The sequence below is a fragment of the Schistocerca piceifrons genome, chromosome X (assembly GCF_021461385.2).
Source record: "Schistocerca piceifrons isolate TAMUIC-IGC-003096 chromosome X, iqSchPice1.1, whole genome shotgun sequence".
Lineage (NCBI taxonomy): Eukaryota > Metazoa > Arthropoda > Insecta > Orthoptera > Acrididae > Schistocerca > Schistocerca piceifrons.
Window position 1 is genome coordinate 534,699,022 of NC_060149.1, and position 72,089 is coordinate 534,771,110.

Consider the following 72,089-nt stretch of genomic DNA (forward strand, 5'->3'; position numbering starts at 1 on the left):
AATGCAATGCTTACAGCATCTGTTTGCTGTTGTCAAAAAAAATTATTTTTCCCAGATGTACATTGTTCTATTATGCTCGTCAACGGTCACAGTGTTCTAAAAATATGACAAAGAGCCTCTTCGCACTTCAAGTTTGGCCAAAACAGGCGATGTAACAAAACTGTCCTGACTGAGCTTATAACTGCAGAAAACTCATTTTGACTAAAATCCAACGATAAACAGTCTAGCGCAGAAACAAATAGGTAGCCTGGAACACAGCCAGCTACTGTAAAAATGTATTTAATTCCATTATTTAGGCCTACAATTGGTTTAGACCCATTGCACCCTGAAATTAAGTATTTCTGTTATTGTTCTATGATGCTTGCAAAACAATGATTATCTTCGCATCTTAGATACAAAAAACGTATTCTTATTTCAGTCTGAGGAAGTGTTACTGATAATTCATAGAATGAACTGCCTTCACTTGTCATTTTAAAAGTTTTTCAGTGATGTTTCACAGTAGCATCATTGTTGGAGGGGGTGAAGATAAAGTATAATTTTATTCAAAACAAAATATAATCAGTGATACTGATTCGAAATTGTTATAAACAATTGGGTCTAGTTGACCTTATGTTTCACCACTAGTAGAATTTGACCCCCAAATGTAGCAACTTGCCCTCACAAATTTGACAGTTGCATTAAAATTAAAACAACTTGCCCCAAAACTGTAGCAACTTGTTTGCAGCTGAATCATCATGCTTAACAACTGTAACTTCATAACCCACAAATGTAATAAAAGATGTTATTTGAAACGCATTGTCAGTTTCGGGACAAATGGTTACAATTTCAGGGCGAGCTCACAGAGTTTCTGGGGCCAACTGTTACACTTTCAGAACAAGATGGTACTGTTGTGAGGCACATTGTTAAACTCATATGGCAAGATGTTACTTTTTCAGGGGTTCTTATTTAGAGCTTTGGGACAAGTTTTTACAGTTATTGAGGCAAGTAGTTACAGTTCAAAAGTGGGCAGTTGTGGAGCAAGTTGATACAATTATGGGACCAGTTGCAGAGCAAAGCTGTTTTAGTTGCAGGACAAATTGATACACTTTGGCTGTGAACTAGCTGATGCAGCGTGTGGGAAAGTTGTTACAGTTGCGGGGCAAGTTGTTGAGACAAGTTATTACAGTTGTGGAACAAATTATAGAACTTTTTGAGAAGCAAGCTGATGCATTTTTTGGGAAAGCTCTTAGTTTTGCTGCAACATTGGGCAGCTGTTTGAATAAATCGCACTTTGCCAGAACAAGCTCCAGTTAATTTAGTCAATGTCATATTACATTTCCTGACATCAAAGTGCGCGCGTACACACACACACACACAGTCCTAAAGTGTGTCACATATTACCTAGTATGGGGCAATGGTTTTCTGTAACCGAATATAAGTTGATGAGGTTTGGGGTATTTGTTACAGTTTGTTATTTGTAACGATGTAACAACCTGATTTTCCTTGTGAAAGGAACAAGACAAGTTGCGAAAGGAAGATGAACAAAGACACAAATAAAAGAAACACAGAACAATGGTAAAAGTATTTCTCCCTAAGTGAGACCACTAATAAATGTGGAATAAACGTAAGGACTACAGTGACTGTGTTAAACCTGCTTAAGTATCTGAATTAATATATTAACTTGAAATAATTTTCATATTTTTTTCTATCATCGGCAACAGTCACAGTGAATGAATATGTAAAATCACAGTAAATACAATATTTAGTGTCTTATGACCACTTACTGGGGAGATTATATTATCAAATTGAGAACCTAATGTAGCTATACCTATACTAAAATTTTTATCAGGCATAGTTGAAATGTCAACGAATTATATGAAATAGACTGTCATTGAGCAGAAAAGGAAAGCTGACAATGAGTCTCTTTTGGAAAAGAGTATTCTCAAATGCTACAGGAACTTTGGCAGATAATTCAAAAGAAGAACAAAAAGTATACAGACCAAGACTAGGAAGGTGAAAGCATTAAAGCCAAAGAATTTATTCATCAAAGCAGAAAGGATATACCGGAGAAAGAGGAGGAGGAAGAGGAGAAGCACATGGTTATGATGATGAATATGAGGATAATGAAGAAGAGGACGACTACAGTCAGGAAAATAATGATAATGGAGAAGAGGAGGAAGAGAAAAATTGTATGATGTGGAAGATGATATTCACAATTGGGAGACCATCTCCATTGTGCTGCAAGCCTATACGGACTTGTCCACTAGAATAATCCAAAGGAATTGGGAAGAGATTGCTTTTCTTTCTATCTCTGAAAACAGGGAACAACAATTCACATGATAATGAAACAATATCTACTGTAAAGGAATGATGAAAACCATTGATTGCTGCTTCAAGGCTACAATGGCTACAGAAAATAAAGTGAAAGATTCAGTTGCAGAACAGGAACTTGCATATCAGAAGTTAAGCCTTACTTAGAGTCTGAAGAGTTTAAGAGAATAATGATGAACTTACTCCATTTAACCGGGTCCTTGCTAAGCTGCCGGTTAAGCCAACACTGGGTAAGGTGATGACATTGAGGGAAAACATGTTTCAACAGCTACAGCTTCCCAGATGCTTTTCTTGGAAAACAGCCGTTTGACATATCAAAAATAAACATTCGTTTGTACTAGGCATTCATGTACTTTAATAATTCTCACCGGCAAGTTCGCTTTATAGCTTTCATCAGCAGTCGTGGCCATGTGTGTTTTCGAATGTTATACGATCACTTTATATATATTTTGATGAACTTAGTGTGTGGTACAAAAACCGAACTATGGTCACTCGTTAACCAATAATTAATTTCAGTAATGTCAAAAAGCGAGCTGTACGAATTTCAGTAACGAAGAAAATTGGGATGAGGAAATATTTAATTTTATGGACCTTTTTTCTAGCAAAACATCGTAAAACACTCGAATTGTGGTCTTTAGGAAATGCTGCCTAACCTACAAGCATATTCATAGTTCCAATATGCAAGACATGTATATTTCTTATGTTACAAAAGCGCCATGTGATTTCTACTGGAAGTCTCCAAATTTCAAATAACTTCCTAGAGATTACATTTTCGAGATACTGACTTTTCATTTCTGTCTTTTTTACCAGCATCTTCGGCTATATTTTAACTCTGTCTTGTTCTACCGCTACCTTTGGTCGTGTTCTAATGAATTTAAATATAGCAGTTTTCTTTGCACATTACGAAAATATGCAGCCTAAAAAAGGAACACACCTTAAGTTGTACTCTGGTACAGTCGGTTTACCTCGTGTAGAAAGGATGAAAATAAAGAGGCATCTGTTTTGTATTAGATGCCAGCACACAATAGTTTCTAAGAAAATGACAGTTTTGAAGGTATTTCATCAGATCGCGTGTGCAACATAAAATAAACTCAGGCTACTTTCTTTTGCTGTCGCAGAAATATGTGACATCAACGACATCGAAAAATTCAGCGGGATTATCGTCGGAAGAAATAAACATTTCAAATCCTAATTGAAAGTATATTTTAGCATCGCTATCTTATAAAAACTCATATAATTAACAGTTACTAGAAATGAAAAATTATGAAAATTCTAACATTTCAGTTTTGGCTTTGATATTTTATTTTTGCCCTTCAAGCAAATCAATGCTTTCCCCACGGCGCTATATATCACAAAAACATTCAAAGCTGAAAATTCGAACCACCACCAGCAAAGTGCATATGCGCACATGCCAGTCACATTTTTATTGTGAATGTCATTAGGAAAAAGAATCTCATTAACGTTGGTAGATATCAAGTGCTCTGGCAATAATTTCACTACAAACCAAGCGTGTCGAAACATTTTATCGAATGCTTGAGCCTGCAACTGATTACGGATCCAGGCGTGTATTTATTTCATTACATCGTTTGTAAGTGTGAATTTAGTTTGTGGTACAATGAGAATGGGGCACTTCTGGAATAAGCGAATGTAGTTCTTCACCTGCCACTAAATGCATTCGTTGAAGAATTGACAGAATGGTATACACTTCTGTGGAATTACTCTTAAGAAACGTGTCGATATAGCGATTTCATCAATAACCTGGCCCTCATATCAGGAGAGATATCTTTACACACCCCACGAACCAGTAATGTACGGAAACGCTTAATTTTTGCGCAGTGTTGCAAAACTTTGTCCAAAAATGACAATGGAATCTTTGGTATCAGTTGGCCGACAGGTATTTCTGAAACTTTCACACCTCGAAACAACCACCTTCACTTACTAGGGATGCGCTACATTGTGTGATCGGTAATTTTTAATTTAATTACAATGCTTCATCAAACTTGCGCTTGTCTTTGGTGCTATGTAGCTGGTGATATGATACTGCCGAATTCAGCGTTTTTCCTGAAAGAATTTCACCAGATATTTGACGTTTGAAATACAAAAGGGGCTCTGAGCACTATGGGACTCAACTGCTGTGGTCATCAGTCCCCTAGAACTTAGAACTACTTAAACCTAACTAACCTAAGGACATCACACACACCCATGCCCGAGGCAGGATTCGAACCTGCGACCGTATCAGCAGCGCGGCTCCGGACTGGAGCGCCTAGAACCGCACGGCCACCGCGGCCGGCTTTGAAATACAGAACTTCCCGACAGAAAGGAAGCAGATGCAGCCATTGCCCAAGGTTGCAATGCTCATTTAGTAGCGACGTTTATATAGTTTCTAGCTTTTGTAAAATGAGCGACCACATACGAATCGATCATCCTGTATTTGTTTCTAGCCGATCCTCTACTTGTTACTTGGGTCTTCCCATAGCAATAGCCGATTTGTACTTGCGCATTCGTCCACTGCCGGATGAGGATAAACACTTTCCGTAAGACTGTTACCAACATTTTTTTTTGTCCAGAGAAGATGGTGATGCAGTTGGTTATCGAGTTCAAAAAGATTTAAGGCAATTAACGGAACGACATCTTAATATGTACACAACATCCGCAATATTTGGAAATCTCTCAAAAGAGACCTGTTATCCAGTGGCTGCTGGTGCTCATTTTCGGTGGTGGGGCCCAGATAAAAATTGAATAAATTTTATTATTTAAATGATCCGAACTGTTTGATATTTAAACTTTATTCCTGCCATACTGCTTAAAAAACTAGGAAAATTGGAAGTATGGTAACTATACAGCTATAAAGATAAGCCTAATACACGAAATACTTCAGATAAAATATATGCAGAAGTGAACTCAACAATGTTTCCATGGTATTTTGATTCCTTTCTGTGTGTCATATTGTATCTGGTTGATGTGCGTCTAACCGCTTGATTTCTATTTTCCCTTCCATACTTATTAAATTAAGGGACGTTTTTAGAAAACAATCTACTTTATTCATTTTGAACTCACTGTAAGAATGCTGGAGTTTCAATCACACAGTTCCAGAATACGGAACACTACTTAAAGATGACCCCGTTTGCTGTTTGCGACGACAGTAGGGGGTAGGAGGTGATGGGGGCTGAATGGAAGACGACAGCGACGTACGTAACAGCGACTACACCCAAGTGGGTAAAGTGATGCGAGTGAAACTTCGGGCTGGGTGCAGAGCCGTACCGAGGCCATGACGAGACAGGTGCCCACCATCTAAGGCAGGGCCGCACAAGGTGCATGCACCGGTGCATCGCACAGTGCAGAGTGCAGAAGACGGCTGCGCTATGTTGACGACGTTCCAGACCCCCACTCCTCGGCTTTGCGCAACAGCGCTGCCTCTCACTTCCTTAGCTTGTGTCGCTCGCGCCGCCTGTCTCGACCTGTTTCAAAGCTTTTACCCTGTTGTCTTCGTCATTGCCAAATACTAATGTACACTATGTGGAGAGGCTAGTTTGGTGTACCGGTACAAAAGAGATTTATATAATAACTGTAATGGTAACAATTTTAAATTTGGTTTCAACACAAATGTATCTTCCTATGTGCTCTTTATTTTATTTGCAATTATGCTACTAAGATCTGGAACAAGAGATTGGCTGACAGCAATTCTAAGAGAAATTTTTAAATTACAATTAGAAATACTCGCACGCAATCTAGTTTTTGTTCAAGACAAAACAGAAAAAAACCTTTCACATACACAAGTGGAACCAAACATAGAAATAATCTTCGCAGCTTCTCTGTGTAACTTGGGAAATTCTTCGTTCGGCAAATTCTGGTAGAATTGGAGCAAACCTTTTGTATTGTAGAACACATCCTTTCGGTGAACATCGCTTTGCAAATCAATTAGTCCGAAATGTAAATCTGAAGGCGCACTTTCAATGTCCATCGAAAAAGGTTTCACAAAAACATCGAGAATTGGCTGCAGGTAGGTAATTTCCTGAAACAATAACAAAGCCAATGTTAATAAATGAAAGTAATGTAAGCCGTTGTTTCGAAGTACTAAAATGCGATAGATTTTAATAAACATGTAATGTGTACTATTGGTTTTAATGTAATGTTAGACTTGCATTTGTAACGCAATCTCCTTTATTTAGCTGTATGTCATATACCGGCACATTACCTGGAATCGGTCGTTAAACGCATTTTCAAGGGACTGTAGCACCTCGACGTATTTTTCAAAGCGCGCTCCTTCCTACACAGATGCTGTCAAACAAAAACATAGTACCGTTTTGATTAGAGCGGTTATAAAAATCAAGCTGTTTTAATAAAGGTACAGTTTATATCTCGCTTACCTAGTTCAGGAAAGTGTTGCGTATTTTTTTCTGAAAGGTTGTTTTTGAGGAGCTTCAGTTTATACTGGAAAGCGTTTATTTTGCTGATCATATCGTTGATGAGATTGTTTTCTTTTTGGAGTTTCAGACTTAAATCATTTAGGAGAGCCATAATGTCTGCTAAAAATCCTAACTTAGCTACCCATTCAGGGTCAAGAAAAAGTGGCTCCGGACGTCCTTTGCTCTCCAAATACTGAGTCACAGTGTGGCGTAGTCGAAAAATTCGGGAAATCACTTTCCCTTTGCTCAACCAGCGCACCTCAGCGTGGTAGGGAATATCTGGATACTCCTCTTCAAAGGAAATAAAAAATTCTTTGAATTGACGATGAGTGAGTACATGAGAACGAATGTAGTTCACGTTACGCACCACTACCTTCATCACATCTTGAAGACCGATAACTTTCGCACAAAGAGCCTCTTGGTGTGCAAAACAATGAACGGAAGGTAAATTCGGCATGTTAAGTTTTTTCCGCAGTAGGCCAATAAACCCTTTTGCTTTACCGCACATTGCTGGCGCCCCGTCTGTGGTTACGGAAAACAGCTTTTCCCAAGGGAGTCCTATTCCTTCAGCTGCCATTTCAACAGCTGCTAAAATATCCGCCCCTGTAACAGTGTCCTTCAACGAAATCATATCCAGGAGCTCTTCCGTTACATGTAGGTCGTCGTCCACGCCACGCAAAAATATTGCTAACTGAGCCGTGTCGTTAATATCCGTGGACTCATCAAGTGCGATGGAGTACGTTAGGAAATTTTAAATTTTGGCTGCCAGTTGTTCATACAAATTCTCAGCAATGACGTTGATTCTCCGATGTATTGTCATTCTGGAAAGTGGTATTCTACTGTACGCGGGAGCTAATGTGGAATTCATTGTCTCTACTACGCCCAACATAATGTCTTTTATTAATGGCCCATACATAAATGGGCTCCCAGCTCTTGTTAAACGTAGAGCCACTTTGTAACCAGCTCTGAGAGTCCTTTCGCAACACCCCTCATCTTCTTGACCCTAAAGTAGAGAAAAAAAGACATGTTAGAAATAATTTATGCGAAAACGAAAACTAAGGAATCTAAATAAATGTTATTTCGTTTCGCATGACCTTTAACCAAAATATACATGCTAAATTACTTGCAACAAACCTCGTTTGTAGATACAGAATTCTCTTCTGCAAGAGTTTGCAACTTCCGCAATTCTTCCTCTCTGGCATCCCCTATACTTTTCTGAATGCAATTTGCTGTAGTGCCTTTCAATAGACGATTTTCTGACACGCATAATTAGTGTACCGCAGATTAGACATTTGGCTTTATCGTCACAACGCACAAAAAAAGTAGGAGAGTTCCCATTCCGGTTTAAATTGACTTTCGGCAATTTTCCCTTTTTTTGGAGCAGATGGTTCCTTTATTCCGGTAATTGTCTTGCACTTACGTATTCCAATGTTGACTAAGCCGTCTGGCAGCGCATTCGGCAGCGCACAGCGTCGGCCTCACCTAGCAAGCCGACTTGAGGCGAAGTATGCCGAATTGAACCGATGCACTGTGCAGGCACTCGCTGCACCTCGCTTTGCACGCGTGCGGTTTTCCGTGTTTGTGCGGCTCTGATCTAATGAAATGACTGCTGATGAACATGCATCACGAGTGTTAGGTGTCAACAGTACGCTTATTTCATACAGTTGCTGCCTACACAGCTATCTCAGCTGTCAACAGTACGCTTATTTCATACAGTTTCTGCCTACACAGCTATCTCATCTTCAACAACGGAGTTTTTGCTGCCATTTCGCTGCAGCATTGTGGGATCTCAAAGGTTCGCTTAATAGAAGCCTTTCTACTTTCACCAATTCATGTCAACTGAGGACTCGAGTGAAACTATGTAAGCTAAACTCCTTCATAATATTTGAGAAAAAAATAATTGAAATGGGAAACACGTCTCACAGCATTACATCTTACTTTAATTTTCTGTCAGGAAAGCGTTAAATGAGAGCTCTGTATCACATTTTAAAAAATATTCAGTATCTTTTGGTGCCAAATAGAACAGAAATATAGCTAGTAGAGCTAGTTGAGGAAGCTTCAGATTCCATTAGAGACAGCTGATCAAGAGCACTGACACTGATTCTCATTCGGATACTTTAAATTTTTTTTCGAAGTATGGATTACGAGATTCTCATTCACACATCGATATAGCTTTGAGGATATTTATTGCAATTTCAAAGCAGTTTCAGCACATTAAAGCTGATGCAGAACTACTTAAAGTGGATTATAGGTGAAGTAAACGCTCCAATTCAGCTATCTTATCGATAAAATGGGACTTCAAAAACATTATAAAAGCTTTTGCTACGTTCAAAGCACGAAAATTGAAAGTATAACACAGTTCTTGAAATAGAATGTTCTCAAATTTGATTATAGTTCTTTCACTTATATTTCCTATTAATGATTCAAATGCTGTTAATAATTTAATAGGAGCAATTAAAATCTGTTCTCTACTATAGATCATGATACAATCAATGTACAGTAGCTGGCACAAACATTAAGAGATATATTTTCTTTTACTTTCAGTTCTTCCATAAACTATGTACACTTTTGGATTTTATTTAATACCATGACATTTTGAACTTGCTGTGTCTAATATTTTTCGTCTGTATAGCTCAATTAAGAAATATTTTTCAATAACTTATTTATATTTAACCTGCTCTATAAATTACATTCTTCCTCTATCTATATGAAAAGGAAATAAGATTTATCTGTGGCAGTGGGGGGAGGGGGGGGGGGCAGGGGTGCAAGGAATGGAAAGATAGAGCAGGGTGCCGAGGAGCATGGAAAGGGGGTTAAGTGAGAACTGGTCCTAGTGGGCCGCCCGAGGTGGCCCTATGGTATGGTATGGCGAAAGGAGAGGTGGAAAAATTGAAACAGTGAAGTCACGTCCCTCCGACTTCAGTTTTAGGAGGCGGGGATGTGGACGGATTACAGGCCACCTACAGCCAGCCTTAGTGTTGCATATAATGCTGATACTGATATAGTACTGAAAAAATTCATGGAATATAATTGTATTACAAAATTTCTCGTGGGACCAAGCTCCACTGTCCCTTAAGAACGAACCGCTCCTAAAGTCATTGGTTTTTGGACAAAGTTAGGTGGCCTTGCGTAAAAATAAGCTGTTTCTATGTTTCTATTCATTACTGACTTATATAACGGGGAAAGTTATTCCTCCCTATACGATATTCTCGTTGTCAATGAAATCGGAACACCGACGTCTTCATTAAAAGTAATTCCGCCAAAGTATATGCCGTTCTGTCAGCCCTACGACACACTTTTACTGGCAGGTGATGAGTTAACATTCAGTCATTATGGAAGTGCCTTGTTCTTATCAAATGGTTGAAATGGCTTTGAGCACTATGGGACGTAACTACTTAGGTCATCAGTCCCCTAGAACTTAGAACTACTTAAACCTAACTAACCTAAGGACAACACACACATCCATGCCCGAGGCAGGATTCGAACCTGCGACCCGAGTGGTCGCGTGGTGCCAGACTGTAGCGCCTAGAACCGCTCGGCCACTCCGGCCGGCTGTTCTTATCACACAGCAAACAGTAGTCACAAGTAGGAAAGATGCAATACGCCTGGATCCGTAGTTCATCGCAGGCTCCAGCTTTCGAGAAAATGCTTTGATATGCTTTCTTTGCAGCGATGTTATCGCCATATTGTGAGGTATTTAGCAAGGTATCATTTCCAACTGATATTCACACTAAGGAATGTGACTGGCATACGTGCCTTCACATGTGCATGGTGGTACTTCGAATTTTTATGTTTTGAATGATGAGAATACATGTCACCCTAGGGAATGCATTGGTTTTCTTTTGGTAAAAACTTGTAATATTACGGTTTTCAATTACTGATAATTATATCAGGTTGTGTAATATATGTGATGATGATATCTGCTTTTAATACGATCTAACCTGCTTATTCCTTTTGGCGGTAAAAATTGATATCATTGACGTCACGTATTTTTCTGATAACAAAAGAAATTGAATAAAGCATACTACTGGGCCTGAAGACGGAGAGAAAACATTCGAAACTGTGCTCTTAGCCACTATACCACCGACTCACTTTGTTTGTTGCTGCACATGAAAACTGATGAAGTAATATCAAAACTGTGATTTTCTCAGACACTGCTATGTGTTGGCACCAAAGTAAAAATTCATATCCCTTCATTTACATCCCTACTTTAACCTGCGAAGTTTCGACTGTGCCAGAGAACGATCTACGGCGAGTTCCCCTTCTAGGTGATACATAGCAATAAAAAAAATTTGGTCAAGACACCTTTCGTTCGTAAAACCGTTTTATTATCTTTTGACAATATTGCGTGTACGTGTGTGTTGTTTACACCACATATTGTGATTACATTTTTGGTAGTTTTTAGTAGCTGATCACAGCAAATACAGTTTTAAGAAATCCTTGTTGCCATAGTTCCGCTTGGTAAACATTGCAGCCGTCTTCTAAAGACTTATAGTTCAAAAACCCGACTAGGCCCCAATAATCTGCATTATAAGCCCGTAATTGCCGATCACTCATTGATTATATGTTATAGTATGGAACATGACGTATTATTTTCGCCTCCCCTCCGCTAAAATGGTGCTTGCTGAGGTGAAACATTACCGAAGAACGTATTAAAACAACATGTGAAGACCTTTCATTCTATGAAAGTTGAACAAGGGAACACACTAAGTTCTCCCATAAACATAAATATCCGCGTAGGCGCATTAAAAAACTGGTTATGAAACAGTCACTAATAACATCAAGGCCGGCACACTCCATGTAAAGAGAAAATTAGCAAGTTTACATATTAACTAGAACATCAAGATGGATATCAGGAAAGATCACGGTCCACAACACCTTACGGCAACAGTTAACCTCCAATAAGTTCCTTTCTTTACAGTATGACATTACGTACAATTCAATAGTAAAAAAATTTTTAGATTCCACCCACATACATATAAATACATATACGCACATACGAACAATTAAAAACTGGTGGAAAACGAATAAATTCGAAATTTACAAATCTATACTCAAAGGAGCCGTACCCCATCTAAACGCCCCAAAACTGGCGACTTAATGGCTACCTAGAGTAACAAATTAAGAATAGCATGCTTGTAGATTGACTAGAATAAAGGAATAAATAACACATACACGGCTTCTGACGACCGACAAACTGTGTTGGGCTATTGAGCAGTGATTAAAATAGCCACAACATACGCTAACCAGGTATTTGAAGACAATCGTCGAGCAAGGACCCTGGTCAGAAGGTAATCAAAACTAGCAGGATTCCCTTACACGGCAGACGTGCCAGCACATCCGTTCACACCCCCGAGTAAGCTGGCGCAAAATAAATCATTGACACACATAATGACAGATAATATTTTAAAACAACGTACTTAAACAGCTTTGCTTACCAATAGCCTTAATTAGTTAACGGGTTAGGCTCTGTTATTGAAGCCAGGCAGGTGGGATAGTAAGTTAAGGTCTACAATTCTACTTGTGACGAGGAAAAGGAAGAATCCAGCTAATTAATTGAAAGTGACTACATGGATTCAGTATTTGACGATGCGCTCAAAACCAACCGACAATGGTGATTCAAGTTTACACTCGCAAACAGCACACGCAGAACACGAGCATAAGGTGAGCATTAAATAAATTGCTCCTTGTTCAGTCACTTACACACCGACGAAACAAATAATCTTCGCGGAATTACTGCAGACGCCGGAAACCACAGTTGCTTGCAAATAACGCAAAATAATGGTCAAAAAGTCTTACTTAAAGCCCGACGACATCCGTAGGACAGCAGTTTTATTGGAAAACCAGGCCTCATCCCCTTTGATCCATCTGCGACCAAGACAGTAACATTGGCGGCTACCACGGTCTTAACAATGCATCACACCTGACACAAGTCATGCCATACATCAAGAAAACGGCGTGGCCTCCAGTACACTCTCAGACATCTGCAATTAGAGTTCCTCCTCCAGACCGGAGCTCTCTCGCAAACGCGGCAGGCAGCCGGCCGCTGCAACGCCACAGCGCCCTTCAGCTAGGGTAAGGAAACAGCAGAGCGCGCTACAGGCACGGAGGAAGTGCAGAGAACCAACCGTGACATTTCGTCACGGTCCAGTTGTGACATTTAACTTGCATAGCAGAAAAATTTACGTGTGGAAAATTTTATGTTCCGTTTTAATACTAGGCTGATACTGCATGGTGTGGGGAGATGGAGGGGAGGACGTTGGGGAGAGGAGTGGGCGGTCTAGTGTAGGGGGATCGTGTAGGGCTACAAAGCACAACTGGGCTACTTTTCCAATGTTGGAATTATTATGTTTTTATTTTTTAAATTTTCTTCTTGCGCAACTTTATTACTTCCGGCATCTAAGATTCTGATTGACTGTTTCATTTTAATGGCTGCTGCTACAATGTAATTTTTTTGTTTCATTTTAATGCCTGCTGAAATAAAGGGAAGAGTGCAGAGCGATGGGGAGAAGTGGCATGACTTTTCACATGATGATGATGACAGCAATGAAAGGCTCGTGACATCGCTAGGAGTGATGACATCACTGATTGGGAGCGTGCTTGTAACGTCATGGATAGGGCACTGACCTGGGTCAAATGTAAAGCGTCTGGAATGCCTGTCGACACATTACTACATTGCCTCTACAAACAAAGTCATTGAAATGTTTCACAGTAGCATTATAGATAGCACTGCCTGTTAATCCCTTTTTCCAGTGTTTGAAGGTGGGACGCGCGTAACTGGTTAACCGCCTAAAGAACAGGACAGGAAGTCTAGCAGCATTTGCTAAGGAACATTTTCACCGGGTGGAACTCGGAACATCTGTAGGTCAGTCAGGTCGATTAGAATAAAGGGCGAACACTCGAAAACGCAAGTTTCCCTGTTTGCGAACACTAGGTACGAAATTACTTCTTAGAGAGCCGTCTTTGCGTCACCACCGAGAAACTTGACCCCCGGCGTCCACGGTCCCAGCAAATTTTTCGAGGGATTTAGAGAAATTTTGGGCTGGTCTCGACTTAGCCATTGGTGAAGGACTTTGGCGTGTCGCCAATGTCTGATTCTGTTGCCACTTCAGCCTCCACTACAATTTACATTAATGAGATGGAGCCACTACCATGAGACGACGCGTAGGGACATTAAAGCGATTCTCTTCGTTAGTAAGGTCCGTGTTTTCCATTAACATCACGACAGTCACGCTCCAAGTATTCGATTGCGATTGTTCTATTTACGCGATTGTTAGAATCATACCCCAGACCCTTTTATCAGATGTAAACTGTCTCTCGTCCGAACAGGCCTCAAAAGACCCACTGGGACCGACCGACCACTGTGTCATCCTCAGCCGATATGCGTCACTGGATGCGGATATGGAGAATCATGTAGTCAGGACAACGCTCTCCAGGCCGTTGTTAGTTTTCGTGAACGGAGCCGCTATTTCTCACATAAGTCACTCGTGGATTTTCCTCATCAAGGCTGAGTGCAACCCGCTTGCCAATAGCGCTCGGCAGACACAGACGGTCACCCATTCAGGAAAGAGCCGAATTCGACAGTGCTTTACTTATATGATCTGACAGCAACCGATGTTACCACTGCGTCATGGACTTTGGCTTTGATCACATGTGCCAAGGTTTTATTAGAATAATATTATCATTGCTTGTAAAATGTTTCCCCTAACGGAGTAAACCTAATCAACTGTGAGGCTTTTCTCATTCAATAGTCATTTAATCCTTAATCCAGTATTTTGGAGGGTGAATGATTGACATGTGTCAGATACAGGGCCCAATTTCCACACCTCCAACTACGTGTCATACAACTGTAACCTAGCAGCAACTATTATTAGATAGAGAAGACTATTTGTAACAAAGGGAGTTACCTGTTATGAGCCCTCTCTATGTGGATCGCATCGGAAATATGTGGCGGTGCTCTGGAGACTGCCTGGCTGGTGGCGACCTCTGAGGTATTAACTGCCTACCATGCTTGACGGTTGACCTAACAGATACCATATTAATTTATAGTCACATGCCACACGGATTCAAAATCGGTTATCAGTCAGATGTGAGATCACTCACACTCAACAGAAAACAATTACTCACCGCTGTTAATAAACTTACACTATTGGCAACGAGGTGCTTATGACAGTACTTGTCTTTGACTATCGCAGACTGTAACAGTGGACAGCCAGGTCACACTGAAAAAATCATTCGTGAATTCAATGCTGGGCACCGTCAAGAACCAACCATTATTCGAAGCTACTGCCTCAACAAGTACCTCAATTTTTAGGGTTCTGTACCTCAATCGCTATAAACGGAACCATTATTGGATTACTTTGTGATCCGTCTGTCTGCCTTACGGTTAACACCGCTTTTGCCTGGGAACGGGTTGAGGTATGTAGTTAAAATTTGCGTCACATGCTATGGTCCTCGGTCCCTTCGCGGCGTGAAAATTTAACCTTTCTAGTTAATGCAGTCACATAATCTCATACCCGGAAACTCACTCATCAAAACCTAAAGGATTTATAATTGTGTAATTTGTCAAGAAGCACGGTTTCTCAATTCAAGTAAAGGATACAATCCGAAAATTATTAATTTGTAACAATATCAAACAAAAAAGTATTTTACCAATTGTTTTCTGTTTGTCTGCACGTCTGCTAAGGCCTCTTCTTCTCAGGAATGGGTAGGGATACCAAATTGAAATCTATGTCAGGTAATAAGGTTTGCTGCCCCTTGGCGGTATAAAAATTTAAGCTTTAAAGTTAGTGCCATCAGAGGATACGGAAATTTATGTCACAGGTTTTGATACTCGCAACTTCAATCATCGAAAGTTACAGGTGAACTATCTGCATACGAGTTGGGCCAGATGGGCAGTGAAAGCCCCCAGGACGCAGAATCGAATCTGGGGGAGAGTAAGAATTTTCCAGTCTTCGTTTTAACCCAGACTTTACCTGTCACCTATGTGAAGAATTGCCAGAAGCAACACGTGATTTGGATTTCATGTTATGTCTCCTTTCCCCGGTTCGATAACAGGTGTAGGTTACGGACTCGATAATTGCCGCTGTGGTGTCCCACAGGACGATTTATACAAGGCCACAGGGCCACACGAAGTTATTATTATCTATTTACGTAATTAAGTTGGTACGGAAATCTCAGAACACGAGTTCTACTCGCACACGTCCGGTTTTCTTCCCTCATTTGCGGAAAAAAAGATTTGAAAAAAGCTTCACAATGACTGAGATGCTCGTGTGACTCCCCTGATCACAAGACCTGAACCCAGTTGGACATGATTGAAAGAGATAAACTCGCCTCGAATTCTGCTGTGACCGATCATCCTGAGGGGGTGGTTCATCTCTGAGGTTTAAAGACTGCCACAAATTTGTGAGTCTCTCCTGGAGTCCATAGCACGACTCGTCGCTGCTGTCATCAGATCATAAGCGTTACTGTGACACTATGTACCGTACGCTGCAGCAGCAATTTGAGCGTCAGTTGGCGCCACAGCGACACAACAAACTGAAACAATTCGGTTTCTTCAAGGACAGTTCCGAGCCATACGCCATGTAGGGTGCATGCAACTGACCCCAAACCACCGCCATTTGCAACTTCAGTGATGTCAAGCGAGAGCTCGTTGGGGAACAGGATGGAGGTCGGTTGTGTTTTCTGATGAAAGCTGGCTCTACCTCGGTGCCAGTGATGGCCATGGTTTGGTTAGAAGGAGGTTTGTTGATGACCTGCAATCAATCAGCCTGCGTGTTAGAGTCACTAGAGCTACACCTGGAGTTATGGCCTCGTGTGGGATTTTTATGACAGCGGAAGCACTCTCGTGGTTATCCCACGCACGCTCACTGCAAATTTTTACGCCAGTCTGGTGATTCGACCTGCTGTGCTGCTATTCATGAACAGCATTCCAGGGATTGTTTTCCAGCGATAACCCTCGTCCACTTACCGCTGTTGTAAACCAACATGCTTTACAGCGTGTCGACATGATGTCATGACCTGCTCGATCACCAAATCTGTCTCCAATTAGCACATATGAGACATTATCGGGCGACAACTCCAGCTTCATCCATAAACAGCATTAACCGTCCCTATGCTGACCGACTAAGCGCAACGGGCGTGCTACTCCATACCACAAACTGACATCTGGCACCCGTATAACACAATGCATGCACGCTTGCGTTCGACGTTCTGGGGCTCCAACGGTTACTAATGTACCAGAGTTTCGTGTTTGTAATGACTTATCCTGCGCTCACATTAACCTTCGATCTCTCAGTGTTAATGTCTTATATATGTTACCTAGACAACTGTGTTCCCGGAACTCTATAACTCTACAGCAACTATTTTTTGGTGTTGTGATTTATTTTTCTGTCAGTATATATCAAACGATGGCATTTCTATAATAGCTAACGAAGCTATATTTGGAATCTCCTGCGGGAGAATATTTCCAGAAGCTATATGAACTGTGAGGAACCGACCAGACTACTGGAATTCCATGAGAGGATTGCAAATGAAAATTCAGAACCACCAAGCATCGATATGATTGAAAGTTCCAACAAACAATTGAATCACAACAAAGCCCCAGGTGAAGATCTCTACATAGTAGAAATTCTAACAGCTATATATGCAGATGTCACAATAATAAAAGAAAAACTAGATAAGGTCTGCCACACTGAAGCAATTTCAGACAAATGGAACATTTCGTTAAGAGGGGACAAAGTAGATATTCGTTATCACAGAGGAATTTTATTACTACTCTTGGAATACAAAATCTTGTAGGAAGCTTGTCTGGATAAATTTAATAATCAGTTAGATAAACAAATGAATTGTGTAAATCTGGATTTAGGAATAACAGATCCTATAGAGAGCAAATTCTAAACGTTAAACAAACAATGTCGTACGTCAGTTTATCAAATAAAAAGCAGATTGATTTTGAAAAGTAGGATGATTCGATAGACAGAGACTCCCACCTCAAATCCCCGTAGGAATGTGCAGTAGACGGGATAACTCTTCAAATAACCAAACAATCTCTTAAAAACACAGTAGCTAAAGTTGAACTTCTATGAACAACTTTTAGTCCCTTCTAAACTGTATCAGGAGTCAGACATGAATACAGTTTGTCAACACTGTTATTCAGTTGTGTGCTGGAGAATTTGATAAGAGTATGGAAAGTAGAGGGACAGAAAAAAAAGTTAATAATTACATAACACTGAGTAGATCGAAGGAAGCAAGAAACTCTCTCCGTTTGCAGACGATGTTGTGGTAATACGAGGGCTATCCAGAAAGTAAGTTCCGATCGGTCGCGAAATGGAAACCACTGTAAAAATCCGATGAAGCTATGCACATATGTGTTGGGCAGTGTCTGTAGAGCTCCCTTCGATCGCATCACATCGCTGTTTTAAGTTCTGAGCGTACAGAGAGCACCTGAATGTACCTAGAAAATAGTGTCTCCCGCCAAGTACGAAGGCCTGGTGAGAAATTTCGCCTGAAGCTATGCAGGCCACGTAACACAATTGTCACGCCGTTCTTTCTTCATGACAATTCTCAGCTGCACTCGGCAGGTGCAATGAAGATACTCCTACAGCGTTTTCAGTGGGAAGTGTTTGATCACACACAATACAGACCGCAATTGACCCTTTGAGTTTCATCTCTGCTCGCACGAACCGCTGACTAAGAAGACAACATTTTGGCACAGATAACGAGCTGTAGATCTGCGTAGAGAATGAGCGGAAGGTACTGGCGGCTGTTTTCTATGACAAGGGTATTGAAAATTGGTACAACGCCACGACTAATGTCTAAGTCGGAGCGGCGATTATTTAAATACTTAGTTGGGAGTGATGTCTAGCTGTTCAAGTAAAACATTTTCGATTTTTACAATAGTGCCCATTTCGCGAACGATCAGAACTTACTTTCTGGATAGCCCTCGTATATGGAACCTTCATAATACAAAGAAAATATTAAAACTTCAGAGGGATCCAGCTGAAAAGACAGGTCTGTAAATAACATTTAAAAAGATGGTATAGGTGGTCAATGAAAGCAACTCACCAACAGTTTTAAAATTCAAGTGTGGCAACATAAAGAAAACTGACAACTTTAAATATCTACGTGAAAATATTAACAAACAAGTGAAAAAAAAGCGATTCAAATGAGGACCGAAGAAATGAATAGAGCGTACATGAAATCGAGAAATCTATGCAGTAAAAAATATTTTTCTTTTAATACAATATAATACAGTTGCAAACCTAGAATTCCTCAATGGGGCGGAAACACTAGTTTTGTCCAGATGTGAAATGGCATTAGCAGATAAGAAGAGGTAGAAGATAAAATCATGAGAAAAATATTAGATCCAATCACGAACAAAGTTACCAATTGGGTTTGGACAACAATTTAGAAAGTATACTCATTCTGTCCTAAAATAACTGGTGAGATCTGGAAAATACTTGTTACACTCTGTGGACATCTACAAAGAATGAAGGAAACAGATTAACACTGATCATCCACATATTCTTCCAAAACAGAAACAGACAAAGTTCAACAAAGGGGCAGCTAGACAAGAAAGGTCTTAGAAGAAATTCAGAATGAAAAGGAGACCATGTAAGTCAAGAAATTCATAGGTTTTCAGGATGATAAAACAAGCAGAAAAAGATTTAGGAGACAAATAATCAGATGAGAGGACAATAGCTCAATGTGAGACAGTGAAAGAGGTTTAGAGAAGGCAGAAGGAAAAGCGAAATAAAACGATATCTTGAAGGGGGACCTTACTTGAACCGAAACTAAAATAACAATTGAAGTATAGTTGTTGGAACGGAAAAAATTGCATGTACCGAAGTATTTAGACTGCGTAGTTCATCTGTCACTATGATACCTTAATTATTTTAGATTTCTTCCCAAATAAACTGTCGAACACATAGGCGTCCTCAAGAGTGATGAGGCGGGAGGGGTAGGGGATTTGGTGCAAGCGGGAGCCAGGATACGAACTTTTTATGGGTTACGCAATTTCTATCAAAGATTATCCGTCTCTCAGTTTAAAAAATTCTACAGATTTCACAATGCCGGCAGCGACTGGAAATACTTTGACTTCTGCAATTAACAGATACGTTTTTTTTTAATTGTAGCACTGTTGACGGTAAATTAGGCCGATTCCTTGTGAGGTGGTGGTTTTGACTATATTTTGCAGTCTCGGTAGACTGGAACCTTTAGAGAATAGTGCCTTAACAGGGCCCTCAACCATTTCTCTGCCGCTTCCTCGTGCAGCTCCCATCGAGCTCCAGAAAGGAATCCTCAAGCGCTGGTAACAAGCACAACATAAACATGGCAGCAGTGTACGTGCAGGTTATCTGTCTCCAATTACCTCATGTGGATGCTCGCACCCTTTGTTGAACAACGGATTCACAACGGTACTCTACTACATATTCTTGAAAAATATGACCATGAGGACATTAAAATTCTACACTGAGTTTTAAATGTCAGAGCTATTGTAGAAGACTTTATAGAACACGTAGAACTCGGTCAAGCAGATGTTATCATTCATACTTAATATATGGACCCAGATGTATAAGCTTACAAAAGAAACTAGCAGTTTTCACTAGAAGAAAGGGAAAAATAATCATATTTCTATGTCGAACAGATATGAGGATTACCTTGGTTCAGTCCGAGGCAGTTAAACACCATTATCAGGACCTATTTTAAAGTAGTTTTGGGAGATTTCTCTGGGTCATCTGATCGTGTACTAGCCTTGGATGACGTTTTACCTAACCAACCCAAACAAATGTACCTTTCAAAACACTTTACGTTTAACTTTAGTTGTTCCAGTCAACATTAAAATATTGCCTGACTGCAGATGCAAGTACACATACAGTAAACACAAAATAAAAACATGGAAGGCATGAATGTAATTGAGAATAGTTCAGAGTTTTAATTATCAGTTACAGCCTAATATTATGAGACTGTGAATAAATGTTATTGAAATACTTTCAATTTTTATTTCATAACTCGTCGGATACCATCTATTTAATCATACGAGGTAGCAATCTCAGATTGTTGAATCAAGAAGATTCATCAAAGTTCAAATCAACAACATAAAAAGGTGTACTTTATATGTACTACTGAAATACGATTGCCGTTTGGCTATCAACGTGCTACCTTAAATTTTTTGAAAGGAAAACTGTCAGTCATTTGAGATACCAGAAGTGTTGTGTACTTTTTTATAATTTAGTTTTTGAGTCTCAGCTCACTGCCAACCTCACTGAATCAGTTATACAACAATTAGCCGTTTTTGAATTTTGCCCCGTCTTCCAAAAATTTCTGCTGACACCCATGGTTTAAAAGTAAGACCAGGTGCTGCATGATTACCTCAACGAAAAAAATCCACAACAAAAGATATTATGTACTTTTGAATAAGAGGTACTGATTTTCAGTACATATTATTGAAGTTCCTGATAATTTTTAAAAGCGAAACTAAATCCGAAAACTTGAATCACACAAATAAAGTTGAAAAAACAAAAACAAGTAAAAAGAATTTCATGTAGGGCACAAAAGTGTCTGTTATGTTACATATGAACCAACTATTACTATTTAAAAAAACTAGGTTTGGTGAACAAAGCACCTGCATTCTGAAGTAATCGATTAGAAACACATCGAGTGGAGGCAACTGATCTACGATTAAAGAAAAAATCGGAGAGTTCAATAAAATTACATCATAAGTTCAATCATATTGTATAAGATCCAATTCGTAATTCATTCCAAGTTCAGAGTTGGATGGATATCCCTGCTTCTCATGTTCTTTCCTTAGAATGCCTTACATCTTATGATTGCTCGGTGCTTTATAATACTATTTTTAATGTATGAATTTCTATGGTTTGTAATTAAGCAACACACAGTTACATATTGTAGGCCTACAGCTATAGGCCATATATATTCTCATTGATGTCTGTAACTGGAACTCCCATTTCTTTAGCTGTCCTTTTTCTTTTTAATATACACATTCAGTCATACCATGAACACAATTTTCCGCAACTCCCACACTACAGTTTCCATGATCACAATCTCGCTTCGTGTCATTTATTAAAGTGGGACATTGCACTAGCTGTTATACAAATATATTTCTTACTGCATATTTGATTCGTTCGTCTCTTGGATACCGGAAGAAGTCATGTGGAAAGGCTGCTTCCAGATGCCATGAAAAGCACAATGTACAGGCAACTGAAGTTGGTGGTTCATGTCAGATCTAACGATGTGTGCCGCTTTGGATCGGAAGAGTGTCCTTCTGGCTAGCCGAAGTGGTAAAGGCCACCTATCTTGCTTGCGACATGCAGGCGGAACTCACCGTCTGCAGCATCGTCGACAAAACCGATTGTGGTCCTTTGGTACACAGAATCATGGAGGGTTTCTATCGGAGGCGCAGACGGTTCCCTGATCTTGTAGGCTGCAGATTCCTCAACTTGTACCATAGGGTACTGGGTTTCCGGGTTCTCCGTAATACATCAGGGGTATACTGCACACAGAAAGGGGTTACACGGGGAGTGGGGGCTGTGTGGATGAGACTGGGTGGTTTTTGGGGTCAGAGGGTCTCGGGAAACTACTGAAAAGGCGTCTGTCTATAGCGATCCAGGACGGACATAGAAAGGACTCCCTAGCAACAATCGATATTCTACTTGCAAAGTGTCTCAGCTCTGTTGGAAAAGAATCGGAACTCAACGCAGTAATGGAAAGCACTAAAGCTAAGATGGCTGTAGGGACGGAAATCTGGCTAAAGCCGGAAATAAATTCAGCCGAAATTTTTCCAAATGACACGACTGTGCTCAGAAAGGACAGATTAAGCACAGTTGGTGGTGCAGCGTACATCGCTGTCAGAAATTATTTATCTTGTAGTGAAACTGAATTAGATAGCTCCCATGAATTGGTATGTTTAGAGGTTACACTTGACAATCGCAATAAATTAATAATTCGTTCCCTTTAACGAACCGCCAACAAAGATGTTTTTGTTCAAAGAAAATTTGACTCTCAGTTCAGATAGGTGCCACACTAATACAACTATAGTTGGTGGTGACCTCAATCTACCGTCGATACGTTAGCGATATTCTACATCTACATGAATACTCTGCAAATCACATTTAAGTGCCTGGCAGAGGGTTCATCGAACCACCTTCACAATTCTCTATTATTCCAATCTCATATAGTGCGCTGAAAGAATGAACACCTATATCTTTCCGTGCGAGCTCAGACTTCCCTTATTTTATAGTGGTGATCGTTCCTCCCTATATAGGTTGGTGTCAACAAAATATTTTGGCATTCGGAGGAGAAAGTTGGTGACTGGAATTTCGTGAGAAGATTCCGTCGCAACCAAAAAACGTCTTTCTTTTAATGATGTCCAGCCCAAATCCTTTATCATTTCTTTGACACTCTTTCCCATATTTCGCGATAATACAAAACGAGCTGCCTTTCTTTGAACTTTTTCGATGTAATCCGTCACTCCTATCTATTAAGGATCCCACACCGCGCAGCAGTATTCTAAAAGAGGACGGACAAGCGTAGTGTAGGCAGTCTCCTTAGTAGTGTCCTGCCAATAAAACGCAGTCTTTGGTTAGCCTTCCCCACAACGTTTTCTCTGTGTTCCTTCCGGTTTAAGTTGTTCGTAATTGTAAAACCTAGGTATTTAGTTGAATTTACGGCTTTTAGATTAGACTGATTTATCGTGTAACGGAAGTTTAACGAGTTCCTTTTAGCACTCATGTGGACGACCTCACACTTTTCATTCTTCAGGTTCAACTGCCACTTTTCGCACCATTCAAATATTTTTTTCTAAATCGTTTTGCAGTTTGTGTTGATCTTCTGATGACTTTATTAGTCGATAAACGACAGCGTCATCTGCAAACAACCGAAGACGGCTGCTGAGATTGTCTCCCAAATAATTTATATAGATAGGGAGCAGCAAAGGGCCTATAACACTACCTTGTGGAACGCCAGAAATCACTTCTGTTTTACTCGATGACTTTCCGTCAATTACTACGAACTGTGACTTCTCTGACAGGAAATCACAAATCCAGTCACATATCTGAGACGATATTCCATAAGCACGCAATTTCACTACGATCCGCTTGTGTGGTACAGTGTCAAAAGCCTTCCGGAAATCCATAAATACGGAATCGATCTGAAATCCCTTGTCAATAGCACTCAACACTTCATGTGAATAAAGAGCTAGTTGTGTGCCACAGAAACGATATTTCCTAAACCCATACTGACTGTGTGTCAATAGACAGTTTTCTTCGAAGTAATTCATAATTTTCGAACACAATATATGATCTAAAATCCTGCAACATATCGACGTTAACGATATGGGCCTGTAATTTAGTGGATTACTCATACTACATTTCCTGAATATTGGTGTGACCTGTGCAACTTTCCAGTCTTTGGGTACGGATCTTTCGTCGAGTGAATGGCTGTATATGGCTGTTAAGTATGGAGCTAATGCATCAGCATACTCCGAAAGGAACCTAATTGGTATACAGTATCGACCAGTAGACTTGCTTTTAATAAGTGATTTAAGTTGCTTCACTACTCCGAGGATATGTAATTCTACGTTACTCACGTTGTCAGCTGTTCTTGATTCGAATTCTGGAGTATTTACTTCGTCTTCTTTTGTGAAGGCATTTCGGAAGACTGTGTTTAGTAACTCTGTTTTGGTAGCACTGTCCTCGGTAGTATCTCCATTGCTAAAGAGCAGAGATGGCATTTATTGTTTCTTGCCGCTAACACACCTCACATACGACCAGAATCTCTTTCGATTTTAAGACAACGTTTTGTTGTGGAACTGTTATAGGCATCTCGCATTGAAGTCCGAGCTAAGTTTCGAGCGTCTGTAAAAGATCGGCAACCTTGGGGATTTTGCCTCTGTTTAAATTTGGCATGTTTGTTTCGTTGTTTTTGCAACAGTGTTCCAACCAGTTTTGTGTACCAAGGAGGATCAGCTCCGTCGTTTGTTAATTTATTTGGTATAAATCTCTCAATTGCTGCCGATACTATTTCTTTCAAATTAAGCCACATCTGGTCTACACTTATATTATTAATTTGGAACGAGTGGAGATTGTCTCTCAGGAAGGTGTCAAATGAATTTTTTAACTGCTTTTTTGAAAAGATATATTTTTCGCTTATTTTTCGGGGATTTGGGGATTCCAGTATTCAGTCTTGCTACGACAATCCTGTGTTCACTAATCCCTGAATCGGTTTTGATGCTCGTTATTAGCTCAGGATTATTTGTTGCTAAGAGGTCAAGTGTGTTTTCACAACTGTATGCTATTCGCGTGGGCTCATGAACTAACTGGTCGAAATATTTTTCAGAGAATGCGTTTAGCACAATTTCGGATGACACTTTATGCGTAGCCCCGGAATGAAACATGTATTTTCGCTAAAATATCGAGGGTAAATTAAAGTCACCACCAACTGTTTTCGTATGAGTCGGGTACGTGTTTGAAATCAAACTTAAGTTTTCTTTGAACCTTTCAGCAACTGCATCATCTGAATTGGGAGGTCGGTAGAAGGATCCAATTATTGTTTTATTCCGGTTGCCAACAATGACCTCTGCCCATACTAACTCACAGGAAGTATCTATTATAATTTCGCGACAAATTAAACTACTTCTAACAGCAACAAAAACGCCACCAACAACCGTGTTTAGCCTATCCTTTCGGAACACCGTTAGGTTTTTTGCAAAAATTTCGGCTGAGCTTATATCCAGCTTTAGCCAGCTTTCGGTGCCTATAACGATTTGAGCATCAGTACTTTCTATTAGCGCTTGGAACTCTGGTACTTTCCCAACACAGCTACGACGATTTACAACTGTTATACCAATGGTTCCTGTATCTACGTTCTTCCTGTGTTCAGCCTTCTCTCTTTGTGACTGAAGCCCTTCTTGTGTTTTCTCGAGACCCTCTAACCTAAAAAACCGCCCAGCCCAAGCCACATAGCCCCTGCTATCCGTGAAGCCGCCTCCTGCGTACAGTGGACACCTGACCTATTCAGCGGAACCCGAAACCCAACCACCCTTTGGAGCAAGTCGAGGAGTCTGCAGCCTACACGGTCGCAGAACCGTCTGAGCCTCTGATTCAGACCCTCCAATCGGCTCTGTACCAGAGGTCCGCAATTGGTCCTGTCGACTATGCTGCAAATGGTCAGCTCTGCTTTCATCTTGCAAGCAAGACTGGCAGCCTTTACCACTTCTGTTAGCCGCTCGATACCTGAGAGAATCTCTTCAGATCCAAAGTGACACCCATCATTGGTACCGACGTGAGCAACCACCTGCAGTTGGCTGCATACTGTGCTCTTCATGACATCCGGGAGGACCCTTTCCACATCTGGAATGATTCCACCTGGTATGCACACGGAGTGCACATTGGTTTTCTTACCCTTCTGGTCAGCCAAGTCCCTAAGGGGCCCTGTAACACGCCTGACGTTGGAGCTCCCAACTACCAATAATCCCACCCTCTGTAATGGCCAGGATCTTGCATGCTGAGTGGTTTCCTCTGAAACAGGACAGGCGACAGCATCTGGCTGAGCGACAGTGTCAGCCACAGACAGCACCTGGAACCCGTTTGTCAGACAAACCGGGGAGGCCTTACGTGCGGCCGCCTGGGAAGTCTTTCGCCTCCTGCTCGCCCCAGTGCGACTTCCCACTCGATCACAGGTGAGGGATCAGCCTCAGTGCGAGCAGTACCTGGGTTGGCCACTGGTGAGGACCGATCGGAGGACTCTGACGCGCTGGACGTTCGTTGGATCCCCACGGCCGGCCCACGACAGTGGTGCCCATCCACTGCAGCCTCAAGCTGTGTAACCGAAGCCATCACAGCCAGAAGCTGAGAGCGAAGTGTCACAAACTCGGCTCGCATCCGCACACAACAATCGCAGTCCCTGTCCATACAAAAGACCGTGGAAAACTAAACTATGCAGATAAACGGACTATCGGCACGTGCTGTGCAACTCTACTTTAGACCCTGACGAAAACGCACGAACTGTGTCTAGTAATACGCAGATATTCAAAAACCTAACTATCGAAGCACTCGGGTGAAACTAAATAATTTGCCCCCGACAAGGAACTTGTAATATGTCACAGAATCGGTTTACTTCTTCTTCATCTTCATCTTGGACAGTTTCCAGCCACCGGCTGGGTCTGTCGGGAACACAAGCCTCTCCATCGTGTTCTGTCTTTCCACCATTCCCCCTCTTCCACCTTCGTCCAGTTCTCTCCTCTTCTCGTCACACATTCCTTCACTCCCTTCACCCATCTATCTCTTGGTCTTCCTCTGGGCCTCTTCCCCTCCAGTTGCAGATCAAACATCCTCTTTGGAATTCTTCCCTCATCCATTTTCTTCATGTGTCCATACCACTGCAGTCTTGATTTTTCTATCCTGTCCAGTACTGGTTCCTCCTTTAGTCTTTCCCTCACATACACATTTCACAATCTGTCTCGTCTTGTTACACTCAACCTGCTCCTCTGGAACTTCATTTCACTAGCCTGTATTCTACTTTTGTCGCTTTTGTGCATTACCCATGTCTCACTTCCGTATGCCAATATGGGGACAAAGTAGGTTCGGTATATAATTCCCTTGGATTTCTGTGGCACCTCCTTGCTCCAAATAAGCCCCCTAATGCATTTGTAGAACTGCCCTGCTTTCATTTATTTCCATTGCGTTTCCCCCCTTACTTTCAATCATGCTTCCCAGGTACTTGAAGTTCTCTACCACTTGTAGTTTTTCCCCTCCACAAGTTATATCCACATTTGGCCTATTCTTCTTCCTTGTTGTGACAATTATTTCACTTTTCTTTGCAGAGAAATGCATTCCATATTGTGCTGCCGTTGCCTCCCATACATCTAACTGCTCTTGCACCTCCTTCTCGCAATTTCCCCATAACATCAGGTCATCGGCAAAAAGCACTGCTTTCATTTTATGATCTCCAATTGCATCTGATACTTGCTGTAGGATTTCATCCATAACGATAATAAACAATAAAGGCGAAAGTGCACTTCCCTGTCCCAGCCCATTTTCCAGCTTGAACCATGCAGTACGTTCCCTCCCCACTTTCACACAACTCTCACTTCCCTCATACATTTTTCTGACTTTTCGTGTTATCTCTTCATCTATCCCTTTTGCGTTCAGGACATCCCAGAGCTTGTCCCTACAGATACTGTCATACGCCTTCTCAATATCTAAAAAGGCCATGATGAAGTCCTTCCCGTACTCATAGTGCCTTTCCTGCAGTTGCCTTACCGCAAATATGAGGTCCGTTGTTGATCTTCCCGGTCTGAAACCATGCTGCTCCTCTTGCAGTCTACTTTCAATACTGCTTCTTATTCTCTTCTCCAGGATCTTTTCATAGATTTTTCCACAGTGGCAAAGCAGGGTGATTCTTCTGTAGTTCTCACATCTCCTTTTATCCCCTTTCTTGAAGATCGGGACTATAATTCCTTTCTTCCAATCCTCAGGAATTCTGTTCTCCTTCCACACCACCCTCAGCACTCTGTATAGCCACTGGGTTCCTACTTCTCCTGCTGCTCGTATCATATCCACTGTTACTTCGTCCCAACCTGGTGCCTCGCCCCCTTTCATCCTCTTTATGGCTTCTTCCACTTCATTCCAAGTTAGATCATCAATTTCCCCACTATTATAAACGTCTGCTGCCTTAGGCTCTCCATCGCTGTTAGTTACCCGCTTGGCGGCATTCAACAGATCTTCAAAGTACTCCTTCCTAATCTTTTTGAGCTCATGCATTTCCTCCACAACTCTTCCATTATTATCCATGATCCTCAGGCACTCGCTTCTGTCGTTCCTCTTATTTCTTACCATGGTGTAAAGTACTTTTTTGTTCCCTTCACTGTCCTCTTCTAACATTCTTGTCCATTTTTCCATCCACTTCTTCTTCTCCGCCCTTACTATGGTCTGTGCCGCTTTCTTGCTTTCCTTATATTTTACCCTAGCTTCCTCTGTTCGGGTCTGGAACCATTCTCTGAAGGCTTTGTTCTTTCGAAGTACTGCCTCTTTACATATGTTGTTCCACCATGGGGTTTCCTTACTTCTCCTCTTTGTGCTAGTTCTTCTGCACACAGTCTCAGCTGCCTCAACTAGAGCCCTCTTAAAATCTCCCCATTATTCTTCCACTGTTCTCTGATCTTCCTTTGGCAGCTTCTTCCTGTTCAGTGTCTGGTACTGGGTCCTCCGTTCATCCTCTTTCAGCATCCATGTCTTTAACCTTTTCTCCTGTATATCTGTCGCCCTCCTATCTTTTTTCTCTCTCAGGGTGGCTACCAAGAGCCGATGGTCACTGTCTAAGGCCTCAGATGGAATGACCTTAACATCTGTGAGGCTGCTCATCATCTGCCTATCCACTAGTACATAGTCTACTACTGAAGTTTGGGACCAGTCTCCACTGTACCAAGTTATTTTGTGGCTACTTCTCTTCTTGTACCAGGAATTTGCGATCGCCAGCCCATTCCTCTTGCAGAATTCCAGCAACAATTTTCCTTCTCTATTTCGGTTCCCCCAGCCCTCTGGTCCCATGATCTCCTCGAATCCTTTCCTGTCTGTGCCAACATGTGCATTGAGGTCCCCTATTATAATCTGATTACCTCTATTTAGCTGCTTTTGCATGTCATCTTCAAATTCCTCCTTCTCCTTTTTTGTACACCCCACCTGTGGGGCATATGCTTGGATGATTTCAATGCTTTTTCCTTCACTCGTACTCTGGCTTTTATCATTCGATCATTGATACCTTCCACCTCCTCCTGCAGACCCTCTCTGGACACTATTGCCACTCCATTTCTTCCCCTCTCATTCCCTATCCAGTACAGTTTACATCCTTTACTTAGTGGTTTTTCACCAACTCCCCTCCACCTAGTCTCAGCAAGTCCCAAGATGTCCAATTTCCTCCTTTCCATCATTTCTACAATTTCCTCTAACTTCCCAGTTAGAGTCCTTACGTTTGAGGTGACCAGTCGTAAACCATCTCGTAATCCTTTTCCATTGCTTGGTCGGTTTCCTTTAAATCCGTTCCGTGATCCGAGGCATGCTCCCTTTTTAAAAGTAGTTGATTGATCCACTACTGGCTTGCTAGGCCTATCGCAGCTTCACCAGAGTCCCGTTAGCCGTCACGTTTCAGGGTTCTCATAGGGCCTTCCCAGCTACCGTAGCGGTCCTGGGGCACACGAAGTCCCCGCTGTACATCGCCCCTATAGGCAGTCCCCTACTTTGTGCCGTTGCCCGTCTCCCACGACTTGGACGAGGGGTTGGACTTATGGGAGATAGAATCGGTTTACTTTCTGACACAAACGAAAACGCGAGAACTGTGGCTATTAGATTTTAAATTTACACGCAGAAATTCAAGAAGCTTAGGTATTAAAGCAGACAGATGATATAATAAAATTCGCTCCTGGTTAGGAACTTGTAAATGACACAAAAGCCGTTTACTTATCTGTTGCTGCTTCTGTCTCGGTCGGCTACTGCTGCCTGACATGTATAAAGGCTGTGGTATGCACAAAACATCGTCCGAAATCGTTCTGAATGCGTTATTATAAAATTATTTTGAACTATTAGTTCAATAGCCACTCTAAGTGGGCTGTTCTTGACCTACACAAATGATTTAGGAGACAATCCGAGCAATTCTCTTAGAATATCTGTAGATGATGCTGTCATTTACAATCTTATAAAGTTGTTAGAAATTCAAAACCAATTGCAATACGATTTAGAAAACGGAACGAAAAGCGGCAGTTGGCTCTAAATAATGAAAAGTGAGTCATCTACATCGTTATTAAATGTAATCTGCTAAATTTTTGTTACAGGATGAAACACGCAAGTCTAAGGGCTGTAAATTGAACTACGTAGTTAAGGATTACAGTTACAAATAACTTAAACTGGAACGATCACACAGATAACGTTGTGGAGAATGCAAACAAAACACTAATTTTTACTGGCAGAACACTTAAGAAATTCAACAGGTCTACTAAAGAGACTGCGTACAGCACCCTTGTCCGTCTTCTTCTCGAGTACTCCTGTGTGGTGTGGGATCCACACGAGATAGTATTGACAGAGGAGATAAAAAAATTCGAAGAAGGGCAGCTCGTTGGGTGTTATTGCGAAATAGGGTGAGATTGCCATGGGTATGATACGTGAATTGGGTTGGCAATCATTACAACAAGAACGTTTTTCGTTGCGGCAGGATCTTTTCATGAAATTTCAATCATCAGCTTTTTCCACAGAGGGTTAAAATATTTTGCCCACCTGCATAGGGAGGAGTCATCGTCATAATGAAATAAGAGAATCAGAACTGGCAGAGAAAGATTTAAGTATTCATTTTTTCCCGCGTCATATTCTAGAGTGGAATGGTAGAGAAATGGCTTGAAAGTGATTCGATGAGCCCCCTGCCAGGCACTTACACGTGAATTGCACAGTAATCATGTAGATGTAGATGTAGATACAAGTTCATGAGATACAATGCAGATGCAGAGAAATTTCTTTGAACATGTTTAGAGAAACTGCAGGGAAGCGGTCTCAGTACCAGTGCATAATTCTCACTTATTTAGAACATGTGTAAGTTAAGTCCTTTTCAAGTGTTAACCTCAGTACATTAGGGTCTAACTTACAAGCAGTCTGTTAAATTCACGATTTAAGTACAGCAAGTTATTTTCAATACCTGTCTTTAATCATGTTGCACATGAGTGCGTACGCTCATAAAACGTCGCCGAGTGCTAAAGGTTTCAGCTGAAGGCATTACATTGAACATTTTGTTTCTTTCTTTCATTCCCATTACTAGGTAACTGATACCCTTGCTAGTAAATCATTCCATTCAATGGGAAAGTAATTAAACTTTATTTTTTGCAGGCTTTCGCTCAGATATCTTCAAGAAATCGCTATGGTGAGTAAAAAGTGGCTAATAAGTTCAATGTTGATACAGCTGCACTTTATAATATAATGTAGTGTTAATCACAGATGATAACTAATATACATTGTGACATCTGTGGCAGTTGGTTGTATCATTTTCTACAAATCATAATCAATCCAAGTGTGATATTGCTCAATAAGTAGCAAGTCATATTATTTCTGGAGCCTGTTGCGAGGTGGTGTCGTCGTTGCAGCAAGTGATGGCTTCAACCCGCTCCTGGAGACAACATAGACGCTTCCTATTGGCTGAGAGAAGCAGATCCCTATTTGGTAGCAAGGAATATCCTGGCCCCAGGATGACCAAAACGTTTGAGGGAAAAACTCCGGTGGCATCGCTGGAAAGAGTGTTTTAGCAATAGCTAGAGTGGGCAGTCACGTAAGTTAGGGCTCCAGTTGATTGTTAAGAAAGTGATTCATTGCGTAAATCGGCTGTCAGGTGCGGGCTAGAGCTGAGTGCGGTCACGTATATAAGTAATTGTGTTAATTATAAACTGTATTCGACATCATCTTGATTCACAAGTGGATTGTACCGATTTATAACAGTGACATTCTGTCCAACACCTGCGCTGTGTTTAGAGACCAACAAGTAATAAAAGGCATCCCGTAGAACAAAAAATGAGCGCTCCTTAAAAGTAGCTACGGGTTATCCTACGTTTCTCACTGATACAGCACATAATAAACAAAGAAACGCGTTATCTTCGCCAGTGTGTACGGAATCTTTATACGACGCGAGGTAGGAGAATTACAGAAAAACTACGAGATGGGACTGATGTTTTTCATCTCCAGTAACAACTCTCAATGTACTGCCAGTCTTTTACAGCAAATCCTCGCACAACAGGAGCGGGTAGAAACGTAGCAATATGACACACAGATTACCAGTAATTACTATTACAATCATTCCAGATGAAGAAGAGGGAGATTTAATAGACAAAGAGGAAGCTACAATTGGGAATTTGGGACTCGAGATATTTGCATCAACATTATAACGTAAAATATGAGCAAGGGTGTCCACTCACAGGACGTTCGGTTGAAGTCTCATTGTGAACTGCAATGAAGGGGGGACCGCTCTAGATAAACTTCTTCAGTCTCCCGCAAATAATAGGTCTGAAACGACCCAATAAAGTAAAATTTTTTAGGGAACATGAGGAGAGAAAAAATTTCATAGGTAATAACCGCTGTGGCGATGACGAAAAGGAGGTCAATAATACATTTGAGGCTTGAATGGGAATTGTAAACGCAGATAATGAAACTTATTTGATGGAATCCGCAAGGCAGAGAGGCGTGAGATACACTTCAGAAAATTTTAGGAGCTAAGTTCCAAACAGTACTCGTGTGCAAGGTATGAGAGATAATTCAGAAAATGTAGGAGCAACGTCTCACACAACAATGTGATGCAAGATATACACTCCACAGAATGATGTCGTTTTGGTAATCAACGCATAGTCATATGGTGTCATGTGTTGTTGTTGTGGTCTTCAGTCCTGAGACTGGTTTGATGCAGCTTCTTCATCTCCCAGTACCTACTGCAGCCTACATCCTTCTCTATCTGATTACTGTATTCATCTCTTGGTCTCCCTCTACTATTTTTACCCTCTACGCTGCCCTCCAATACTAAATTGGTGATCCCTTGATGTCTCAGAACATGTCCTACCGACCGATCCTTTCTTCTAGTCAAGTTATGCCACAAGCTCCTCTTCTCCCCGATCCTATTAATACCTACTCATTAGTTATGTGATCTACCCATCTAGTCTTCAGCATTCTTCTGTAGCACCACATTTCGAAAGCTTCTATTCTCTTCTTGTCCAAACTATTTATCGTCCACGTTTCACTTCCATACACGGCTACACTCCATACAAATACCTTCAGAAATCACTTCCTGACATTTAAATCTATATTCGATATTAACAAATTTTTCTTATTCAGAAACGCTTTCCTTGCCATTGCCAGTCTACATTTTATATCCTCTCTACTTCGACCATCATCAGTTATTTTGCTCCCCAAATAGCCAAACTCCTTTACTACTTTAAGTGTCTCATTTCATAACCTAATTCCCTCAGCATCACCCGACTTAGTTCGACTACATTCCATTATCCTCGTTTTGCTTTTGTTGATGTTTAACTCATACCCTCCATTGAAAACACTGTCCATTCCGTTCAACTGCTCTTCCAAGCGACTTTCAAGGAAAATACCTCACCTGTACGGATGTATAAACAATAGATGCACAAGTACAGGCTGTGGATGCATGGTTGACGAGACATGGAAGTTGGGATCTTACCGTAAGTCGTACACTGATAGCCAAATGGCGCCAGCATGGTAGCTCGGAGTGTTCCTTCAGAGGGTTATCAGCCCTCCGTAATAAAGCAACTGAGTACCTTCCAAGTCCGTGATTGGAGATGGCTTCGCTTCTGCTGTCCATAAATCTCCACGGCACTTTGTTCTCCGTAGAACAGTTCAGTGGATTTCTGCTGAAATTGAAATTGCTGGTATTGTAAGGCGGAAGCTATATCTGGATTTCAGTCATAACGAATAAACATGAATTTCAAACAGTCGATGCACTGGATCTGTATCTTGCTTCTTCTTTTCAGTCTCTGTTTCCTAATAGCTGTCTTTCTGCATCTGGAGGTGCTGCTCCCATGAGACGAAAGGTCTTATAGACAGAAGATGGTCTCAGGCACCCTGTGAATATGAGGCCTGTCTCATCAACTTGACTAACATATGCAGGGATCTGCCACACTATAGTGGTGTACTCTGGAACAGAGACACACATAGCAAGATCGGATGTGTAGAGGACGATGGGCTGCGATCTGCGTGCCGTACTGGTCAGTTTTTTTGTATTTTGAGTGAACACAGTGGCTTCCATTTACTCCTTTCCATGTGATGTTCTGCTTTCTTCTTGCCTTCCTGTTGCGTAGATGGATGAAAACACTTGAATTCTATCCGCATTTGTTTCCCGGTTCTTGTCATCATAGTATGAAACAAGGTCTTTGAGAACTTATGTTAGCTTGGAGTTTATTTCTTGAAATGTCACCTCTTAAGCTGTCACAGAACCCGAGTTCGGAGGCCCCCCGCTCTGCAGATCAGGACAGGAGTTGCTGTGTCACAGGTCTGACGACTGAGTACTATTGTGGTGTAGGTAAAATTGTTTCGGAGCACAGCATTACGAGCATACTGACTAACTTAGGACTCTGCAGCAGAGAACCCCTACATGTTTTCACGTTGACCCACCGACATAGTCATTTAGATTGGTGGGGAGATGAGATCATCGAGACTAGCAGTGGATCAATGGAAATGTGCCGCCCAGTGGATGAACCACTTTTCTTGTTACACCACATGATTCGTGTTAACCAGGCGAACTGCTGCTCGAAAGATGCACCGCGCCAAGGATGCATGGCACTATTTTTCTATTGTGGACATTCAGCAGCCTTTCCAAGGAACCCTTTGCATTACTCGAGGGTACAATGTATCCGTGAGGTACGTGGACGTTATTGTGGACCACCAGGATTCCCTCACGTTCGATGTCTTCCCCAGCAGTGATGGCATCTTCCAGCAGGATAAATCCTTGTCACAAGATGAAAATCGTGCTACTGTCGTTTGAGAAACACAATCGTGGACTGAAGCAGATGTATTGATCACCTGTTCGATTACTTAGAGGAATAGCGTGCTCTGTGAGATGACATCTGGTGCCACATATCTCCATAAACCTTCCAAAGGCTTTTCGAACCCTTGCCATGCTATACAGCTGCTGTGTTTGCACTTCATATGTGACCTATACGCAGTTAAGCAGAGGGTTATAATACTTTGGTTCATCAATGAATACACGGTCCGACAAAACAATGTATCACCTACAAGGGAGAACGAAACGAAATGAGAATTCAAGGGTTGAGAGGGTATATGATGTTATTTCGGTAATTAAAAAATGGAGGCAAATTCACAGAGAACTTGGTAGTATAAGCCCCACATATTAATATAATGTTACACCCAGTTTGGCCTTTATGCATGAACTGAATTTCTTAGGAAGGGCATTATAAAGCCGTTGTATCCTCTCCGGCGGCATGCTGGCCTATAACTGCTGTAAATGCCCTTTAATGTCCTGGATGTAGCACTGTGACGGAACCGACGTCCGAACTTTACCTATACACTTTCTATCGCTGACAAATCTGGGAATCTGGTTAGTCACAGGAGTACCTCAGCATCACGCAGACGGTTCATAGGGACCTGTGCTGTGTTTAGAGGAGCATTGTCCAGTGGGAAGAGGACATCATGATACTCGCCAATGATGGCTATCACGTGAAGTGAAGAACCGAGATTCATCGCTGAATACGATGCGACGCCTTTTATCAACACTGTAAGGTTACTGTCACGGAAGAACTCCATAAAAATCCGTTTGTGATGTGGTGTTAACTGCAGCCTACTTCTGGATAGTAATTCGCTGATCTGACTGCTCCTGGTCTCCAACCAATGGTGTAGGATGACACAGATTGTTGTAGTCTATTATTTGCTCTCGAATGGCAGGAGCAGATATGAAGGGCTTATGATATGCTTAGTGCACAATAAGGCGATGATCCCTTGTGATGGTTAGGCATGGTCGACCGGAACCTCAATAAAGAGTATGCATGCCGTCATGTGCCCATGCAGTTCAACATTGGGCCACCAACAGATTAAAATCCCCCACAAATCTGAATATTACAGGAATAGGCCAGCCGACCAAACAATGAGGTCGCTTTCAAACCATGTCAGAAGCTGATAACGCTGTCTCACATAAGTACACAACATCTCCATGTCATACATAGTGATCGCTCAACATGTGATGCTGTTTATGACCCATACATACATACCCAATCAGGCCTCGTGACAACACTAAGCCCGAACATCGCTAATGTACCCTTGTGTCCGTTCTACCTTCCACATTAGCATACCCTCAGATGGCGTTATGCGTACAAAGATGTATTACCACCTCCCCATGTCTTCTGGGTGCTTCACTTTTCTTGTCTGACAGTGCAATAATGTATTGACCGTGACTCTAAAGTTAGAGAAAACCAGGGTTATGAAAACCGGTAACGACAGTCGTTCATACATGTTCACCCACGAATGCAACAGAAAGGAGGGGAAATGAATATTGTACAGTTTGTACCGCCTTCCTCACACCTACGAAGTCCTTCTCTTACGACTGTATGAGGGTCTTTCGATAAATGATGCCTTAAATTTGATTCTTCTTCTCCACGTATGTTAAGTTTGGAATTCGTATGAGAGATGGCAGAACGGTAGTGGAACGTCAAAGTGGCGTCTACACAAGACACTCATTCCAGAAACATGCTGTAATGAAGAGGCTGCCAAGAATTCTGCTCGCGGGTCATGCCCAGGCCCGAGTGCCAAGGTGCTCAGCCTCTCAGCACGTTTTCCCTACTGCCATACTGTATGAGCGCTAGGTGGGGAGAGAGGGGAACACCGCGAACGCGACGCATTTATATAGCAGTCCAGTCACACTATATACGCCTTTGATTCACATTACACATTTCTCAGCGTCACAGGTCACAAAAAATACAAATTCTCAGTGATATTTAATTAGTTTTGGCACGCTGAAGACATAGTATAATTTTCATCTCGTGAAAACTGTAGGAATACGGACAGACACGATCAATATCACTGAGTTCCGCACTCAAGATGCCATTTAAATATGATTTATTTAGTTTCATAATTCAGAAAATGTCTTTCACACAAATATGTCGATCTAAATATTGTAGCACTTTTGCAACATCATTATGGAGACATGGAAACTCTACCTTAGGAAATAAATACAGTCGTCCATAACAGTTCCTACGTAAAAAGATTTGTCATTAAAACTGAATTACCTTGCAGGTCAATGAAATACACTCGCACATACACAGGGGCACTTTCAACGGAAACGACAGATAGTCTCGAATATAGCTCAAAAACAGATGTAAGATAGACAGTGTCCTCGAAACCTTTAGAAAACTTTCCTTGTAATTCTTTCAGAGTCACAAAGAATTCTTCAACCTGCCGTTCTCTACACTACGCTTGTCCATCCTCTTTTAGAATACTCCTGCGCGGTGTGGGAACCTTACCAGATAGGATTGACTGAGTACATCGAAAAAGTTCAAAGAAGGGCAGCACGTTTTGTATTATCGTGAAATAGTGAAGAGAGTGTCACTCAAATGATACACGATTTGGGGTGAGCATCATTAAAACAAGGCATTTTTCGTTGCCTCGGAATCTTCTCACTAAATTCCAATCACCAACTTTCTCCTCCGAATGCGAAAATATATTGTTGACACCGACCTACGTATGGAGAAACGATCACCATAATAAAATAACTGAAATCAGAGCTCGTACGGAAAGATATAGGTGTTCGTTCTTTCCTTGCGCAACACGAGATTGAAATAATAGAGAATTGTGAAGGTGGTTCGATGATCCCTCTGCCAGGCACTTAAATGTGATTTGCAGAGTATCCATGTCGATGCAGATGTAGAACGCCAGTGAGCTTAGGGAACTGGGCTGTCTTTGTGAGAATGTGTCCCTTCTATAACACGATTTTCTTTTTAAATGCGTCCCCGCAAAATCAGAACCTTGCAATGTCATATTGTGAGCAGTGTGCAGTCAAGTCCACTTCAAATGCAGATTCTGTAATATATTCCGGATGCTCTAATTTTCGTTCCTGCACTCCTTTTTCTTTCATAAATTCAGAAATAGCGAGTTTTAAATCGAAAAAATTTTCCGATCATGTCCCTTGACACAACCTACCTACTCTGCAGTAATACATGAAGTCTCCATAGTCTTCGTTGAGTTCCATTGCAAACTTTGCAACTAATAATGAAATAATGCGTGTGACCTCAGAAACTTCACTATTCGTAGCACCAATTTCTTCAAGTACTCAATACCTACAAATTTAGCACAAAATGAATAACGAATCATGTCTATCGGTCGTTCTAATTTTTTGGTCTTTCATTGTCAACTAAATCTTTAAATTCTTTCTGAATGGTATTGTAATGTTGTTTTGTAGCAAATAGGCAGCACCCGTCGCTTATGCGAATTCCGAAATCTTATACCTCTCTTCAGTGATTCACTTTCATTTTTAATGGATTGCGACGATAGATAGCTAGATTGCCTCTTTTTGTGCAAACAGCCAGTGAGCCTGTGAACTTCCTTCATACCACGAGAAAATAGCGAAGAGTAAACAGAGCTGACACTACGATTCTGCCCAACTCAAAGATTTGCGCCGACCGAAAAATGCTACTCCCCAGTGCTAAATGAAGTGTCGCTCTGTCACCGGTACTTCCGAGAACGACTGAGCAAAGACGAGTGGCAGGCCGGGTATTGGCTCCCACGCAGCCCGCACACGCTTCCCTCGTGAAGTTCTACACGCCGTGGCCGGCGCTGCTGTAATAGAATTCTTAGTTGCGGAAAAGAAAATTGTCGCAAACATTCATGAACGATTGTGTGTAGTGCATGGTAATGTTGCAGTAGAAAGAAGTACTGTTGGGCACTGTGTACGTAGAGCTAAAACTCCAGGGAGTATAGAAACTGAGCTCTATGTCCGGACACGAATGGCAAGTCCTGTCACCGCCAGTTTTTTACATGGTAAACTGCCGGCACAGCTTTCGACAAGTGTTTCGCGCGAATGACATTATTCTTGATGATTAGATCATTGGCCGGCCGGGGCGGCAGAGCAGTTCTAGGCGCTACAGTCTGGAACCGCACCACCGCTACGGTCGCAGGTTCAAATCCTGCCTCGGACATGGATATGTGTGATGTCCTTAGGTTAGTTAGGTTTAAGTAGTTCTAAGTTCTAGGGGACTGATGACCTAAGAAGTTAAGTCCCATAGTGCTCAGAGCCATTTGAACCTTTTAGATCATTAAAACTCGACAACACACTATACAGCTTTGCGTATACAATGAAGGAGACTCTTGGAAATTGAATCACATGCTCAAGAAGGGTTCCACGAATGCTCACAGCAGACGACAAGGGAAGATTGGAGCAGTATGAGGCCAATGAAGTGGCCTTTCTATTGTGTACCGTCATATATTACGAAACCAGGCTATATCACTTTGAATCAGAAGCAAAAGAGCGTTCACTGAAATGGTTCCACCCACAATTACAAAAAGGAAGAAGAAATTCAAGGCAGCTCTCTCTGCTGTCAAAGTAATAATGACAGACTTTTGGGACAGCGATGTAGTCAGTGTTGCCAAAAGGGTTAGTCATGAATTAAGAGACGTATGTGAAAGCTCTGAAAAATCTGAAGTACTCTTCCGACGTGTTCAGTTTGACAAGAATTCAAAATAAATCTGTCTCCAGTACGACAAAAGATGCCCACATACAAGTCTCAAAACCCAGGAACACATCGTAAAATTGGGTTGAGCTATCATTGTCTCATACACCATGTAACTCTAGCCCGAAGCACTCGGAATTCAATCTGTTTAGACCATTTAAGGATTTCTTACGTGGGATCTACTCCGAAGCTGGGGAGTGCGTAATTCCTGCAGCAAAAATATTGCTGAGGGCACATGACATGTTTCATGTATAACAAGAAGTACATGCTGTTACACTGGAAGTTGATGGAGACCATGAAGAAGAATGATACACATAAAAGAAATTTTGATTGATATAGCCACTAAAAATTCACTGTTAGGAACAAATACGCCTTGAGGGATAAATTGTGGGGCATTATTTATTGGACGACCTTCGTTGATATACACTCCTGGAAATTGAAATAAGAACACCGTGAATTCATTGTCCCAGGAAGGGGAAACTTTATTGACACATTCCTGGGGTCAGATACATCACATGATCACACTGACACAACCACAGGCACATAGACACAGGCAACAGAGCATGCACAATGTCGGCACTAGTACAGTGTATATCCACCTTTCGCAGCAATGCAGGCTGCTATTCTCCCATGGAGACGATCGTAGAGATGCTGGATGTAGTCCTGTGGAACGGCTTGCCATGCCATTTCCACCTGGCGCCTCAGTTGGACCAGCGTTCGTGCTGGACGTGCAGACCGCGTGAGACGACGCTTCATCCAGTCCCAAACATGCTCAATGGGGGACAGATCCGGAGATCTTGCTGGCCAGGGTAGTTGACTTACACCTTCTAGAGCACGTTGGGTGGCACGGGATACATGCGGACGTGCATTGTCCTGTTGGAACAGCAAGTTCCCTTGCCGGTCTAGGAATGGTAGAACGATGGGTTCAATGACGGTTTGAATGTACCGTGCACTATTCAGTGTCCCCTCGACGATCACCAGTGGTGTACGGCCAGTGTAGGAGATCGCTCCCCACACCATGATGCCGGGTGTTGGCCCTGTGTGCCTCGGTCGTATGCAGTCCTGATTGTGGCGCTCACCTGCACGGCGCCAAACACGCATACGACCATCATTGGCACCAAGGCAGAAGCGACTCTTATCGCTGAAGACGACACGTCTCCATTCGTCCCTCCATTCACGCCTGTCGCGACACCACTGGAGGCGGGCTGCACGATGTTGGGGCGTGAGCGGAAGACGGCCTAACGGTGTGCGGGACCGTAGCCCAGTTTCATAGAGACGGTTGCGAATGGTGCTCGCCGATACCCCTGGAGCAACAGTGTCCCTAATTTGCTGGGAAGTGGCGGTGCGGTCCCCTACGGCACTGCGTAGATCCTACGGTCTTGGCGTGCATCCGTGCGTCGCTGCGGTCCGGTCCCAGGTCGACGGGCAGGTGCACCTTCCGCCGACCACTGGCGACAACATCGATGTACTGTGGAGACCTCACGCCCCACGTGTTGAGCAATTCGGCGGTACGTCCACCCGGCCTCCCGCATGCCCACTACACGCCCTCGCTCAAAGTCCGTCAACTGCACATACGGTTCACGTCCACACTGTCGCGGCATGCTACCAGTGTTAAAGACTGCGATGGAGCTCCGTATGCCACGGCAAACTGGCTGACACTGACGGCGGCGGTGCACAAATGCTGCGCAGCTGGCGCCATTCGACGGCCAACACCGCGGTTCCTGGTGTGTCCGCTGTGCCGTGCGTGTGATCATTGCTTGTACAGCCCTCTCGCAGTGTCCGGAGCAAGTATGGTGGGTCTGACACACCGGTGTCAATGTGTTCTTTTTTCCATTTCCAGGAGTGTAGATGCAAGTGGCCCAAATTGTACATAGTAAAATTTATTTACTTTTGATCTTGTAATTATTATTATTGTTATTATTACTATTACTATGAAGAATTATACTAAACATGCTTATATTATATTAATTGTTATATTAATTATATTAAGAATTATATTAAACAAGCTCCACCCATACATTGAGGGAATATTAGACACAGCACAAGCAGGGTTCAGAAACGGTAAATCAACAAGTGACCAAATATTTACAGTAAGACAAATATTAGATAAGAATTGGGAGCACAGTCATGATTCCTTTTGCCTGTTTATAAATTTCAACAAAGCATATGACAGCATAGTAAGAGGGGAAATGTGGAGGATAATGGCAGAGTGTGGGATACCTGAGAAGCTGATGAAGCTAACTAAAATGTATGTGATGGAATCGAAGTATAGAGTGAAAATACAGGAGGAATTCTCAGAAGCATTTGAAGTAAAAACAGGAGTGAAACAGGGAGATATCATATCACCAATCCTGTTCAATTTGGCCCTCAACAACACCCTGAGGAGAGCAACATCTGAAAGTGCAGGAGTCACCATAGGAAAAAATATGCAGTCCTGGCTTTTGCGGATGATATAGTGCTGATAGGAAAGAACATGAAAGACCTGGAGAAAATGGGGACTGTGCTAATACAAGAAGCTAAGAAAGTAGGTCTAAGTGTAAATGAAAGAAAACCAAGTTCATAGTAGTAAGAAGAAGAGCTCATTTAGAACCAAACCATCTAAAAACCGGAAATCTAACAATACAGAAGGCAGACACATTCACGTACCTCGGTGTCAACATCAACCTGAAAAACCTCGTAGAACAAGAGGTAGTAACAAGCTGGGGGAAGATCTCTAGGAGCTATGCACAGCATCATAAGATCGAAATTACTACCTAGGCAGGCAAAAATAAGAATATATCAGACCATCACCAAGCCATTAGTGTGCTATGCAAGTGAGACATGGACCCTGACAAAGAAAACAGAGATAAAACTCATCACCTTAGAAAATAAAGTACTGAAAGCAATATATGGACCAGTGAAAGAAAATGAACAGTGGAGAACAAGGAAAAACAGAGAAGTCAGACAATTATACACACTGCCTGAAGTCGTAGCGAGTGTGAAAATTAAGAAGCTAAAATGGTATATACATGCGAGGAGGAGAGGGGAGAACATGGTAATAAAGGCTGTGATGGATGGAGAAGCTGAAGGAAAGACACCACTGGGACGGCCGAGAATGAGATGGAAGGATTATATCATGGGAGACATGAAGGTACTGGATCTGGGAGATGAAGACGGAGATGGTAGGAAAGTGTGGAAGGATTGACTGAGAGAGGTCAAGGACCGGCTGCTGTTTGTGTGGCCAGTATAAGTAGGTATTATTACATTTATTGTAATTGCTAGAAAGCAGTCGGATGACATGTGAGATAGTTACTTCTCACGTCAGAAAATTTTTTACAGCATGTCATGGAAATGTCTCGATCTCAACCGACCAGACTGGGGACCCGTTCACTACCATCTGGATGAATCTCTCTTCTTTTGATATATTACATTACGTAACATCGTAACTCTCTAGCTTTAATTTTTGTTACAGAATTCGATTACCTTTCGGGAAGAGGCTATAGAAGAGCTGTGGATCGACTTAAAACGAGTGGTTGACAAGCTTTCGTTACGCGTGTATCTAGTAGAACAATTCACTTTTGGAGGCACTCGACATAGTATGCGGTTGCTGTAGATAAATTTCTAAAGAAGCTTCTAAAGAAACAGAGGCTACTGCATAATAAGTGAGAAAGAAAACATAAGAGATGTGGAGATGAAGGTGCTGAATGATATGCGTTTTGCAGTCAGAGGACAAAGCTTGTAGCCTTCAATGACTACCGTAGTCGAATCTTACGGAAGTATCTCTCACAGAACTCAAAACATCGTAAGTAAATGTCGTCAGTGGTACGGAAGTTAGTATCTAGACACTGGTGGATGACACAGGAACCGAAATGATGATAGCAAAGCAAAAATAAAAATGCTGAATTCCATCCTCAAACGTTCTTTTATTATGAAAGTTAAACGAGTACTGTCTACGTTTAACTGTCACATTACGTCAAAGGTAAGTGATATAGATGTTGTTGGCTGTGGCGCTGATAAACAGGTAAAATTGCTAAAATTGAACGAGGTTTCATTTCCCGATGGAATCCCTAACAATTTATATACAGAATACATTGTGAAGCATAACATGCCGTAAATCCCTTGAACAAAGACCTGCACCCAGCGATTGGACGAAAGCCTGGGACACACCCGTCAAGAAGAACAGCGGTATTGCTCTGACCCGATTTCGAATGATATCTTTGCTTTTTGAATTACTTTACTACGATCAGTCTCAGGATCGACGTGACTAGCAACTGAGGATAATACTGTTTGTACGGGGACTGTCACGCCTTAAGGGTCTTTCCTTGATTGTTGTTGCAGAATCACTGTAAGTTGTATTTTTGAAGACAAGCATCAGAGTATGTTAAGTTAGATGTTCGACTCTCAATAGTACTGTTAGCTGCTGTCAGTTCTACTTTTGTAGATAATCTGAAACCCGTAAGTACCTTTCGTTAAGTCAGCTTGTTGTAATTTTACTTGGTAATTTACCGAATACACGTTACCATTTCATAGTCGCAAAACATTCGTACTTTTAGCTGCATGAGGTACAGGAACCAGTGAATGTACTTGTTTCTTGACTCTTGCCGATAAGTGTATGGCATCAGCGTCGTACGTCTGGAGATAGTTACTGAGTGTGAAATAAGAAATGCTCCTTACTACCAATTTTCCCTAATTGAGCTTGAGGGATTTTTATGCTATTTTCTTAAACATTAGCGACTGTGCAACTTTCTTTGTAGCACTTGATGTAGGACTTCTTTTGTATTACAGCTGTAAGTGAAACACAACGTCGCCTTGACTACAGCTCCACCAGATGGTCCGCGGCTGGCAGATGCGGTGATACACGTTGAGTTTGAAATATGTGTAGCGCCTCCTCTACCTTGCTGCTGTCCAGTAAAAAGCCACGTCAACGCCTGACATCTGCCTCGACGCGAAACATTAGACCAACAGACTTGCTTTGATGAATGAACTTACTCGTTTTTGTGTTGATATTGCCCGTTAATTATTCCTCACAATATGTAGAAATCGAATGAAATCAAACATTCCATAATATGTCTCTGGTTCTGAAAGTTATAACAGTTTCTATGTCAGAAATATAGCTACCTATGAAAACAGTTTATACAAAATACCAACAATTATACAGTAGAAGTTCGTAATTACACTAGATTTATGCTCAAAGCCTCAAAATCGCTTCCATTTTCCGTTTTGGTCAGGCTACGTACAACTTAATCCATCGTGTGAAACAATGCCAATGAGCAGTTTTATTCCAAATATGACCACCTATGGAGGTCTACACGCAAAATACTTCATTGTTCACCTAATATGTTTCAGTGTAAAGGGAAAAGGTATGATTCTTAATAGCCGAGCTGATTCTTCACTTTATTCTGGTTTCGGAACCGCAATAAATCTTTTATTTTCTACTTTCTGCAGTTCTCCCTTTTAAATTTTAAATTACTACTGGTATAAGTCGTGGATATTTTGAGTATTCAGGACGATGTTGAGAAAGGTGTAATAAGTTTCCCTGAAACGAAAAATCTTCTGTTCACAAATTAGATCGGATTTAGAAAGTAGAGCTTGTGTGAAACTCAGTTTGTCCTTTTCTCCCACGATATTCTGCCAACCCTGGATGAGGGGAAACCAGCAGATTCCATACTCGTGGATTTTCGGAAAGCGTTTGACACACTACTCTATTGTAGACTGTTGAAGTTCCGAGCATACGGATTCTACTTGTTCATCAATACTCTGCAAGGCACCAGACGGTGGGGTGGCGGACGGTACTTTTGGTTCTGCTAACTAATCACATCTTCCCTGCTCCATTCGCGAATGACGCATGGGGGGAATGGTTGTTGGTAAGCCTCTATATTAGCTCTAAATTCTCGAATTTTTTCATCGCGATCATTTCGAGAGATGGATGTGAGAGGAAGTACTATGATGCCCGTATCCTCTCGGAAAGCACTCTCTCGAAATTTCAATAGTAAATCTCTCCTTGTTGCACAACGCTTCTCAAGTAGCATCTGCCACAGGAGTCGGATCACGGACAAAATATATTCTGTAAGTTAAAGTACTAATAGTTTGCTCAGCTTAGTTGCTCTGATGTTTACCTTACTGCCGGCGTAGTTCGCCATGAACCAGTAGATAGGGCTGTTGGTTTCGTTGTAACCCAAAGAACCGATAAAGGGCGCTCTTAGTTTCCTCACCTCAGTGACAGATGTATTTCCGAAAGTTAACGTCACTGAAAGAATTAAGTGTCGCAATATTACCTCTACGAATACGAATTAACAATGAATTTTCTTGGTTAGGACCTACGGATCTACTGATTTCGTATTGTCCAATAAAAACCCAACGACATTGCTTTGTTTCTTTCGATAGATTTAATCTGTATTGGACTTCTTGGGCAGAAAAAACGAATTTATTGACGAAGTGACCCATAAGGGTTCCGTTTTTAGCTACTGTTGTACGGTAGGCAAAAGTCCTTCCTTAACTCCCATTGTGAAGCATGGGCGTATAGCTAGCAAGTTTACATTTTACGATTGATGACGACCTGCAAGGAAATGGAAGTGTGTTTCCTCTCCGTAGGACTATTAACATCGTCAACGACGTTGCCTAAAAAGTATTACCAGCTTGTAATATTAAACAATTAGCAGTTATTTCACCTAATGAGACAGTATACATAAATAATCACGCCAATTTCCTTTCAGCCACTGAGATGTTGTGTGCGAAAGAGCTACACGGGGTGAACAAAGATGTGAAAAAAACATATCACAGTGCTATGTCTAATATGGTGTAGGAAAACCGTTGGCATTCTAAACAGCTTCCAGTTGTCTCGGATGGATAAATACAGATCCTGTATAGTTTTCAAGGGTGCCTTATACCGTTCTTCCTGCAAAACAGTTGCAAGTTCAGGCAACGATGATGGAGGTGGTTAGAGATCACTTAACTTTCTTTCCAAAGCAAAACACAAAGCCTCAATAGTGATCCTGCCCGTCTAGCTGCGCGGTCTAACGCGCAGCATCCCGAGTGGGAAGGCGTGCCGATCCCCAGTACGAATCCGCCCGGCGGATTTAGTGTCGAGGTCCGGTGAATCGAGCAGCCTGTGGATGGTTTTTAGGCGGTTTTCCATCTGCCTGGGCGAATGCGGGCTAGTTCCCCTTATTCCGCCTCACTTACACCATGTCGGCGATTGCTGCACAAACACTGTCTCCACGTACGCCTACACCATAATTACTCTACCATGCAAACATTTGGGGTTACACTCATCTGGTATGAGACGTTCCCAGGTGGGAAGGGGAGGGAGAGGGGGGTCCACTGGGGGCCGAACAGCACAATAACCCTGGGATCTGTGTGGGGTGGCGGCGAGGTGGGTGGACTGCTGTGGCCTGTTGTGGGGTTGTGAACCACTGAGGGCCACGGCGGGACGAAGCCTCTCCGTCGTTTCTAGATCCCCTGTTCAATACATAATACATAAGCCTCAATAGTACTGAAATATGGTTACTGGTGTACCCAGGGGAGATGCGGCAATTCATTCTCATGCATCAAGCGGGGTGGAGCAGTGGTTATCATATTTGTCTCTCTTTCGGGAGGATGACGGTTCAAACCCTCGTCAGGCCATCCTGATTTAGGTTTTCCGTGATTTCCCTAAATCGCTCAGACAAATGCCGGGATGGTTCCTTCGACAGGGCACGGCCGACTTCCTTGCCATCCGTCCCTAATCTGATGGGGCCGAGGACCTCGCTGTTTGGTCCCCATCCTCAAATTAACCAACCAACCAACCATCCTCGTGCCCGAAAAACTAGTTCTAGACGATGTGAGCTGTGTGAACAGGGCTTAGTCGTCTTGGAAAACGCATCACATTCGGGAACTAACAATGTACCATGGGATGAAACTGATCAGCTATAATGAACACATAATCCTTGCCAATAGTACGACTTGAAGATTACCCGCGGGGCTCATGGGATATCACGCTATGTCTGCCCAAATCATCACGGGAAGCCCCCGCCACGTGTCACTCTTCGGACGTAAACTTGGTCAGAAGTGGGGAAACAGAGTGAAACGAGTCTCTGACGAACAAATAATATTTTCCATTGCGCTGTAGTCCAGGTGTAATGGATTCGGCACCTCGTTTTCCTGTTTCTGGTAATTGCATCACTGTGCAGTGGCGCTCCACTCGGAGCTAAGCCGTTCTACATGTGAGCCGTGAAGAAATTTTCACTGCAAGTATTTGGCCGGTATGGGCAGGAGAGGCGGTGGCGTAAAGTTTCTGATTACCAGTCTTTGCGCCAGTGACCTGGACTAAATTCCAAACGTCTTCGTATTTTCTCATTAAATGAAAGCATGTGACACTGTTCATGGTAATCCGTCCATCGGATGGGGAAGTTAAGTGCGGCGGCCCACTTGGTGCTTTTAGAGAGGAGCAAGCAATGTGGCGTCACCGGATTTCACTCCCTCCCTTCTCTCATCATCTGCAACACAAACATAACATTACACTACACGCACACTCTTCACAGTCATCTACCATTAACAGGTATACTTACGCTCACGACTCTCATACTTCACGAAGGAAAGGGAAGAAACCTTTCCTATTAGGCGTCTGAACGTGCACTTCGATGTCTATCATTCATGGCATACGAATTTACTTACTTTAATTATCACTGATGTGTCGTTTTGTAAATCCAGGTCACCTTAAAAGTACCTGCTTGTGAAACTCCATTCGTGTTACTTTGGTGCTGACAGGATTCGCGGATGCGACATTCAATTCTGCAGTGGTTTTTGGAGCTGTCGTCCTCTTATTTTTCGCCACAATCTTCTTGAATGTCCATCCATCACGATCACTCAATACACACATTCGTCAGTGTTGTGACGGTGTGAAACTTCGATAGAGTGTCTCTTGAAATATCACACACCTCGGCTACCTTGGTCTAGGAAACATACATCATATGACCACCAACAACCAGCCCACCTTCGAATTTACTTAGCTCAGACATAATGCACCCACAGCTACGCAGAAAACTGTTCTGACGACGACGAAATTTACAACATGTTGAGGACATGGCGTTGCTGTCTTTTGTGGTCTCACACAAGAGTGCAACCTGCACGATTGGCCACCATCTCCATTGATGTTCAAACATACGTTTCTCGCGGTTTTCCGTATTTTTATCCAACCCCTACAGGAAACAACATTCCGTCAATTCCTATTTTGCTTTAAGGGAAAATTACTGCCCGTTAATTGTGGGAGCATTACTGAAGTTTGTGTAATATCTACGAAAAATCTGTCGCTGCTACTTAACGATATGTATTTGATAGGATTCTGGAATTAATCTATGAGACTGAAAGAAAATACGGTTTTGTTTCCGTGCCAGGAATTTTTAATGATTTTATCCGATTTCACTTCGTTTGTATGAAGCGCAATGTAACTGCTATCATTTTACTCGTATTAAATTCTGTGAGCATGGAGTATTATACACAGAACTTGAAACAGAAATTGTGATCCATCAGTGTTCGTGGTGGGACGCAACGTCCGTATACTTACAGTTCCACTTCTTGGTCTGCGTGTGGCTGAAGTAGGGATGAACATTATGTTTGTAAAATGTTCCATCTCCGCTTTTGCCCCACCGCTGGCCATGTAAACATCTGTCATCAGCTGACTATCCGAAACAGCTGGTCAGTCATCTTTATACACTGTGAAAATAGTTCAACACTATTTTGATGCAGTCAATTATTTTTGGGTAATCATACTTATAGATTCAATGAAACAAAAAACTTACCACATTATTTAAAACTTCTAATTAGTCATAGAATTTTTGCTTCAGAAATATTGTAACTAACGCAAATACAGTGTGATTATAACTAAAATTTCAGTTTTAAAATACTATGTAAAAGAATCGCTGCTCAGAATGACGTAAAATTTCAATGGAGTACTATCGAAGAAGTGGGAAACGGTATGAAAAAAAAACTTAACGAAAATGTTCCCTCGAGACTGCACTGTAAGCGTCGTAACGTAAATATGTTCGGCTACAAATGAATCGCAATACGACGGCTATGGTGTGAGTTTTACTAATCATACTGACCATACTGTGCAATGTGCATGACCGAAAAAGTGCGACATTCAACAGTTCTGCCACTCTTTGTTGGGTACACCCATCCACCTGGGCCGGGCAAAACCGCTTTTTAATTATTCTGAGGCCTAAAACCTCATGAAAATTAATAATGAAACCAAACCAGTTTTCAACTATCGTGAGACAGGCGCATGACATGTTTAATGTGATGACCGTCGTTCTCTGCTACAAATGGAAATCGAGAAACACCTTGTTTCCACAGAAAATTGGATGGTCGCGGAGGTCACGTTCAGAATGCGTTGCGCAATGCATGCCTTCAATTTCGCTACATTTATAATTGGAGCACTGAACACACCATCTTTTAGATAACCCCACAGCCAGAAGTCACATGGATTAAGAGCAGGTGATCCGAACGGCCCGGCTATAGAGAAATGATGTTTGATAATTCAAGCATTTCCAAAATACCTCTGCAGCAGCTGCTTCTCTGGCTATGGAATACGAGGGAGAGTGACGCCTGGCATAAAAATTATCCTACTCACACATCAACGCTGTTGAATGATTGGAACGTCGTTGGTGCCAAAATACACTTATAGTTTACCAGTGACGGTACAGGTAACAGGGCCCGCATGACCCATACGCTCGAAAAAATATGGCTCTGCCATAAACAACGCCATCAACCCACTCAGTACAGTTACCTTTCCAGAGTGAAGCGGTACTGGTTCATGTGCGTGCGGATTTCCGTTGCCTTTATTCTGCAATTCTGTGTACTCGTGTATCCATGGAGATGGAAGTGGACTTCGTCAGTCCATAGGGAGTTCTATGTTCATTCACTGTCCACTTCCAACGCGTGGAAGAAATTCTAGAGTAAACGTTTGTCTTATTTGCAGGTTAGCATGAAGCAATTCCTGATCATGGGAATTTTAGTATGGATAGCAATGCAGAATGTTTCGTAGAATTTTATGCACCTTGCCCACAGGCATGTTCAGAGTTCGCACTATTCCTCTTCCTCTGCATGTTTGCATACCACCGCTCAATCCCTCCTGGAATGCTGTGGTGACATTTTCTACTGACGTCGGATCAACTGCTTTCCTCCCTCGGCCACAAAGCACTTAAAATGAATCTGTCTTTCCGAATTTGTCGTCCGGAGTGGCCGAGCGGGTCTAGGCGCTACAGTCTGGAACCGCGCGACCGCTACGATAGCAGGTTCGAATCCTGCCTCGGGCATGGATGTGTGTGATGTCCTTAGGTTAGTTAGGTTTAAGTAGTTCTAAGTTCTATGGGACGGATGACCTCAGAAGTTAAGTCCCATAGTGCTCAGAACCATTTCATTTTCATTTCCGAATTTCTTAATCATTTCTTCCAGACCCTGGGAAGACATCGGACCAACGTCCTTTCTTCATACCCTTGAGTGACCGGAACTTCTGCAGAGCTACTGGAGCACAGTCTCATTTTTGTAAAAGAGCTTTACCAGTAGCGCGCGATCGTGAATTGATAACAGTCATGCCGAGCGTCTCAGACGCAAACTAAGGAACAGCCGTGTACCCCACACCTCTTATTTTGCATATTTTGCTGCTTTTAGCGCCATCTAGTGGCAAAATTATCGTTAAATATTTCTGTATGTTTCCCCCTTCATCGATAAAATTCCATTAAAATTGGATGTCATTCTGAGCAGTGGTTCCTTTTTTCCAGAACTTTAAGTTTAATCATCTTGTATTATAGCTAGAGCTGGTGTAATACTGCCATTAATATTTAGTATTGTACTTAACATATTAGTGGATGCCTGTAGTATCCTTCACTGAGTGTGGTGCAGCATTGACCTACTTTCCTTTGACGTCACACGTCACCCCTCTTGCATCTATCATGTCATAATTCAAGATAGTAGTGGCCACCATGTTGGAAAGTACAAGATGATGGTGTCAGGGGGAAATTCAAGAATTCAAGGTGGCTAATCCAGCCCAACAGCGCTAACTTAAAATGGTGAACAACTGAAAAAATCGAAGATGACGGCATCAAAGGTCTCACTCCTGCCATACCAGAAAATGCGAGTCTGAGAACTAGCCAGTCGCAGTAAGTTAGAATCACGGAAAATTAAAAAATTGAGTTTGGTTGATGTAGCCCAGTTGTGCTTTACAATCACAATATTTTATAGCCACGGTTAATTCGAAGACATGAATTTCTCAGCCCCAAAAGAACAACCACTTTATTGTGGGGAGTGGGGTTGGCAACACCTTAGCGTTAATGTGTGTTGACAGCTACATATGATGAGCGTACCCCTTTGTCGGGTAAGTATCCGTTAAAAATGTAGAATTACAAGTTTCTTGGTAGTTGTCAGTAGTGTACTTTCAAAGACTTTGGTACAGCATTGACGAACTTTCTCTTGTAATGTCTCACCCCACCACTGTTTTCTCTTATGAAAACATAATCCAAGACGGCAACTGACAACCATACTGAAAAACCGAAGATAGGGGATCTGGTCTAGTTGGGCTACGTTAAATGGATGTAAGTTCAAAAATCCAAGATGGTGAAACCAACCCAGTTTCGCTTTGCAGTCCTTCGATGTTATAAGCCAAGACAGCCCAGTGTGCTAAGTTAAAATGGCAGGAAATTAAAGAAAATTCTAAGTGTAGTTGCGCTCAACAAAAATAGTCCATGCAGTCCTCATCACATGGGAAAGGTGGTACTCACTTTCATCCTTCATGACCACCGCTACTTATTGCCATTGCTGCCTCTGCTACCAGACAATATCAGGATCTCACGCCGCGACGGCTGGAGTCTCGCACTTCCGCAGCAGGGATACTGCACCAAACCGCACACTCCACCATAAACCATCTACAGAACTATTGCAGTATATCTCTGCCACATTTAAACAACAGCAGCAATAATGTTAAACAATATTGTACAGGTGTCATGTTTAATAGAGCAAATGTGCTATAGGGTTACATATTACGACTATGCTTCTAGGGATATGGGAGGTGAGGGGTTCTCAACAATTTACATGGCACAGTAGTGTAGTGTCGTGTTGAAGTGACTTGGGTTGACAGTGCATGATCAATCGTACTAACATAATATGTCTTAAGAAATATGGATGACAGTAAATGCTGCTAAACAAGCAATTAATGCAGAAAACTTGATAGCATCCAACAAAATGTATATGATAATATATCATTTAAAGTATTACATTTTATTTAAACGAAGTATGCTCCTGATATTAATAACACAATGCGGAATGCCTTTAATTTAGAGTTCCCACTTTAAATAATTCAGTTCATATATAATTTGCAACCAACTAACCCGTTTAAACAATTAAAGTGCAGTGCAAGAATCAAGATAAATTAAGTAGCAGAGAGTGACTGTTAAAAATATGGACAATTTCTGTGTTAAGTATAAAGTATTTAACATGCCCGATAGTGGTATCATTTACACAAATGCTTTTCATTTAAACATGTGATAATGTAACAGAATTTTACAGGTGTTGAAGTGGGGCTTTTTCAGGATGGATCAGGATGGGAGTCTATAGGGAGTTAAGAAATACAGGAGTGAAATAATCAGAACTTTTTTTTATATTGTAGGCGCTCAGGATGAGCCAGCCTGTGAAGGTGTCTGCCAGTGAAGGTCACGGTGAAATAACGGAATAGAAGAAGAGAGAGAAGGTAATTCACCTCTGAATACGCTGGCGGTTGGAAGAAGAACAGAGCCAGGGACAGATGGTCTAATCCATCCACCACGTAGGAAAGGTGGAACACAAGCGAGAGCGAGAGAGACAGCTTAAACCCACCTGCTCTGTCTCAGATCCGAAGTAGGCTACAAAAAAGCTATTAGACTGTGCTCTGCATTACAATACGTGGTCTATAACCACCACGTGACTCCTTTCTCACATCCCTTATTGGCTGGACTTGGTGGCGTATGTAGTTGGTTTGGTCAGAGAAGTACTGGAAACGGTGGCATCTATTGATTTCACAACCATACCAGGTGTACACTGATCAGCCTGGACATTATGACCACCTAATCAATAGCTGCTATGCCCCCCCCCCCCCCCCATGACATGGATAACACCAGCGACGAGTCGTGGCATGGAAACAATGAGGGTTTAGTAGGTTACTGGAAGGAGTTGGCACCACATCTGCACACGCAGGTTACCTAATTCTCGTAAATTCCCTTGCGCTCTGACGTCACATTCAATCTCATCCCAGATGTCTTCAAACGCGTTCAGATCTGGCGAGTTGGGGAGCCAGGACATCAATTGAAAATCGCCACTGTGTTTCTCAAATCACTCCATCACACTCCTGACCTTGTGACATGGCGCATTATCTTACTGGAAAATGTCGTTTGTCGTCGGGATGCAGAGGTGTCGTCAAGAAGAGGTGTATGTGGTCTACAACCAGTGTACGATACTTCTTGGCCGTCTTGGTGCCTTGCACGAGCTCCGCTGGACCAATAGATGCTCACGTGAATGTTCCCCAGAGCATAATGAAGCCGCCGCCAACTTGCCTAACTCCCGCAGTACAGGTGTCAAAGAGCTGTTCCCCAGGAAGTCGACGGATTCGCGTCCAGCCATCGGCATGATGAAGAAGGTATCGGGATTCATCAGGCCATTCAACACTCTGCCACTGAGCCAACGTCCAGTGCCGATGGATATGTGCCCATTACAGCATTAGTAGCCGATGTCGTGGAGTTAACATTGGAAAATGAATGGGTCGTCGACTGTGGAGGCTCATCGGTATGGGTGGTCGGTGCATTGTGTTCAGACACACTTGTACTCTGACCAGCATTAAAGTCTGATATTAGTTCCACCTCAGTTCGCTCTCTGTCCTCCGTTACCAGTCTGTCTAGAGTACGACGCCTGACATCTGTAATGATGGGTGGCCGCCTAACCAAACGACGTCTGGATGTACTTTCACCTTGGTTTCACTACGTTCTGAAGACACCACAGCACTCCTCGAATATCCAGCAAGTCGTGCAGTTTCCAAAATGTTCGTGCCGAGCCTCTGAGCCATCACAGTCCATTTTCGGCCAATTTCAGATAGATCGCGCTCCTTCTCCATTTTACACTCGGACAGCACGCTCACTGATATTACATGCACCGTACATGGGTCTGACTAGCAGTCATTCCTCTTGAGGTGACGCTGCTATCACCTGGACGGGTTTATACTGATAGTAAGTCGGTTATCACAATGTTCTGGCAGAGCAGTGTCCGTGATCTAAAAAAAAAATTCAAAATTAAATTTATACTGAAACCCTAAAGTATCCCCATACCAGCTGTCAATCCTGTACAGTTCCCCTAGCAAGAGGCCGACGTTCAGTGTGAGAGCTGAACTGTTCGTGGACCTAGAAACTAGGAAGGGATTTATTGCCATTAATATCGTTTATTGTTATCATGAGGTGGCTTACATATAACTACATTACTTAAGTTTATAAAACGAATTGTTACAGTCACTTTATATTTAAGTGGGATAATACAAAACAGGAAAAATCTTTCCAGTATATGCGTCACATAAATTCCCTAATAAACGTAATATTTTGAATGTAATAATGAAACATCAACAGCAAAAAAATATCGTCTAAACACACTAGTATTCTATAGTTATAAGAATATACACATAACCATCATAAATAAAGGCCCTGTTACTTCGTAATAGTGTGCCTAATGTTCCATCACATGTAGATTCTAGGAAGGTACACTAATATTCGCAATATATGAATGACTATCTAACCAGTAACTTCAACTACAAAAAATGAGAGGCCAGAACAATAAATCTTATGTTTTAATGCTGCATCATAGAAGTTAAAACATGTGGAATGAACAATTCTTACAAAAAGTACTTACACAATAATCACACTAGTCGCGCCCAATAAATGTTCACCGAGTCCTTTGAGTTTAAAGGGGGTCTCCTTTCACTATCTTGGAAAATGCTGGTTAATGCTTTGCACTGAAAATCTCTTAACAAGACACAGGTAATATAAAAATGGTTTACTAAATAAGTAAAAAATTTAGGTTCTAGACGTCTCCTTTCGTTCTTCACGCATCCGTCTTACGACAGGTTTCAGCTGAAGGGTCTCCATCGTATACTGTTCTGAGCATCTTCCTTCATCTATTTTTTTGGTCATCCTCGTCTAATGTCTTCCATTATTACAATTCTCTTACTACCTCTTCCTCTTATTCTCTATGGTTTTCCGTTTATAATTCTTTGTTGAAAACAATTCGCGTGCGTTGTAAGTCTCAGCTAAGAGCTTTTCCTCTTTCTGATCACTTCCAATAATCTTTTTTGTTGCCCTATTTTCTTCATTAGCTCTTCAGTCTTAAGTCTGTCATTCCACCTCGCCATAAGCGTTCTCCTCAATAAACATATTCCAAACTTCCGAAATAAATTTCTTCTTTCTTTTTAACTGTCACTGATTCATTGCAGTAAAACACTAATTTCCAGACATAACATTTAGCAAATCTTTTCCTCGACACCATTGGCATTCTTCTAGACATTAGCGGCTGCTTCATCTTTCAAATGCTGGCTTTCCCATAGATATAATCCTGCATATCTCTTCTGTACAGCTTCCATTTCATGTCATTAGTCTTCCCAGGTACAGAATGGATTTAATTTTTTCTACCTTTTTCCGTCTAGGAATACGTAAACTGAAGATTCCTTCTTGCTTATTCTCATCACTTTTGCTTTCCTAGATTTATTTTCATTCCATTGTCCCTTCTTGCATTAATCTTCAGCGCCTTCTGTAGCGCCCCTTTTGATTGCGCCAGCATGACTTGACCATCTGTGTATTTTACTGTCTTCGTCCTTTTTCTTTCAATTACTAAGCCTCTTGCATCCTTTTCGGTTTTACCTATCCGTTTATCTCTATATATGATGAGTAGCTTCTGTGACAACGAGAACCCTAGCCTTAATCCTGTTGCAACGCCCATCTCTTCCGTTTTCTCACTCTCCAATCCAACTGTTACTTTTTGCTTTGTACAGATTTATTCATTAATCTTCTATCTTTCCAGTCTATACCCACAGCATTTAAAATTTCCAGAAGCATACTCCAGCTGATTCTATCGAAACCGTTCTCGAAGTGGGGAAAACAAATGTGACACTTCCTTGCTCATTTCCATCATTCTCTCTCCAGTCATCCTAAGTCAAACAATTGCATATCTTGCTCCTTGACCATTTCTGAACCCGAACTGGCCTTTCCCAGGATTTTTCTTAATTTTTTTCAATTCTCTTTCGTTTTAATCTCTTCATAAATATTGTAAAATGACTGATGAAACTAATTGTCCTATAATCTTTGCATTCTTTTGCGTTATACATTTTGGATAAAAAGTACTAGAATGATCTTAAGTAGATCTTGAGAACAAATTCCTGCGTCACAAATTCTGTTCACTACGTAAGTCAACCTGACTACTGAACTTGGACCTAAGTCTTTTAATGCCTCCGATGGTATTGTCACAGCCCAATGCTTTCTTTTCCAGAGCTCTTGATTTACTTTCTCCAATACCCATTTCAGTATCTTACGACAGGGGTCTCCTTCATTTTGTTCCTCTTCATCTTCCAAAACTAGTCTGATGTTACTAGCTTGTGCACCACGTAATTCTTCCATATAATCCATCCAGACTTTTCCTCTTCTATACACACTTTTACCTTCCCTATCTATTTAACGTTTCTTATTTACCTATTTTACTTACTTCTGTGTGTATGAATTCTAAAGGGACCAATCTGCTGAGGTCATCGGTCCCTAGACTTACACACTACTTAAACCAACTTAAACTACTTTACGCCAAGGACAACACACACACTGATGCCCGAAGGAGAACTCGAACCTCCGGCGCGAGGGCCGCGTCCTTACTTCTCTTGTTGCTAAGGATTTTACTGTTTTACATATTTCTTCCGATTTTTCTTTTTTCCAAATCTGATATTTCCTCACATTGTTTCCTCATCCAGGCCTCTATAGCCTGGTCAGTCATCTTTCTATGTTCAATGTTGAGTTTTCTGTAATATCCTTTGCCTTCTTTCTAATTGTCACTGTTTCCATTTCTTATGCAAATACATTTTATACAACATTCTTTTTCTTAATTCTTGTTCCTTTCACCTCCCCAGTTTCGAACTCTAACCATTCCTAAATTGTATATCTAATGATCTTCTACTCTTCAATGACTTATCCACCTCTCCTTAGATATTCCAATTTATTTTCGATGTAGTGACTGTACTCACTTTTAAGGTTCTCGTTCATCAATTTCTCAACATCCTATTTCTATATCTGCCATGTTTTCTTAATAAGCTCTTATCTTGTCCTAATATCTGCTTCAAATAAATTATGATCTATATCAAAATCTGCTCCTGGAAAGCTTTTTTGCCTTTTTAATGCAGTTTTTGAATGTCTAACTGATTATAAGGAAGCCTATTTGATATCTATGAATATCTCCTGGAGCTTTCCATGTCTATAACTTTCGTTTATGGTGCTTAAACATAGTCCAGGCGAGGCTTACAAAAATAAAATTTCTAACTCTACAGTTCTGGCATTCCTGCACGCTGGCACTAAATTAACATACATAGAGAGTGGGAGACATATTAACCATTGTTTAGGTAGTTTAATCATACTACGAAGTCAAGAGTCAACAATTTCTAACAGAAGAGTCATTGCACTGGTATTGCAACGACTCAAAGAGAGGATAAGCACAAGGCTTCCAATATGTCGGTGGAAGGATATAATAGAAACACTGGTCCTGCAGTAAGATATGGCCATCAGCTATCCTTGATTGACAGAAGAAAGAAAAACTTGACAGCACCAATCACATGGTAGTATCGTCAAATAAACAGGGGAGGGCAAAAACTGAATTGGATAACGTACAACAGAACTGGCCTACTGAAATTAAATTACAACACAGTTTGGCAGCGTGGAGAGTTGCGCTCTCAGACTCTCAGTAACGCGAAAAAACCATACGGTACAAAATATCTTTCTTGACCAGTCCAAATTTGGTGTAAAAGGTGCGACAGGCAGGAAAGAAAATTCAAAAACTCGGCATTGAGCAATGGACAGACTCAAGAATGGAAATGAGGTAGTAACACTTAGCTTGGGATTACGATAATACCGAAACTTAAATGCTATGAACAGTATGCACTTACGGAGTAGTAAAAGTTCCATTAAAGGAGGTAGACATACCAGTCCACTACTTCCCATTGTTATGCACTCTTAACTAATTCATGGAATAAATGAAGTTTGGTTGTGCTGACTGAAATTAAACGGGCTGAGTCTACTGTGCATTTCTGTTTTATTGCTGGCTACTGTCAGTGGATTGCCTTGTATCCACCCCAGTAACCGGATAACCATACTCCTTAATAATTAAGAAAGGTTGGCCCATAATAGTAGTGATCACAGTTTGAGGGAAACAAAATTTCTTTCAGCACCGTTAATTTGACAACAATTGTTGAAAATGAAGGTCTACTCCTACTTCAGTTACTTACAGAAAGGTGACATGTGATTGGAATTCTCATAGGGCCTTGCAGCATAGTAAGACAGTATTTACGCATTTACACACAGAATGAATGGCAACCAACTACAAAAGCAGAGGTCAAAACAAGACACAGTGCACCATAAACTTAGTAAATATAGTGAACATTATGCTCCGTCAATTTCTGAAACAGAACATACACAATCGTGTTCAAATTAGTCCATCCAACACAAATGATCTATACTATGACATGAATCTTCTTTCACATGTGACTGCTACATTGGCAGTTGTGATCCTTACAGGAATAATGACACACGTTCACTATACATGTGTTGCAATGAGGTGAGAAGCGAGAGGCAAGAGGCAACGATGCATTTACCTGGTGTGGCTATCCTGCTGTCACTTAAAATAACTGATAGTAGTAAACCATTTTTAGAAGATGTGGAAGCAGAGTTTGTGACTTCGCGCAGCAGTAATGGCTGTAGAAGTGGAAGAGAAGGGGAAGGACGGACGGTGGTGACATGCCTTTGATATAAGGCAGTGGTATGTAGGCTCATATGTTTTGCTATAACTTTGCGAAATGATGTTCACAGAATAGCGTTCACAGGTGAAACTGCCACAAAATGACATAATATTTTATTATCTTAAGAACGTTGAAGTTGCATCCAGAGTGTCTCAAAGAAAAATCTTTGATCATATAAGACGAGCGAGTGCAATGCTCGTACTTTTCTTTGCATTCTTAATACAACTAACTGTTAAATTTAGTCACTGTATTCCTTGAAAACACCGCCACAGAGAGAACAACGAACTGGGTATACAACGTGCTGCACTTGTCATTTTTGTATTGTCTATCCATAGAAGATTTACATGGCAGTGAGGGACCTCGGGATCTAAGTCAAGACCGAGATAAACAATTACTTATATGATCTACTGATTGACATACAGCAGAATAAAACTAACAGAATGCAAACATCTCCAAAACTCATATAAAATATTAGGAAATGGCTCTAGCACTGTGGGCAGGTATCAGAATGTGTGGAAGGCTATGGAGAAAATGCAAAATGATCTGTTCATCTGCGCAGTTCGCAAGATGAAATTAACCATACAAGAAGAAGCCACAAATTATAACGTAATGAAGCAACACAAGTTCTGCATCAAAGTAACCAAGCAAAGAACTGACAGAATGTTGATCCCGCTATAGTAAATTACGACACTTACGTTTCTCCAAATCAGCCAGCTGGCGCCAGTAAGTACGAGACGGTGGCTGGAGATCACCCCATCGGAACGACGGCCTGGGGTGAGTGCCCAGAATCTAAGTTCACAGCCCTATTTTCTCTTCTTCCAAATAGCTCCACATGGAGTGGACGACCCAATGCTGTTTCCAATGTGACAGGAGAGACTATCGCGTATATCGTGAAAAAACGGTGGAACACAACAGAAACTTCCCACTCTTATTGTCTAAAAAGCACTTTAAGTAACAGAAGGTTTGTACCGGCGTGCAGTAGTGTTTCCGTGACTGGTCACGCCCTTCATGCAAGGCGCAGCTGTGGGCCAACTCAGTTCGATTAGACAACCATAATTTTGGAGCGAAAGCATCTGTCGTTCACACACTTATATGTGGTGGCGGGGCTTCTACGCCTTCGTGTCCATACAGGAAAGGCAAAAATGTCAAACTCAGTTATTATCAAAGTATGGTTGTTGTCACAGGGTGCCTCTGGCTACAACTGGGAGAGGCAGAAACATCACTTAAATTAAAACTGACCATCTCAGACCGGGCTGGGGTTGGGGGGAGGGGGGATCATGTAGGGCACGCCTCTCCTGATGAGTTTCACTTGCAGCCTTCTGCTGGAAATCGGGCCCTGAGACCTCCCTGGTAGTTCGCTACTGCAGCCGAAAAACGCAAAGATTTTCTTCCAAGAACACAGGTAAAATACTCCCAAAATACAAGGGTCCTCGCGCTGAAAAGTAATGCCTGCGAATTTTTTTATTATGTCCTCAGTATCGGTTGAGATATGACACTTCATGAATAGCTCGATCCACTATCCCATTTTGTTGGCGCAAGATGCATCCCTCTGCTACTAGAGTGCTCTGAACTGTAACGTGTAACATGTTGGTGTATAACGTAACTATGTCGGTACGTGGGAAACATGGTGTTGTAATTGAATTCCTAACAGCAGGAAACGTGCCTACAATTGAAATTCGTAGAAGAATATAGTGTGTGTAAAACGATAACTGTATCAACGTCAATAATGTGGGACGATGCGTTGCTTGTGCTCGTGTTGAAGGAAACGTTGGTGCTAACCTCAGCTTGTGTGATAGATCTCAGAATGGAGGACCACATAAGGCAACCAAAGGGACTCATCAGAATCAGGTTGATGAGAGAAAATCATCAGGTAGCGCAGACACATCTTTCAGGCAAATTTGGCACATCACGTGAGCGTGTACAGGCCATCATTGCAGAACTTGTCCGAAAGATAGACACCACACATTCGTACAACTGACATTGCGTGGCTTGACGGAACGTGGATAATCACAGGTCATTCCGTCAGGAAAGACTCGACAGATGACAGTATAAATGAAAGCACTGTTCTTTCCTTGAGAAAGGGTGCAAGAATTATTGTCTTGCGGCTGGATTAGCACCTGGCTTCATACCGAACTACCTACCGGTTTACCAATAGAGGAAAACACGCGAATACCACGAGGTGATGAATCACAATATTTGTCTGAAGTGATTAAGGGGCAAGTGTTGGAAAACTCAAGTGGGACGTCTGTCAATTTGCTGGATGACGCTCCACACCATTCAGCTGCTAAAGAAACTGCTCATACGTTGGCAACAAAAAACTATCACAATGTTGATTGATTAAAATATGAAATTCTGTAATTTCAGGACGATTTGTTGTAAGGCGGAGCTCGTAGAACTAGTGAAACAAATGGAGGCACAGATTAAACAGTATGTAGCTGACGAGGTGGCTAAACAACCCAGTCAGTCGGATCTTAGTCTCCAATCATACCACAGCCGCTTGAACACCATCGAAATTATTTGGCGGAGATCAAATATTACGTAGCAACAAATAGTAAAAGCTTCGTTATGAAAGAAATTCAGGTATTGTTAGAGGAAGCAGTGATCGCACAGAAACAGTTGTTTAAAAACCTGTAAAAGTGAAGTGAGTGTAGAAAATAATGTCGGAAATACAATTATGTGCTTGAAAAGTGACTCTTATATGGACGATAGAAAACATCACGACAGTATCCAGGGAAGAAGTGACTCTGAACTAAGTGGCATTTACCCTTTGCTGTAATTCGTCTTTCTTGTTTGTAGACTTTTTTTGTGTTTCATGTTTTGACTGAATAGTCACTACCACATATCAATAATAAATCTTATCCCGTTATTAAGGAATTTCCTCTACACAAGTATGATGTAATACATGTGCACTACAGTGATTGGTAAGTACTTCAGTAGTTTAAATTACTTTTATGTTGTTAGTTTTACTTTCGTATCGAATAAGCCAACTAAACGTGAATCATACAGATTATTGTGAGAGATAGTGCACGTCCTGTGGCTTCTGTTGAGTTCCTATTGATAACGTCTCCTCAGTGGATAGTATGTAAACTGCCATTACTCATCCGTTTGACTGTGAGTGGCGTGTCAGTGGTAGGTCTAGGCGTCGTATACAGTGCAGTCAGGGACCAGGCAGGATGCAGAGTGTTATACCGACCCCCCCTAACCAACAGGTCAGAGGTGCTGTCTTTCACTGAAAATGAAACTGAGTCGATGGGACTCACTTCACCTATTGGGAAACCTTCTTTGTCCTGTGTCAAGAGGAGGCAAAAGCAAAAGGATAGGGTACAAAGGAATTAAAGGCATTAGCAGCCGGTGTGCATTGATTTACATCAATAGGGCAAGTTCAAAATATGTTCCAGACCGGTATTCGAACCCTGGTCTCCTGCTTACTAGGCAGATGCAGTGACGACTGCGCCATCCAGACACAGTGGTCAACACAACTGTTCAGACTAACTTAATAAACTTCCAGTCAGACCCAAATTCTCAATTTACACAGCACATCATCGAAAGAAAGACACCACATATACATTGAGGTGATGGCTGCCAGTGATCCCTTCAGTGCAGATGAACACCAATGTCGAACTCTTACAGGAATAGGTGAGCTGCCGTGAGTAATGAGGATAATTAGCAGGCGTCACCACATCAGTAGTGTGTGATAAAATATGAGAATTTGGGTCTGCCAGGAGGTGTGATGGGGTATTATGTGCGGATGTGGTGAGCACTGTGTGCGGATGAGGTAGTGGGCAGTGCATCTCCCTAATAGGCAGGAGACTCGGGTTCGAATCTCAGTCTGGCACAAATTTTCAACTTACCTCTCTGAAATAAAGCAATGCTCACTGGCACCTAATGTCCTTAATTCATTTGTATTTTGGTATAATGTCTGCAGCATTAAAATGGTGTCTCGTCATCCCGATATGTTTGGAAGAATATACACCACATATATAAAAGAGTAGGGATCTATTAATCGTTGGCTGCGATATCATCCCCGCTACTGTACGCGCTATGCACGCACGACATACCGACCCCAACAGATCAACTCGAAAAAATTGCCCTGTATGCGGACGACACCGCCTAATGGTGCACGGGACTCATAACTGACGTCATACAAAAAAGTGTCAAAATACCTGACCAAACAAGAGACCTGGATGACAAAATGGAGAATACCACCCAACCCGACAAAAACACAATTAGTACTATTCCAACACCGCAACCTGACAAGAAAAGACAGGAGAAACAGGAAGACATAACACTGATTATGGAACGAGCCCCTACAAATGACTGACACCGAGAGATACATCGGCGTTTACCTTGACAAACACCTGAACTAACAAACCCACGTACAATATCTACACAACAAAACAAGGAAACGACAGCTGTTAATTCTACAAGTTCATGGACGACTTATGGCTGCTCCACCAGGACAGCCATACACACATACAAGACGTACATACGACCGATCTACGAATACGCCGCTGCGCCACTGGGTGGGGTGCCAAAGACTGTAGCAAGCAGACTGTACTCGACGAAACGTCGACTGCTGCGCAACATAGCTAAACTACTGTGCCGCACCCCTAGCGACGAAGTGTACGAGACGACAGGAATAACCCCACTACAGACTAGACTGGCAAAAGTAAGGGAAAGGTACCGTTCACACATCTTACATAAATGACCCGACATAGGACACATATTGACTACCAAGCCACACACAACGAGACGCCCGAAAATGAAATACATTTACCCAGGACTTACAGTGGCGCAAAATACACCGAACAAGTTAAAAAAATGTTCAAATGTGTGTGAAACCTTATGGGACTTAACTGCTAAGGTCATCAGTCCCTAAACTTACACACTACTTAACCTAAATTATCCTAAAGACAAACACACACACCCACGCCCGAGGGAGGACTCGAACCTCCGCCGGGACCAGCCGCACAGTTCATGACTGTAGTGCCTTGTACCGCTCGGCTAATCCCGCGCGGCACACCGAACGAGTTCCCCGACTTAGCACCCACGATGACACAACTGGCAGAATGAGAAACTACCCCGCCCAACCTAGAAGAAAGACGGTAATGCGAAACGAACGACGTAGCGCACCACGACAGTTCCCCGCATCCAACCCACAACACACTTCGTAACACTGAACACAATAGCTTTATGGCAATCTTAGATAAGTTCAGGACCCATTGTAGAAAGCAGCTCCAAGTACTGGTATAACAGGAAAGGAGACTATGTAAAACTAGATATAAGATAACAAGGAACATTGTAGCAAATAGCTACAAGTACTGCGAAACAGGAAAGGAGAAACTGTAACACTAACTGTAAGATTAGCTATAAGTTAGAAGATACCACCCACAACACCATTTACCAGCACAAGTAACCTTAAGCAACACACTCTTACCAATTCATATGAATATAACACTTTCCTCCTTTCTTTTGCATTATCGTGGAATAACATCATAGGAAAAATAAATGTATATACTGTAAGAATCTCCCATTAGGTTAATTTGTCATTTCTATTTATCTTGTTATGTCATTCTCAGTTATCTTGTTACGTCATTTTCACTTATCTTGTTATATTCATTTCTCTTGTTTATTCATTTATCTTGTTAAATTCGCCAAAGAGTAATGTAAAACTAAGAATATTCAATATAAAGTACTAGCATGTAATCAAATATATGAAAAACTGGAAATAAATAAAATAAAAATTGTAACCCCTGACTGATAAAGGGAAAACAGAAAAGTCCTAGAACAGCTTGCCTTCTCCCCTCAGGAGTAAGAATGAAATGTGCAAAATAATAACAATAATAATAATCGTTGGCGGTTCAGGCATAGGACGGGTAATGGTACCTTTCACAGAAAAACCGACTCCACATATATAATTGTTGGCAGTTCAAGCATACGACGGTAATGGTATCCTTTACGGAAATGGCAGCAAGGGCCAGTAAGTAACACAACGTGCACCACAGGGAAACATTCCCAGGTGTAAATTAACAGTGTTGATGGAAGTTGGGTAGAGGGGGGTCGTAATGATGTATAAGGGGCGTTCAAAAATAAACGAGCCGTAGGCATAATTACAGAAACAACTAACTCTATGTTAGAGGTATTGACCCTGGCTATTGAGACACTTGTCCCACTGTGACAAGACGGAGAATGGTTGTCTCATAGAATTCCCGACGATACGATGTTAACCAGTTCCGCATGCACAGCTGGCCGGCGTTGTCAGAGGTTGAATCGTTTGCCCCTCAGAGCCATTTTAAGGGAACCAAAAATGATTAATTTCCTGCAGCACAGGAGAACAGTGAATGCCCAGCGTTACTCGCAAACCTTGACCACCCTTCGCCAAACGATCAAACCAAAACGACCAGGCAATCTCACCCGTGGGTTCGTTCTGCTCCACGACAATGCAAAGCCTCATACGGCGAACACAGTCGCGGCACTCCTGCAGAAATTCAAATGGGAGGTTCTCGGCCACCCTCCATACAGTCCGGACCTCCCTCCCTGTGATTACGCCATTTTTCGTCCCCTTAAAAAGGCTCTGAGGGGCAAAGGATTCACCGCGGACGTCGACGTCAAGCTGTACGTGGCGAACTGGTTAACATCGAAGCCCTGGAAATTTTATGAGACAGCCATTCACCGCCTTGTGTCACAGTGGCACAACTGTCTCAACAGCCAGATTCAAAACTTCTAACTTATAGCTACTGGTTTCTGTAATTATGCCTCCGGCTCGTTTCTTTTTGAACGCCCCTTATAGTAAGTATATTTTCGATTTTGCCCAACTTCACTTTAAAGGGATAAAACACACACCGAAACGCAATTTGGCCTATTAGGCTTGGAAGGAATTTCTTAGAAACCATGAAATATAAAAGAAACGTGTTCCATACAAAAGCTGAAATATAATTAACGTTCATGAAAACTGTACAATGAACTTCTGTTATAATTTGAAATTTTGTAAAGTACCCGACCACCATTAATTAATTTTCAAAACTTTAACCTTCCTCTATAACATAAATTAGAGAAGATTTCACACCACATCCATCCATATGAAATAAACGTGGTTTCTGAAATTTTTGGAAGAAAAGCTGTAGATAGTTAGTCCTCAGATTATTTTCAACGTACCTAATTAAAGTATCTAAATGTTCTTTATTGTTCTCATTATTTGTTTTATTTATTTTTATTTTATATTTTAAGTTGTTGTTTCACATTTGAAAATGTGTTTTTTTTGTGTGTTCCGTTTCACATACGTGTTTTCTGTTAATTGAAAACACCTAACTACTTATTATGATACAAAATCATTACAACGAAGATTATCTGTAAAGAAATCCTTGAAAATGAAGTATTCTTTGCATAAGGCAAATAAAATGAACGAAATTTCTGTACGTAATATGCACAACGGACAAGATAATATGAAACAAAATTCAGCAGGGTCTTAAACTGAGGCCGGCGATCCCCTAAATATCATGATTTGCACCAGTCATGTTTCAGTACACTGAAAATTCTCGGCGTCGAGAACCAATTGTGTACTAGTTATTGCATCTAGATTATATTTTTTCTCAATTGGAGATTGGCACCATAATCATTCATCACAAGTAGGCCTGAAAACCTTCCCACGAAGCTCTCCCAACATCGAATGCAGTATACATCCGACGAGCTTTTTGGATTCACCATATGAACGTTGTCATTGTCCTTAGGTATGGTGCTCAAAACCGTTTTTACACACCAACCAGTACGTTTTTCTTAATTTTAAAAGAAAATAAGGTCCGAAGCTTCAAGAACCTCATTTCGAAGTCCTAAATGTTCCTGTGACGCCATCGAAATCTGGTAGTTTAAAGTCTGACGACCTCGAAAGATATTTGGCAGAAGTTTTCTTTCCCTGTACGGGAGAAAAGGGTGTGCTGTTATTAAATTCCAGAGACTGTCAGTTTGAAACAACCGTTTTGAGCGTCGTATCTGGATACAGGAACTTGTTCACAGAGTGACTCGAAAAGGCTCGACGGGACAGGTACAGCGGTTGGACGTATACGACTTTCGATGCTGGAAGAACATTGTGAGAAGAGTTTCAAATCTAGTTCTGCTGAATAATTATGATGACAAGCTCCTATTGATAAATAATATAATAAAATTGCTGTCACTAGGACGTAATCAGTGCTCCTCGCCAAGGTTTTCCAACGTCCTGAAATATGCTTGATACATAACAGGATTTTTGAGGATAGCCCGCTACATTTTGAAACTCTGCTGAATTTGTTTTCTGTTGTGTTGTCCGTCATGTGTATTATGTGGAGAAATTTCGCTAATTTATGTGCCTGGTGTAAAAAAAAAAGTTATTTTTAAGCCTTTATTTACTGATTGCCGTTACTGTAATGATTCTGAATTATAATAATGAGTCACCCTTTCTTTCCTAGTAACAAAATACACGTATATGAAGTGGTCAACAACAAAAGAATTTAAAAAGAAAAATAACAATTCAAAACATAGAAAAATAAAAAGTGAAACAAATAAATTGATTAATAATTTACTTTTAGATATTTTAATGAGGTTTGTTGAAAATACACCGACAGCACATTCCGTACAGCTTATTTTCCACAAATTTCAAAAACCAGCTTTATTACACATGGATAGATTAGGCATGAGAGTTTCTTTAATTTATGTTGTAACGCAAGTTCTAAATTTTGAAGTTAATTAATGATGGTAATGTATTTTGCGAAATTTCAAATTAGAAGTTGATCACACAATTTTCAATAACATTTCAACTTTTATACGAAACGTATTTTTTATATTTCGTGGTTTCGAATAAATTCCCTCTAAACTTAATATTCCAGTTTACTTTTCAGGGAGTGTCTTATCCTTTAAAGCGTAAGTGAGCAAAATCGAAAAAACACGCTTTGCATTATTCCTACCCCACTTTATACTCACCAATTTCCATCAAGAATGTTTTTTTTTTTTTAACTTTGGAATGTTCCTTTGTCAGTATGTATGCCGGGGCCCCATTCAACATGCTGAAGGTACTATTTCGGTAGACAGTGAGGGAACAGAGTGCAACCACCTGCAGATTGTTTCACATGATGGAAAAATACCTGTCGTCTTGGCTCCGAGATCATACTTGGATCATCTCAGCAGCTGGCAGGGATGGCTGAAAAGACCAGCCTTACGTGTGGAGTTTCAATGAAACTTGCGATTAGCAGCAATATCTCTAGAACTGATCTTGTACACCTGGTTCTGAGTCGAGTGCGTGGACTGAATCATAAGCTGCGAAGGTTCTGTGAGAACTACGATGCGACTTCCTGGATTTGGACCATAGGGCTGAAAACTGTAGGGTCCTCCTTAATGGGTCAGGTGTGCACTACACAACTTAGGCTGCTATCTGAGTAGCTGTCGGTGTGGGTTGCCCACAAGGGTTTTTTTCCGTTAGGCGACTTCCCATCCAGTCCAGATAACAACTGCCTTAGGAGATACAGAAATATTACTATAAAATCCAAAGGAATGCCCCCACAGGCGAGAGTTCTAAGATCCAAGTAGTTAACTGGTGAGGCACTCACAACAAAATGTCAGAGTTTGAAGCACTCCTAAAAAGCATACTAGGAACAAAACGCTTGCTAAAACGTGAATATTATAGCAGTGAAACACTTGGGTAAAATTTAAATATTCATTGAAAGGACAGACTGTTGGGAACTGTAGGCTGTGTATTTGTCGACGTAGACGTGTCACCCAAATCTCACGAGATAGAAACTGAAGCTGCATACGACACTGCTTCAGCAAGGATAAGTAAAAGGGGTGGGAATAAAATTTTAATTATTGTATCCTTCTATCGACCGCCCGATGCACCTCCATATTTTCCCGAGAACTTCGCAGAAAACCTCACTTCGCTTGTACATAAATTCCTCAATCTTAATGTAATCATCAGAGGAGATTTTAATCACTCAGTAATCTATTAGGAAAATACCAGTCTTGTTAGTGGTCGGCCTAACTAGATATCCTGTGAAACACATTAAATGCCTTCTCTGAAAACTATCTAGAAGGGATTGTTCGGAAACCCATTCATAATGGAAATATCTCAGATCTAATGGCAACAAACATACTTCAACTCTCTGTCGATGTCTACATCGAAACTGGTATCTGTGATCATGAAACGGTTGTGGCAACAATGATTACCAAAGTACAAAAGACAACTAAAACAAGTAGAAAGATATATATGTTCAGAAAACTAGATAAAAAGTCTCGGTACTATTATGTTTCCATGAGGAAATCGAATCTTTCAGCTCAGGACAGGAGCATGCAATGGAGATATGCTCAACTATAAAAGAATAGTTGAGTATGCAGCGGATACATATGAACCCAGTGGAACAGTTCATAATGGCATGGACCCTCTAGGGTATATAGTCATTGAAAGACACTTCTATAGAAACAGGGACGTCTGCATAACGGGTGGAAAACGAAGCGTAGTCTGTCAAGGGAACAATGCGTGAAGTCTTCAGTGATTACCGAAGTGGAGCTATATCGGAAGATCTTTCACAAAACTCAAAGAAATTCTGGTCGTTTGTAAAGGTTGTTAGATGCACCAAAGCTAGTGTCCAGTCACTCTCAGATGAGACAGGACATGAAATTGCGGGTAGCAAAGCAAAAGCGGAAATGCGAAACTCCGTTTTCAAATGCTCCTTTAAAAATGAAAACCCGGAAGAATTGCCCCAATTTAATTCTCATACCACCGAAAATATGAGAGAAACGGATATAAGCTTCATTGGGTTTGAGAAACATCTGAAATTGTTAATACTGAGAAAAGCTTCAGGGCCCAATTGAAACCCTGTCAGATTCTATACTGAATTTGCGGCTAAGTTATCCCCGCTTTTATTCATGGACTATCGTAGATCCTACGAAGAAAAAATCATGTCCAAAAGTAGGAAGAATGCATAGGCCACACCCACACCACTTTACAAGAAGGGTAGTAGAAGTCATCCACAAAATTACCATCGAACTTCCCTCACATCGATTTCTTTTAGAATCTTAGGACATAATCTTGTTCAAAATTAATGAGATATCTCAACCAGAATGACCTCCTCCAAGGCAACCAGCACGGGTTCCGAAAATATCGATCACGCGAAACCCAATTCGCATTTTTCTCACATGAAATACTGAAATATTTGAATCAAGGCTGACAGGGAGATGCAGTACTTCTTGATTTGCGAAAAAAATTTGACTCAATACAACATCTACGCTTAATATCAAAAGTACGATAGTATGGGGAATAAACCGAAAGTTATAACTGGATTAAGCATGTTTTGGTTGGGAGAATGCACGAAGTTATCTAGGATGGAGAGTCATCTACAGACGTAGAAGTAACTTCTAATGTGTCCCCGGGAAACGTGTCGGGACCCTTCCCGTTCATGTTCAATATCAATGACCTTGCAGACAATTTTAATAGTAGTCTCGGGCTTTTTACAGATAATGCAGTCATCTGGAATGAAGTGCTGTCTGAAAGAAGCTGCATAAATATTCAGTCAGAGCTTGACAAGATATAAAAGTGGTGCAAAGATTGGAAACTTGCTTCAAATGTTCAGAAATGTAAAACTGTACATTTCAGAAAACTGAAAAACATAGTAGACTAGAATTATAGCATCAGTGAGGGACGGTTGGAATCGGTCAACTCATACAAAAAACTGCGTGTAATCCTTTGTATTGATATGAAAGGGAATGATTACATAGGCTCAGTAGCTGGTAAAGCAGGTGGTAGCCTTCGGTTTATTGCTACATTACTGGGGAAATGCAATCTGTCTGCGAAAGAGATTGCTTACATATCACTCGTTTGACCCGTCCTGTGAGACCCACACCGCATAGAACTAATAGAGGATGTCGAACGTATACACACAAGGGCATCACAATTAGTCACAGGTTTGTTTAATCCATTTATTTTCCTCGTGAATCACATCGACCCTTTTAGTTGACCATTTCCGAGAACAGGCCAGATACTTTCAAAGAAAGTTGTAATTACACTTGCTTTGTGGACATTACTATAGACACGGAGATGCTGAAATTCTCCCAGTGTAAGTATTTGATAGTATGTGGGAAGAGTGCTGTTGCTAATTCGTTTTCACAAACAGTTAAATTCAAGTTTCCC